At 39.0% G+C, this 72,089-nt stretch overlaps 1 long non-coding RNA gene across 1 annotated transcript; it reads right to left on the bottom strand.

The window, feature by feature from the left end:
* Positions 1–17,530: 17,530 nt before the first annotated feature.
* On the bottom strand, positions 17,531–46,638 carry LOC106022528. Its single transcript, XR_002386129.2, has 3 exons — positions 46,535–46,638; positions 37,532–37,745; positions 17,531–18,269 (listed from the first exon to the last, which is right to left on the bottom strand). It is a non-coding gene; the product is annotated as an uncharacterized LOC106022528 (long non-coding RNA).
* Positions 46,639–72,089: the final 25,451 nt, after the last annotated feature.

Below are 72,089 nucleotides of genomic sequence, written 5' to 3'. Positions count from 1 at the left end.
ACATAATAAAGCATAGGACCAGCGTGGATCTCACTGACAATTTTGTCCATAACATTAAATTAACTCAAGACTATTTTTATATGTGAAGCAATTTTATATACATTCAACATTTGAGAATGCAGGTTCTTAAATAAAAGTCCTTGCACTAAAAATAAGGTGTTCTATTGTCCCAAACATGCTATATATCTTCCAGAATAAGAGGGAATTGCAGGTGTATCAGGTGAAGAAATGTCTTAATTGAGAGAGCTTCCTGGGTCATCTTCTGATCCCAATGTAAAGGCAAGGTTTTGTTGTTTTTATTGTTGTTGTTGTTGTTGTTTTTCTAAGAAGAAGGCTGGAGTCACTATCTGGGAGATGACAGCAGAAACTTGGAATAGCCAAGTGATCTGCAAGAATCCAAGAATGGGGTAAACCAAAGCAGGCACTGGAAGCTAAGGAAATGGATTCTTCCCTAGAGCTTCCAGAAGTGGCCTTGCTGACACCCAGGTTTTGGCTCCATGAAGCTATTTTTGGACTTTTAACCTGCACAACAGAAAAATAATACATTTGTGATGCTTTCCGGAATGATGTCTGTGATAATTTGTTAGAGCAACCATGGGAAATTAATTCAGAGGTAGAGAGATGATTCAGAGATAAGAGAGCTCACTGCAGAAGCCTGAGGATATAAGCTCAAACCCCTAACACCCACGTCAAGTCAGGTACGCCCCTGTGACCTCAACAGTGTTGGCCGTACCCACATCAAGTCAGGTATGCCCCTGTGACCTCAACAGTGTTGGCCGTACCCACATCAAGTCAGGTATGCCCCTGTGACCTCAACAGTGTTGGCCGTACCCACATCAAGTCAGGTACGCCCCTGTGACCTCAACAGTGTTGGCCGTGGAGACAGGAAAATCACTCTCATTTTCCCGTTTCCAAGCAAGCTTCAGGCTCAGTAAGATGCCCTGTGGTTTCAGTGAGAATGGCTTTACTAGGCTTCTATATTTGAATGCTTGGTCTCCAGTTGGTGGAACTATTGGTGAAGGATTAGATAGACAGATTGATGAACCATAGATAGATGATAGGTAGGGCAAGCACATATATACATATATTTTGCTGGAATATCAGTGGTAGAATCTTGCCTAATTTGTGCAAGGCACAAGTTGGTTTGAAACATAATACATGTGCGTGTGCACACACATAGAGAAGGGGGAGAGGGAGTGGGAGAGAGAGAGATCTATAGTGTGAAAAAATTGGAGGAAACAGTCAGATGGAAAAATAAAGGGAGGTAGATGGGCAATGCCAACTGAAGCTATAGCAAATTTAAATGACATTTTTAGGGAAGGTCCCAGTGAGAATCAGAAAGCTAAGCCAGCACTTGGAGGAGGCAAGGAAGCTAGTTTGCAAGTAAGAAGAGGATTCTAGGCAGAAGGAACAGCTAGAACAAAGACCTTGATGCTAAGATGCTTAGAGTGTCTGAGGAATAGCAATGTGGCCAAAGCAGCTTGTGGAGTGAAGGAGCAAGCAACTGAACCCCTGGGAGGGAAGGGCCTTGGAGAGTGGGCAGGGACTGTAGAATCTGCCTTTTCTTCATCTCCTGAGTAGAGACGGCTTCCATTTCCTCCTCCATATCCCATATCATACTTGCCTTATTTCTCACAAAAAAAGAAAGAAAACCTTTTTGTTTTGAAATCACTCCTATCAATTTGAAGTTTGAATGAAAAGATTCCCATAGGCTGATGGGGGACTGGCACTGTTGGGAAATGTGTCCTTGTTGGAGTAGGTGTGGCAACGTTGGCGGAAGTGTGTCACTGGCAATAGGCTTTGAGTTCTCAGAAGCCCAAACCAATCTAGTGTGTCTATTTCTCTAACTGCTGCCTGTGGATCCAGATGTAGAACTCTCAGCTACCTCTCCAGCACCATGTCTGCCTGCATGTCACCATGCTTCCCACCACCACGATAATGAACTAAACATCTACACTGTAAGGCAGCCCCAATTAAATATTTTCCTCTATAAGAGTTGCTGTGGTCATGGTATTTCTTCACAGCAATAGAACCATAACTAAGACATACACATATGGTGTGATTTTAGGCCAGCATTCTTATTTGTGCTAATGGATATCAAAATGTTCTAATACAACCTTCTGAGAACAATTTTCCTTAATTGAATGACTTTTGTACCTCTTGGTCATTTCTAGATATTCTACTTCTAGACTTTATATTTTGCTTCCCCTAATTCTTTCTCCCTTCCTCCCTTTATCTCTCTCAACTTGAAGTAAAGGATTGTTTATCTCAGCTTTGCTTCCATGGCAATTGGCACAATGTCTGGCACAGAGCAAATACACAGCAAAAAAAGGTTTATTAAATCATCGACAGAAACTTGGCTCCTGTGGTTTTTGTCAGCGATGACCCAGCTAGCCCACTCACATTTCCAAGAGGAAATAAAAAGCATTTTCACGGCATTTTCTGCTATCCCCCTCAGTATTTACTGACTGTCCATCTGTTCCCATTGCTTCGGAGCTTTCTGAATCAACCATGGCATCACCGCATCATGTGTAATATGTGTACAGACTCAGTCAAAGAAAAATACAAATGAGATGCCGTCTTCAGTTTAGACAGTTTGTTTTCTATAATACGTTGTAGTTACAACAAATCCATGGCCAAGCCAGAAGAGACAAGAATCCTAAGTAGCTATTTACTATGTGTCTGACCTTTAGAAGGCTATTCATTCAATCACAAATTTAATTTAAATAGACTAATTTTGTTTCTAATTATGTATGTATGTGCCTGTGTGTACGTGTGAGTGTAAGTGCTTTCAGGGTCTAGAAGAGAGCATTAGATTTGTGGTTATTGAATTTAAAGACTGTTTTTCCCCCTCCCATGGATGCTGGGAACCAAACTTGGGTCTTCTGGGAGAGCAATATATACTTTTAGCCACCAAGCCATCTCTCCAGCCTTTAGTTTAAAATTTAAAGTCTCAAGTAATAGTTCATGCAATGGTAATTAAAGCATAAATGTAGAAATGTTGTAAAGGAATAATTTAATGATACAGTTAAAGCCTTAACATAGTATCTTTCCATAATTTAGTAAAACCTTAGTAAATGTTAGCTGCTGCCATCTATTTCCATTTGTTAATGTTTTAAGTAGATTTTTTCCTAGAAAAATTCACCAGAGCCCAAGCAGCGTTCCGTGGGGAAACTGGACTTGAGCTCCAGTAAAAATAAATTAAGAAAATGCCTTTCTCCCATTTTACCAGTATGAAGTATAAAGATGTTGCCCAAACCCCATGCAGTGAATGGTAATTCTGGTCTCTAGATAAATCACAAGCACAGTATGAAAAGGTATAAAATATCTTCAAATCTGCAGTAAGTACATTTTTCCAGAATTGCATCAATTGATATGTACATTGAAAAAGTTGTTAATTATATAGGCCACTATTTGTTTGCAGCTTATTGACTCCCCCACCAAAAGTCAAATCAAATTTTCTTCAACTTCCATTAAAGCATTGTCTCTTTGAAGCTGAAGTGGTGCTAAATGAATATGATATTCTTTATGGTCACTAAACATGATCTCTTTAACAAGGCAATGGGCCCCAGAAAATTCCAATTATTGTATGCTTTCTGTGAAGAAATTACTCCAAGTGTTAATCATAAGCAAGCAATATATAAACATGTTTTAAATATATCTCACCTTTTTGCTAACTTCTAATATGTTTTACCATCTCTGTATGTACACAGAGGTATCTTTGGGAGATACCAGAAAATGAACACACAGGCATACTATTGAGGAACACACACAGGGATATTAACTGGTGATTCCCTGAAAAGTCCATGCCAACAACCCTTGAATAAAACAAAGGCAATGTGTTGCCTGTTGAAATAAAGGAGACTCTGAGCTTGATAGCATTTTAGTATCATCTTAGAGAGGAACAGGAAACAAGGTTCAAGGTGAATCACACACTGTGGGGGACAAGAAATGAGGTAGCTTGACTGGAACTTAACAAAGGTCATGGCAAAACTGTTGTGGATACGGCCATGTAAAATTTGGAAGGGAGTTTAGAATGATGGTTATTAGGTGTGACCTGAAAACAGACTTGCATACTAGGGAGGGATAATGAGTTTAGCTGAATAAGCTACGGATATTTTTCTCTACTTTTCTGAAAATGGTAATAAAGTTATTTTTAATCACATCATCTTTGGCAATCATTTTGTCAGTTAGTAAAAACTATCAATGAATTACAATGAAGGACATGGTTGTAACCGGTTTTGGCTTTCACTGGAGTGAGACACACATGTGAATTTCAAACCTCAGTACCTCACAGTCTCACCACTGATGTCTGTTGCTTTAGAAAAATCCCCCTTAATTTATATTTGTCTTTAAGTTATGACATGGTGACCTGGGGACTACTTCATGCCACTGGAGAAGAAAGGAAAGGTGATCACAAATCTTACCCATCCGTGAGCCTCATGAGCTACAATAACGACTTGTCTAATAAGGTACACCAATTCATGCAACCATGGCGTGAATGTCATGGGAGTAACCATACACTTTCTTTTTTTTATTTAGGTCCTGCTCCACAAGTGACACTCACACCTAGAACCCTTTATCAGGCCAAGAACCTATAGCTAGGTGAGTCCTGGGTCCTTTGGGGAAGAATCCAATGCTAGCATTCTGCTAAAACAACATAGCATTCAACTGACTACTCATGGTTTATCATTATACCCATTGATTAATGTGTCTCTAAACCATTATCAGACAAGCTTCTATTTGTTAGATAGTGATTATCACAAAGACCTACAACTATCGAAGATACAGAAAATAAGAGATGGTGGGATGCTCAGTCCTAAGTGTAACAAATATATGGCACTTCCTCTTCCTCCAAATGTTCAATGATCATGGCAGAAAAGAGGTCAGAAAAAGTGTAAGAGTCAGAGGCGGTGGATAACTACAATGGAACTGATTTTTGGACACAGCAAAGTAATTACACAAATGAACTCACAGTGGTTATGGCAGAGTGCATAAGGTCTGTGCAAACCCAAGCCAGACTAATCCCAGTATGGAGAGGGGAAGTAGACATGAAATCCTACTCTTAGTAGAGGAACTAGTGGTAATTTATGGCTGCAGGGAGGGAGGGGACTTGATTTCTCTAAGAATATAGCCCCTAATATAGAATATAGCCCCATGCTCCAGTGGAAGGCCACAGGTCAAAGAATATTTGGGTTGCACTAATTTGTCACAATGGACTTATATTTTTTTTAAAAAAATGTCACAATATTGGATAGGTAAGGAATGACAGTATCTGGGAAAAATTGGAGGAGGAGGGATGAATATGACTTAATATGAATGAAATTATCAAAGAGCTAATGAATATATTTTTAAAACGACATTGATGTCTCCAAAGTACTTCTTTTTAAGTGTGATTTCTCAAGACAGGGTGGTAATGCAAAACTGTAAGTTCAGGACATAGGAGGTACAGGCAGAATGATCAGGAGTTCAAGGATATTCTCAGATACTTGGTCTCTAGAGGGCAACCTGGCCTATGTCAGATAATTCTTTTCAAAAGCCAAATTAAAAAAACAACAATAATAAGCAAATAAACATAATTACTGTTGAGAAGAACAAAGAATATTATTAAGTGTAAAAGGAGTTCTTAATTGGTCTATATAACCAGAAAACCTACATCAACAATTAAGAAAATGAAAGATTAATCTGGAAGCAACCTAGATGACCCTCAACCAGAGAATGAATAAAGAAAACGTGGTACTTATTCACTGAGTACTTACTCAGTGTTAATAAAACAATGGCATTTTGAAATTCACAGGCAAATGGATGGAACCAGAAGAAACCATCCTGAGTGAGGTAACCCAGATACAGAAAGACAAACATGGTATGAACACACTCATAAGAGGATATTAGACATAGAGAAAAGGATAACCAGTCTACAATCCACAACCCCAGAGAGTCTAGGAAACAAGGAGGACCCTAAGAGGGACATACATGGACCTCTGAGAAGGGTAAAGAGACAAGATCTCCTGAGTAAGTTGTGAGCATGGTGGGAGGGAGGTAAAAGAGAGAGGAGGGGTGAAGGGTAGGGAGGAGGAGAACATGAGAGATCAGGAAGGTTGAGTTGGGAGGACAGAGAGGAGAACATGGAAAGAGATACCTTGATAGAGGGAGCCATTATAGGCTTAATGAAAAACCTGGCACTGGAGAAATTCCCAATAATCCACAGGGTGACTTCAACTAAGAATCTAAGCAATAGCGGAGAGGCTACATTAAAAGCCCTTCCCCTATAATGAGATTGATGACTTCCTTAAAAGCCATCATAGAGCCTTCACCCAGTAGCTGATGGAAGCAGAAGCAGAGAGTCACAGCTAAGCACCAAGCTGAACTCTTGGAATCCAGTTGTAGAGCTGGAGGAGTGATAAGCAAAGCAATCAAGACCAAGTTGGGAAAACCCATAGAAACAGCTGATCTGTGCAAGTGGAAGCTCATGGACTCTATCTAAACTGACAGCTGGAGAAGCTGCATAAGACCAAACTAGACCGCCTTGAATGTGGGTGTCAGTTAGGCTACTTGGGCAGTCTATGGAGCCTCTGGCAGTGGAACTGGCATTTATTCCTAGTACATGAACTGGCTTTTTGGAGCCCATTCCATATTGAAGGATACTTTCTCCTGTCCCAAATGATGTGACAGATTTTGATGATCCCCCATGGGAGGACTCACCCTCTCTGAGAAGTGGGTGAGGCGTGAGGGGAGTGGGAGGAAGTGATCTTGGATTAGAATGTAAAATAAGATTGTTTTTAATTTAAATAAAAAAATTAAGCTGGGCGGTGGTGGCGCACGCCTTTAATCCCAGCACTCGGGAGGCAGAGCCAGGTGGATCTCTGCGAGTTCGAGGCCAGCCTGGTGTACAGAGCTAGTTCCAGGACAGCCTCCAAAACAATACAGAGAAACCCTGTCTTGAAAAAAAAATTAACCCAGTCTTGTAAAAACATCTCCCGGTTAATTTTTGAAGATAACAATTTAGAAGCAATATTTCTGAGGAAGAGGCTTGGGGAAGAGCAGCCTGGCTGGAATTCAGGCTATTACCTCTATAGCATGGGCTGCCTCTCTCAAGAATGCTGTGTCCAATGATGCAAGGCAACAAACATGGCTTGAAACATAGGTAAAATACAATGTCCTTGATAAAAAATTTCCTGTCATCTTTTCTATAAAAAAAAACATTAAAAAAACTCAAAACAAAACCTTTGTGGCTGTGTTTTCATTCTCAGGGAATTTTCTTGTAAAGTTTCTCCTGGGACACACAGCCCCACAGGCAATTCTCTCTCTCTCTCTCTCTCTCTCTCTCTCTCTCTCTCTCTCTCTCTCTCTCAGTGTGTGTGTGTGTGTGTGTGTGTGTGTGTACCTGTGTGACTAAATGGGGGCACTAACTGCTTTTATTGTGATGGATCTTGGAATTCAAACTCCACAGTGATGAAATGAAGTAGACGTGGACAGTTTGCACTTGTGTGACACTCAAGTTCACTCACATTCTGACTTTTGGAGATCATCATTCCTGTTTTCATATTTGTTTTCTTCCCAGTCAGAAAACTCATCTTTTTCATGTTTATGCCTTTTTTAATACCAGGAACATTTTTGCCCTCATCCTACTAGTGATTATATATTCATTGTATACATCACTTTTAATTCTATGCTTTCTACATATAATATAAATATATTTCAATATGGCTGTAGGTCAGTTTCCTTAAACCATTCCCTGATTTATATCTCTATTCAGATTAACCCTTCCTTTCCTCTTCCTGCATAAAGCACAACTCAACTCCCAGGCACAGAGATGCCTCCCACTTCACTGTACCCAAGACCTTCCTAAACCTCAGCTAAGAATTCTCTTGTTTCTTAATTTTTTGAGAACTTCATATATATGGCTGCATTTACACCATTCTCCTCTCCCTGCTGTATTCCCTTGTACTCCTAAAATCCATGGTTTCTTATTCCTTGATTATTATTGTTGCATATGTACATACACATATAAAAATATAAATTTATCTCTTATTTTAAAATGATAAAAACTGATTTCTCACAACACTAAAATTTTGCATACCACATTCTGAGTATTTTATATTCAATACAAAAACAATTATTCCTCCAAAGCTTTGACCTATTTTGGCCTTCATAAATATCTCTTCACACAAAACTATCCGTAATGCCCTGAAATATTAGGAACACATTTTGGTGTCAAGACTTTCTTGTGTTAGCATGCTAAAAACAGTCTTGACTTGTATGGTAGATAATTTCCCCCAAACACTTTTAAAGTAGGTACCTGAAATAAGTACCTGTGAAATAATTTTTTATTAGGCCATGTATGGCACACTAGTAAATTAATGAATGAAGTAAATGAAAATTTGACCTGTGTTGACATTCTACTTTCAGGAGAAATATATACCAAGAAGGAGAAATTAGAAGGCAAGAAGGGACAGAATACAAAAGACTTCTGGCACCCTGTATTCAGAGTATAGGGATTAAAAACATAGAAAATGATAAGTCATTAAAATGATTTAAGGTGATAACAATAAGTTATATTTTGAAAAGTTATAAGGTAGCAAACTGATAGTAAGAAGTGAAGAATGAATGGATTGAGGAAAACTAAAAGGATATTCCAGGAGTCAAAGTTAAAAGAAGCATAGTTTGCAATAGGAAAGATAGCTGCAAGTACTAAAATAAAGTGATTAATTGCACTTTGGGTGTGAGGGGTTTGGGGTGGACTCTTGAGATCATGGCTCATACAATATGTGGTAGAAGGCAAAATCACTTGCTAGGACAGAAAGCATTAGAAATGCAGCATCTAATATGACAAGTTCCAGCTCTGTAGCTGTTACACTCATTATAATTAAACAAAAATTAAAACAGTTATTTGCTCAGAAAAGTTTCATTCTAAATGCCAGGTAGATCTGCATGTGTAGTTTATGGCTACAAAAATGGCTAGTGAGAATGTGCAATATTTCTACAACTGCAGACATTTCCACTGGGCAGCACCAGAATAGAAGAAAACCCTTTGGTAGGACAGTGACAGTCAAGAGTTGCCATTACAGTTATTTGTCATTCCCAGAATTTTTTACTTATAATCATACCTATTGACAAGAATCTTAAGCTACCCATTTAAATATTCCCATAGTCTTTCATCTGATGCCTTCCATAATGCTTTGCCCAATGTAATGTATAAAGGTGTGCTCAAAACCCTCACCCATGTGTGGATTACTTGGAAGGAAGAAATACAGGTTATCAGACAGGACTATGCATCCCCACCAAAGCTATAATGCTTTGGATTTTTCAAAAATCATACCCCAAGAAAAGAATCTTGATTAAAATTCATTTGCTGAGTTTGTGTTGACTTTGAATAGTTCAAGTGGAAAGATCATATGATATCCATGTATTCTAATACCCAAAACTGTAAATCAGATAAGTTGTCCGCATCAAAGACCACAAATTCTCTATACCTATGATATGCATAGTAAAGACCTACAAATTGATAGTATTGTCTAAGGATAACACACTAGTGAATGAAGAGTAATAAATTCAGGTTGTTGCGTTTTGTTGGTGGTGGTTTTGTGTTTTTTTGTTTGTTGTTATTTTTCAAGACAGGGTTACTCTGTGTAGCTTTGGAGCCTGTCCAGGAACTCACTTTGTAGGCAAGGTTAGCCTCAAACTCAAAGAGACCCACCTGCCTCTGTCTCCTGAGTGCTGGGATTAAAGGCATGAACAACCACTGCCCACCTTTAAATTCGGGTTTGAACTGTAAGGAACTGCCAAATCAATGTCTATGGAGAAAGAAAGTAAACCTGTATCTTAGTATATTCCTGTTATAAAAAACACTATAAATTGTATAATTTACAAATAATTTAAAAACTATCCCTGGGAGTGGTGAATATTAGAAAGTCTAAGATCAAGATGACAAAGGCTTGTTGTCTAGTAAGGGTCCAGGCTTTGCTTCCAAGACGGTGTATTGGCCTGTGTCCTGACATGCCAGGAGAAATGATAGGCCAGGCAGCTTTCTAAAACCACCTTGATGAGAGGACCAATTCTGTTCATGAATAGAGCTGTGATAACCTTCTCACTTCCTCACACCATCTCTTAAAATTATCAGTGGAATTAAAGTTACAATATACAAATCTTGATGAGATGCAACTACCCCAGCCATCGAGATCTAAGAAGCAGGAAAGAGGTAGAGAAGGAGCTGATGGAGAGGGAGAAGTGCAAGAGGGCATATGCAGGGGAAGAAGGCTTTTCAGTTTCTTAATCAAGACAAAGAAACAGCATCGTGGCCTGACTCACCCCACACAGCTTTGGATCTGGAACTTAGAGGAAACATGAACACTTTTAACTGCACTCGTAGAGGATAAATCAAGGTCTCTGTAATTTTCTTTGTTCATAGACCAAGATGTAGCACATAAAAGTGAGCTGAATTCAATATTGGGATACTTATTACATTGATACAAATTGGAAGTTGACACTGATTATAGAACATTGAGTTTTCTGTAAAGAGATCTAGCAAATAGGAGCATCAAGTAGTCTGTCAGATCTCTGCACAGTGTTCTCTGAATGTCTTTTCAGAAACACACAGAACACAATAATATAAGATTCACTGTTCTCTAGAAAATTTGATTAAAAATATAATGGAGAAAGGTAACAGTCATGCTAGGAAAATGGTTATGTAAGATTTTCAAGTGTTTACAATAAAAACAAATTAGATCAGGCGTGACTCAGACAAAGAAATGATAAGCAATCATCTAAATCTAATGAATGCTAGGACAGAACAACTCCTAGATGTTCACAAAAGAAAGCCTTGACATCCTAACCAGCCCACACACAGAAGGGAGGGCTGCAAAATCAATTAGAAACAAAAGCTTTCTGTTTTCACAACTATCATGAGACCTTCAACAAAATGTTCCAGTAAATTACTTCTGGAAATGACTGTTCTGTGTAGACCTTAGTTAGAATGCTTTATGTAGGCAAATCTCTCTTAAAGTGTGTGTGTGTGTGTGTGTGTGTGTGTGTGTGTGTGTGTGTGTGTGTGTTAGGAAAAGAGAAATATAGATGATAGAGATAGATCAGATAGATAGATAGACAGACAGATAGATACATAATATTTATGTAAGACAGACAGAAATATGACAAAATAGAGAGATAGATGGGAGATACTGATGAACACAAATGACATCCCTTACAAGAACATTTCTGTTATTTTGACAGAGATATAAGAAATTAATTAGATGCTACTAAAAATTCCTTCAGAGTTTCAAAATATATTATATCCCAGAAAGATAATAAATCAATGAAACATATCTAAGACTTAATAAATCCATGTATTGACAACATATGACTCCTTAGTTCATCAGGAATTGCTACAATACTGAATCCAGTGTGGAGGTAGAAAAACTTCTGGCACTGATGTGTATGTCTCTCACATGGGATGCTGTTCATTGCATCTAAGGAGATATTAAGTCGAATAACTCAGGTGATGCCACTGCTGAGATGACTAGATCATGTTTGGGTAGCAAGATTTGGATATGACCTGGAAGTAGAACTCTCATTCCAGCAAGGGCAGACAGCTGTGATAGTTGCGAATCACTGAGAGTCAAGGTCACCCTAGCAAGATGAAAATAGGGAAGATCACTATGTCATGTTGCAGAAATGGGGTATGATAAGCACAGCAACAAGGCTGTGGTAATGATGTCTCTCCTTGTAGGAGTCAGAGAGAGACCCAAGGAAACAGCCTAGAATAGAAGCCAGCTTTGGAAGCGCAGTCTTATACATGCAGGCAATGTATAATAAAACGAGAAAGGCCTGACTGTAGCAGGATGCACAAGGCACAATTACTTATTCATTATCTAAACAATCAAGACCGCTGAGCTTAAAATTTTAAACAGGGAAACTACCTTTGAAACATCATTGTCTGTGATGAATGTAAACTTTTAGAAATGGAAGTTGCCTATTTCATTAGAATGGACCCAACACACTATAACAAGGGATATTTGCTAATACCAAATGTAAAGCAATCCATGGTTTACTTATTTTTCATCACAAAACATCTTATGACCTGCATTGGTAAAGCTTTGTGATAGTCCAGCTTGTTTCTAGCCTAATAAATCTTTACTTCTAAAAAGTTCTTCTCTCCATAGAGAGATACTTTTTAAAAAATAAATAAAAATACTTTTTGTATCCTACCATCCCAGTGGCAACTTATAGAAAGAAGGCTATTTGATCACTGTCTCGATAGCAACTAGACTGACCCATGGTTAAAGGAACAGAATACTAGGTGTGAGCAAATTGGAGTATAGGGTGCCTTCTCACTTCCTCTCACACTACTGCCAGGATACAGTGAGGCGCCTGGAGGAACCCATGAGAAGCCTACAGCATCCTTTCTCCCATAGTCTGACCTTCCGACCTCTATTCCAACCCAAGAGAGCACAAGATCCATAGCCAAAAAAGAACTTTCTGGGTACATTTCCCACTCCTGTTTCTAGGATCATCTTGCCCTTTCTACAAAACAGCTTAGAAGTTAAATTTTCTTTTACAGTCAATATTCACACTCAAAATACTGTTTCTTTTCTATCTTGAAAAAAATGTAATAAATTTAGTGTGCAACATCTAAAGGGCGGCAAACGTGAAAACAAATGTAGAATCAAGAATGTATACATTGGGGGCTGGAAAGATGGCTCCGTTTTTCTTCCAGAGGACCTGGGTTCAACTCCCAGCACCCACATGGCAGCTCACAACTGTCTGCAACTACTGTTCCAGGGTATCCAACACCCTCACACAGACATGAATTCAAGCAAAACACTAATGCACATTAAATAAATAAATGATTTTTTAAAAAGTCGGCCACTGGTGGCGCACGCCTTTAATCCCAGCATGTAGGAGGCAGAGGCAGGGGGATCTCTGTGAGTTAGAGACCAGCCTGGTCTACAAAGCAAGTGCCAGACAGGATCCAAAGCTACACAGACAAACAAACAAAAAAGAATTTATATATTGCTAAGAAAGTACTCTGACTCCATATGAAACAATGCTGGGTGCTAGCCACTCAGTGTTTCCATACGAATGTGAGAGATCTTAAATGCCCAGTAGCTGGAGCTGTGTGTCTCAGATCTTTACACCCCACACACCTGGGCCCGAATTGTGGGGTCCTGCTGCATTCCAGGAATCCTGTTTTATTGTACTCTTTTCTTAAACTTTGCTTTCCTTACACTTGGAAGGATAGAAAGGGAAAACTTTGGTTTGAGCTTAGAGGCAATGGGGGTGGGGAGTGCTCATCTTTTCTCTGGTTTAGGAAAAGTCAGATTTTTGCTTAGTCCAGCCTTTCTCACTATGGAGCTAGAAAGGACTGTGGTGGAAGCCTTAACAGCAACATAGTACATTTTCCTTTCTCTCCCATGTGGGTATTTCCTTTAGGAACTTCACTAGTGAATAGGGAGACTTTAGCAGAACAGAATTAAGATATTTTAGATCTCCTAGGTCCTATTTCTAATTTTCAAGATGGTCATAAAGTCTGGAAACATACATGAATATCCCCAATGATAAGTTCAGAGATGTTGAGTTTTTGTACCTGGTATGGCCAATGATGAGTTTTGCCTCATTTTAAAGCCCCATCCTGTCCCAACTATATTGTATTCTGCACCAGTCTTTCTTAAAGATCGGCCAGAAGCATTGAACATGTGGTTACTATCTGTACTTTCTGTGGCCTGGGTGTTTGTGTACCTCCAAAATCAAAAGATGCTCCTCAAGGTGATCGTATTAGGAAATGGGTGCCTGGTGATGAGGTCACACCATGAGAGCAGCAACTTCACAGTGGGATTGGTGCCCTTGTGAAATACACCATACATAGCTAGTTGGCTCCCCCAACAGGAGAGAATACAAAGAAGGTGTACTCCAAGTCAGGAAACAGAACCTCACTAGGCACCAAAACTGTCAGTGACTTCATATCAAACTCCCTAGCTGCCAAACCTAAGAAATACCGTTTTATCCATTAGCTACCCAGAGAATGGCATTTGGTTATAGCAGAACAAACTAATATTCTGAATACACCTGAAATAAGTTTTCTAATTTCCCTGAGATCATTTCAAACCCCCTACTTGTGTTCTAAGCACCAGAATGAAATAAAAGTGCTACTTACATACAACCTTTGACTTCTGAAGCAAAGTTTGACATACAAAGCACTTTTACTCCATTTGGTTAATCTTGAAAACACATAAGAATATGAGTAGAGATAGGGTCACCAAGTAAAATGTAGGACACGCAACTACGTTTGAATTTCAGATAAATATTTCCTGATTAAAAATATATCCCATGACTTAGTTTTCAAAGAGTTACCACTTGTCACTCTAGTAGGAGGAAGAAGTGACTCTAATGTCTTCCACTTGAAAATGACACACAAGAGGTACATTCGTGTTTTATTGATGAAATAAGTCATGTGGTCATGCCTAACCTAAAGTGAGCCCACCCCCCCACACAAAATAATAAAAGCAGCTTTGAATTCCTATCTTAAAGGAATACTTCAAATTAAATGAGGACTGGCAAACATACCAGAGTAGTTGCTGTTAAGAGTGAGGAACAAAGGATTGGAAATAAAAGTAAAGACAGAGAGGAGAAATAAGTAACAGTTGATTGTAGCAGGTACCGTTGCTTTCACTGTACAGGTGGCTATACTAAAAATTGGTTTTAATGTAATAGCATTGTTCCAGGGAGGAATTCAAACTTGGGTCTTCTGACTCCACATCCCACCCCTTATTACCTCCTTCTCCAGATCCTAAGGCCACATGCTTTGACAAATAAATATAAATCCTTACATTAGTAATAGTGTCCAATCTCCATGCTGATTTGAATAGGATGTGCCAATAGTTCTAAATTAATTGTATTTTTATTCACTTGATATTTTATCAATAATATGCCCACAAACCTAAAATAACTCTCATTGTATTCTTTCTTCATAAGAGTCATTAATAATGGTCTTAGAAAAGTAAAATTTTGGGACCCAGATGGACCTGAATTAGAAGACTAGCCCTGTTAGGCAATGACTGGTTTAGAACCTCTGCGTATCAAAGTTTGCAATTGTAAAGCAAGGAAAATAAAGCCTACTTACATGATTACATGAAGACTGAGCAAGCTAGAACACGGTGGTCTATTAATATGGACAACTTTCATATTATGCTGAATCCATTTAGTAATTAAGTTAAATATAAGGGAGCATGGCAGAGCCTGGTATTTAAGGGTTTTTTTTTTGTTTATAATAGAGCCTTGCAGTACAGCTCAGGATGGCCCCAAACTCATAATCCTGTTTTGTTGCTCCTGTGTGCTAGGATTACGGAAGTGTGGAACTCTGCAAGCTTTTATTATTTATGTTTCAAGGCATTTAACCTTTGCTTTCTGTTGTTCCAAAGTTCATGATGTAAATTAATGCTGTGACAATCTCTTGTTTTTCTTCCTGGTCTATCTATTTCCTATTAATTGAATACTTAATAGTGTAGTTTACCATGATTGAACGTCAAAGATGCCTTCATCTTCATATTTTAAGTTTCACTAATCTGCAAAGGTCCTTTAACAAAAACTCCCATTAAATGACAGGAAGCACCATGGAAAGGCCTTCAAGGGGGACCAGATGCGGGTGGAGAACTTATAGGGAACAGAAAGGCTATCTACTAAGTCCCTCTATCTGACTGTGATGAACTTCACTGGTCTCTGACATTATTTTGATACTTAATAAGATTTTGAAAATAAGTCCGAGGACTCATATGAGCACTTGTAGCTGGAAAAGCAGGCGATAAGACTTTAGACCAACAAAGGCAGGGAAGTCATAATACATCTCTCTTTCTACGCAAGGCTGCTACAAACAACCCTATAAATCACATGCCCTGACATCTCTATTTGATAAACCACGTAGAATCCAATTCCAGTCATTTGATTCCTCTGTTCTCTTATACCCAAACATAAATCAAAGGATTAATAGCTCTGAAATTGATCTAAGTGCCAGAGAAGGCCTTGAAAAATTATCTTTGTCTGTGCACAAATCCCTTCATTTACCATCTTAAGGGAGCCCTTTCTTCTCTCTTCCCCACACAGATAAAGGTTCAAGAGAAACTGGAGTCTCCTTTGTCTATTGACTTACAGCAGAATGAACCTTGAAATGGAGATGTACCTGAGATTACTTGAACATCAAAGAGAAAGTTAAGTTTCAAAAAGAATATGAGGTTAAAGAAAGAAAGAAGGAAAAAAAATTGCAATCTATTTTCCACAGTCACCAGCCAGTTCTTGGGGAAACAGGCATAGTAGTAATAACCAAAGCTTATATTTTAACTTTTAAAAAATGCTACATTTATTTAATGCCTCTGTGTATGTGTTTATGTTCACACAGAGATACCCATGTGAGTTTGTCATGACACACATGTAGAGGTCAGAGAACAGCCCATCTCCTCTCGTTCCTGGCAGGAGTGAGTTCTACCCTAAGGGCTTGGCTGCAAGTGCCTTTACTCACAAAGCCATCTAGACTGCCCTTTATTTTAACTTTTTAGAGTCTTGTTTTTTAGCACATTGCCTACCACAAGATCTGAAAACAGCAACTTGACTGTTTCCATGTTGACCTCCAACAGTCTAGACAGCATTTCTGGGTAGAATCCCAAGTTAAAAGCATCCTGGAAGAAAGAATACTATGACAACAGAATAGATTAGTACCATGGGGGTGTTTTATTTAATCCTTTAAGTTTGAAGTCAACCAAGCTTTAAAAAATAGTTTCAATATTCCCACTGTTAGCTTAAGGACTGTTCACTCTTTGACTATCGAGGAAGAAAATCCCTGGTTCCAAGGGATCATTTATAGTCTGACCAGAGTTTGGTTGAACCATTTTGTAAACAACAAACCATAAGTGTTGAAAGAAGTCCCAGACTTGCATTGACCGAGGGACGCATTTTCCTTTCTCCAATACAAACTTCAATTTAAAACCTTAGAACTTGTTGCTTTGCTTCTCTTCCAGCTTGCTGCCACACACATTCCCCCTGGGTACTTTTGTCCATTATCTTCTTGGGTAATCCAAGAGCAAGAGGCCCTTTAAAAAGATGTCTCCAACCTGCATACTTTGAACACCTAAGAAGGTGCCTTGTATTCACTAGGGAAGGATCGTGTGGGGCCATCACTGAGAAGAGTGTCTTAGCTGTGGGTATCAGGACATAGTCTTCCATATACAGTGAGCAGCCTGCCTTCCAAATAGCTATATGCTTTACTGAAAGCATTTGACTGAAAGCTAGAACATATTTAATTGGATTTCCCCAAATCCAAGTTTCCTTGTCTTCATTTGGTAACCATATGATGAGGGATATCAAGTCACAGTATACCGGGAAGGGAAGTTGTATTATTAGAGAGAGAATTCACTTACATGAGAAGCTGAGAACTGAGGTCAGTGCTCTGCTGGTCTCCGACCTCGACTGCAGCCCCAAGAGAGTGAGTGACTCCTCCTTCCTTGACCTTGATTTCTGCTTTCTCACACATACCTGTGACCACACCCACTTGGGCGTGGTCAGTGCTAAGCGAGCATTAGATCTGGATAATCATATACATATAAATTTTAATTTAAACAAACTTTGTGATCTTTATTGATAGATGACAACTTTAGACTCCTAGTAATCAGCATACAGTGTACAATTAGGGACACGGCATCAGAGAGTCAGAGACAGACAGATTGCACAGCAAACATTGGGAAATGGCACTCTTCATCATTTTGTCCCCTTTTCTTCATGAGCACACAGAGCATGAATGTGATTTGAAGTCTTTCTATAACAGTAAAGTTACAATACCCACCCTTGTAGCCTAATTTCTGCACCCCAAATGTCTGACCCACCACACTTTTCCAAAGCATCCTGGACTGGGTATCTCGTCAGACTGCTTATCCAACTGCTGTGTGGAAAAATGGCTGCAAACTAACTGTTTCTTTGGAACTCTGCGGGTAAAGCACAGACCTGATGTGTTCACTGAAAACACAGGTAATAGTTGTTTGAACAAAATCTGTCCTTTGGGTGACAGACGCCTAATTCCTGGGACCTACTTGCTCTCTCATTCTTGCTCTCCTGTCTATGGCTTCCTGCTCTTTAATAAGCGGCCTCTAGGCCCATTGAAATCAGTACGTTTCCTGTGGATGGGTGAGAGGAGCTTCTTGAGACTCAGCACTTCCTCTTCCGTTCTGTCTTCAGAGCCACATCTCACATGGTCTTCAAAAGCAAGGGTCTTGCACACACTCCTAGTTTCTAGACTTCTGTTTTAAATGTTGGGAACCAAAGAAGGAAGGAAGAAGAGAGACAGAAAAAGGTATCATAAGAAAAACATGTCTTTGGGACCCCAGGAAATCACCCAGGTCCAGAGCAGACTGAGAATAATAGTATTGTATTGACTGAGGAAAAAGGTGCCGAAGGGGGAGGGGCAATGTGAGAAACAGCAGGACTGGAGCCAAGCCACAGACTGTGCCACTTTACTCTGCTTAAGTTCTCAATGTGTGGCATTCCCATAATCATCACGACACTGTCAGGGTTTTGAGTTTGTCCCTTCTGCTTTGGTTATTCTCCGAGGGCGAAGCCCTTGGAGGCTGTTGGGTTTGTATGTGCTGGTAGCACAGTCAGGCCCAATCATTTGGGGTTCTGTGGCTCATAGGTGCATTCTTTTATTCTTCAGTGTCTCATAAATTATCCAACTGTTGAATAGAATTATAACTATGTTAACATCAGTTTTTTCCAATAAAATAACAAATGTTCCATCAAAAAAAAAAAAAGAACTTCCTCTTTGAGTTCATTGAGAACAAAGCCTAAGTACTCCTCAGCAACTTTTTAGGCTTGCTTGACTTGACAAGTGTCTGGAAGCTGTAAATATGTATGGGTGCAAAGGTTCCTGGGCAGATATCTATTGCAACTTTATCTCCAAGATCTCCGAGGAGTTTGCAAGGAACTGGCATTACTAGTAAGCTTGTTCATTTGGGAACAAAGCATTGGGTTTGAGTACAGAGGAATGAATGTAATCAGGTGATACATCTTGCTGGGGTAAGCCCCCAATGCCACCAGTGACTGCAGGGAAATGTAGCACAAATTTCCTTTATTGAGCAGCGATGACACCAGCTTATGTGTTAAGGTTACAGTCTCCAGTAAAAGCAATTTTTATGGCTGGGTGATCCTCTGAAGTTGGAACAAGCACTTTTTAAAATTTTTTATGTCCACCAGCTTTTCAGAGGCCAGGGCAGATGCAGGGAGTTCTTAATTTCTACATATGCTAAGGGCTAGGAGGAAGCGGGATTAGAACCATGAAAGAAGCTAGCACAGGATGTTGCAGGCTGGCTAACAGGAAAGGCACCAGACACAGAAAGCAGGAGGTGAGTGGCCCTCTGCTTTGCAGCGTCCAACTCTGTGCTCTCCTCAGTGTACAACGCTGCTCCACTAACAGCAGTGTCCTCCATGGAGGATTCAAGTATACTTGAAACCCCACAGGAGTTCATACACAGAGAAGTCCTATAAGGTTATGTAGTGTTCTACTAAAGAGTACAGTCTTACAGGTCATCGGCAGTTATACTTCTGACGTTCTTACACTTATGTAGGTATAACCAGGTGTAGGGAGGAAACGTGAAGGAGACACGAAGCCAGAGTTGATGGTGTTACAAGCCCCAGACAGGGAATAGGGAAATGCCACAACAAAGAACAATTTTAACACGTTTAAACCAAAGTCCGTGAGAATCTCCTGATAGGCTCACATGAGCATCTGCCACTGGGCTCCTCATCAATTTTATGTTTGCACTCCAAAGCCAAACTAGAGAGTGACACACTCAGGATCTGCTTTCAGATACTCTGATGGCTATTGGATTGGCTAGACTAACAGCATGAACTTCCTCCCAGAAGAAGTTCTTCTCTCCTCTAGAGAGGGAGAGACAAGAAAGTCATTGACTTTTAGGTTAAAAAAGTATGCCTCTGTCTCTCTTGGTTGCAAGTGGCTGCAAGTGTTGAAATTGAGCCAAGGCTGTGATGTTCTATATCTGGACAGGAATTTTCTTATCTAGAAAAAAATTCGTTAGTGAGAAATTGTTGCTGAAGTGCATCCCATGTGGATGTAAGACTAATGTCTAAGAACACACTGGAAGGATACATAAACTGTTACACTCATTGCTTCCATTCAGCTCACAGAAGCCAGGTTAGACATTGTCTCAGTCACCTGGTGGCAATTAGGGTCACCTTCAGAGGGTGTGATGAGAACAGGAGCAGCAGCCCCGGGCAGATGCCTCAAAAGCAGCAATTCCAAAATGCTTTGGGTTCTTTGGCTAGATATACCTAAGGAAGCACTGTTGCCTAGAGATTGTATGTGAGGGTAGAAACCAGAATTCCAGCCAGACATTAATAATATCTCTTAAAGAACAACTTTGGAACTGAATCTCTAAAATTCGATGTTTTAAAAAATGAATTCTATATATTCTCCAAGTTCAACCCATCTCCGAAATTATATCCCCCTCTTCAGAGGGAAGAAGCAGCCATAATGGCTCACTAGTGGGAAATTAGTTCCTTCCAGGCAAAAGGATAAAATTTTTGATCTGAGCGGAACCCTACATTCCAAGCTACACAAAACACAAAAGAGGTAATCCATTCAGGCCGATCAATTTTCTGGTCAAGGGACTACCCCTCAGGAAGGATCGATGACTCTAGGAAGATGGACTCACCTTAAGTGATGAAATAGGTGGGATTATTACCTCTTTAATAGATCTTTCCTGTTCTTCCACAGAATTCCTGTCCCCACAGAGAAGTAGCTTATAGGGCAACAGTCATGGAAATTTTAAGTCTGTCCACTTTTTCCTTTATTCATTTTCTTCTTTGTAACTCTGTTCTAAGCACAGAGTTCCTTCTCCTGGCCTTTGGGATTCCTTTCTCTTTGGTTTAAATTCCCCACTCCCTGTCATATGGCTGCTTATCTGAAATGTGCCTGACTGACCTCCATGCCAGTTTACATCCAACAGTATGGTTTCCCTTCCCTTCTGTTTTTCATTCTCTTCCTCCTGGTGTTTACTGAGATTTACAGCTTGCCCAGCCTGGGGTTTTTCTTTTAAACTCTAATAATATTTTCCTAGAGATAGAAAAAAGATTATAGCTTTTTGACAGTTTCCCTGAACATTTCACTAGCAGATTAGGGATTTAGTAAAACTGAATGAAAAAAGAGAATTGTTTGATGGCAATCTTTAGTCTCACTTTAATGTCGACAGATGTTTTAGAAGCCATTTTTCAAGTTCTTAGGAAGCAACTCCCTCCTCCCAAGTGTCCACTGACAGGTTAAAATTGAGCAGTATTTTTGTCTATTTTCAATTTAGCTAACAGGTAAAATAACTTTCTTTGTGCCCAACAGGAATAATTTATCTTCATCACTACATAAAAACACTCAGCCCCTGAGCAGGCTGCAATATGACTGTTACAAGCTGAAGGGAAATAAGTAAAAGAACAAAGAAATGTTCCCTGGCAAGACTACCACTTTCCCTTCAAAGACACACATGGTGGTACTCATAAAATGAAAAATAAAAGTGTTTTTTTTCTTTAATGAACAGCCACTATAGATCATTCCAGGGCTTTATGGATAATCCTGTCCAGAACAGATGAAATATGTAATCAGTAACACTGTGCACTGAAGGAAACCATTCTGAAGATGATGATGAGAGGGGGAATCCCTTTGACTCCATTTTCCCACCTTATGTCCCTAAAGTGTCACTTTGGTTAGGGCTGAAGGGGAAAGTGAGGTTCAAGAAAACTCAGCAAATTCCTCAACCTGCTTCAGCCATTGGCAAGAAAGGAGGATGGTAAAGTAGGTAGCTAAATAAACTTTACAGGATAAGCTGAACCCCAGACAAAGGGACATGGGGAATCATAAAACTGTTTTTGAATTTAAAGAGTGGGAGGCTATTCCAAAATGAACTCAGAGATTATCTGTGTAAGTATAATTTTCAGTTTTACCTCACTTGACTTAAAGTATTGATATGCCTTAAAGGTAGAGTCACAAAAAATATTCATATGATGCTAATATGGATACCCTGTGATACTGCACTGACTCAATATCTCACCCATTCAATCAGTATAAATTATATATAATTATCATAAATTAGCAGTTCCATGTGACAGGCATTGTTCTGGGCACTAGAACTACACGGTTACAGAAGAATGGCACATGTCACAAAGTGAGGCTAGACTTTGGGGAAGGAAGAGGTTTTAGTTCTTAAGTCCAGTAAAGTGGGGTTTACCAAACTTTAATGTCAGTATGAATCACCTGAGGACCCTGCAAAATTCAGAAATTTACTTGGAAGACTCTAACAAGGCCCCTTGTCCCCAGGACATTGATGTGACTGTCATTGAACTATTCAATGAGTTCCAGGCACTAATTCCATGGATTTCTTCTTTTTCTGCCACAAACTCTACTTATTGTAACACAAGAATCAACTGGACTATAGTCATCTGTAAGTATTCATCAGAGAAAGTTTTCAGAACCTTCTGCAATTACCAAAACATACGGACACTCAAGTTTCATACAAAATGATGGAGTATTTATATAATGCCTCGTGCATCCTTCAATGTATTTTAAACACATTCTAGATGATTTATAACACCTAGTGCACTGCAAATGTTGTGTAAACAGCTAGTGTATTTTGTTATTTATGGAATAATTACAGAAATGTGTGACTTCAGTACAGATACATATACGTTCTGAATTTCAATTTTCTGAATGCCATTGGTTGACTATATGGAAACAAATCCCATGGGCAAACAGGGCCTACTGTACTCATTTGAATGTTCAGTGTGTGCAACTTGAACCATAAAAATGGAAATCTCTAGGTTTGTGATTCTATATACTAAGCTATCATGCAAAATAACAAGTGTCTCCTCTCCATGTCCTCTGAGGATTATATCATAGCAACACAAAAGTAATTCACTGATAGAATCTTCTCAATAATAAAGCCTCTAAGGACCAAAGAACCAAAGTTAAGTTTTAAAGTAGTTTTTAGAATATTCTTACCCGGGGCAGCAGGGAGGAATGCATCTGATCCGAAGACTGAAACTGTGATTTGAATTTTGAAAAATTCACTAGCACAGAGTGTCAAGTGCTAAAATAAAAATCACCTGCATAGAGAGGTGGGTGGGATCTGGGAAGAGTTTGGGAGGGGAAAACATGATCAAAATATATTGTATGAAAAAATGTAAAGAAACAAAAACCGTAAAATCATCAGCCTTTCTATATATCAGAAACAAGCATGCTGAGAATGAAATTAAGACAGCAATCCCACTTTAAGTTGGGAAAAGTAAACACTTGGAATAAAACTAATGAAATAAGTAAGAGACTTCTACAATGAACTTTAAAACACAAAAGAAAGAAATTAATGAAGATGCTAAAAGATGGAAAGACTAGCTTACAAAGAATAATTCAATGCGTTTTCCCTAAGCATCCCAATAACATTCTTTAGAGGAAAAGGAAAAATATCAATATTCATATGTAAGCCCCAATGACCACCTATAGGCAAAGCACTCTTGAGGGGAAATTAATGCTGGAAGTATGCCTGATCTCAAATTATACAATAAAGCCATAGTAACAAAAATGGCAGAGCATTGGCACTAGAACACATGGACAACAAAGGAATAGAGTAGAGAACTCAGAAATAAATGTACATAGCTACAATCACCTCATTTTCTATAAAGTTGGCAAAGATACACATTAAAGAAAAGATTGCCTCTTTAACAAATAGAGCTGAGGAAACTGGATAGGTGAAATTACATCCTTATTTCTCACCATTAGCAGAAAAGAATCATCTCCAATTGATGAAAGACCTTAATGCAAAACCCCTAAGATTCTTAGAGTAAAAACATAATTAGGGAAAACACTTCAAGATATAAAATAAGCAAAGAATTTTTCAATAGAATTCCAGTAGCTCAGGAAATCAGGTCAATAGTTGACAAATGTGACCTCACTACCGAAAAGTTCCTGTACAGTAAAGCAGAACACTAACTAAGGGAAGACACAGGCTCTTCTTTCAGAACAGGAGAAAAATCTTTCCTAACTATACATCTGATGGGAAATTAACATCTAGACTGTATAAAGAACTGAAGAAACTAAACAATAAGAAAATAAACAACCCAACAAACTAATGGGCTAATGAAATTAACAGACAATTCTCAAAAGATGAGGCTGACAAAATGACTCATTATGTAAAGGTGCTTGCTGCCAAGGGTGATGGCCTGAGTTTGATCTTCCTGGGACCCCCACAATAGGAGAGAACCAGCTCCTCTGATACTCATATGTGCAAGACCACACACATGAACATACCACAAAGTAAAATAAAGATAAGTATACCTTAAAGATTTATTTTAAAGTGGTGTGTGTGCATGTGTGCATGTGCGTGTGTGTGTGTGTGTGTGTGTGTGTGTGTGTGTGTGTGGGCGCGCGCGCATGTGTCTGCCATGCACATGTGTTCAAATGGTCATGGATGCCAGTCCCCTTGGTCTGGAGTTACAAATGCTTATGTGCTGCCTGATATGGGCTATGGGAACTGAACTCGGGTCCTCTGGAGAAGGAACAAGTGTTCCTACCTGCTGGACCGTCTTTCCAGCACCTGTCTGCAATATTTTGAATAAAGGGATGACTTAATGACATTGTTAACAGTCCCCAGATAGTTCTGGTGAAGAACTAAAACACCTGCTCCCTAAAACATAGTATAATTTACTTCATTGTTTTTCTAAGTGAGTTAATTAATTAGCTAGAAAATTTCCATATCTTCTTGTACTAGTCATTGTTTCCTAGGGGAATAGAATGGATGTGCACATATACACTTATTCATATATTCATAAAGTTTTATTTATTAAACCAAGTAGCAATAGTTGTCTCACACTTGAGAATCCAAGAATCTGGTAGTTGCTCAGACCATAAGGCTGAATGTCTCAGGAATTCCAATCTGTTTCCAAAAACATGGACAGTTCTGGAGAGGCATTTGTCCTTGAACAACAATGGAAGCCCAGGAGCATAAATAAATAGCAACAGCAAGAGAGTAAATTTAAAAATTAGTATCAAAAGAGAAAGCCCAAGGTACCAAAGGCAAATAAACAATCTTCCTTCCAGTGTGCCAAATTTTATCTAGGCTGCTTCTAGAAGGTGCTGCCCAAATTGGGGTGAATCCCTCCATATTAATGAAGATGATCAGGACATTTCTTCAACTGAGACTGCCTACTCATATGATTCTAATTTGTAACAAGGTGACATTCAAATCAACCATTACCCTTCTAAGGGCTAAATTAAAGGAATGGTATAAGGATTTGAAATTATTTCTTGGGTTGTTGTGAACATTTATTAATCAAGAAATAAATGAGAAACATTCTGGTAGCCTGACAGTGTTCTTGCTAATTTACAGAAGCACAAAGTTTAGAGATTTATGGTTCTCTTCTCTGACCTTCAAGTAGCATTTGTCAATCGGAACCACATGATTTTTCTAACAGGGTTATTTGCAGCCCAGAATTATTATCAGTGGAAACTTTATCTAGTTGCATTATTCTTCTATGTTTGTTCTTCTGACATATATACACATATTTCTGTTGCGTGCTTTTCTAAAGTATTTATCTGCTATTGCCTAATCAACTTTCTGAATGTTATCTTTCTCATTTAATGTGGAGAGTACCACTTCGTTGGGAACTAAAATATCAGACACTCTTGGATATCTGTGAAGGCTGAAATTGGTCCCCCAATAGCAAAGAAAACTTAGTTCTATCTGAATGCAGTGTGAAAACTCCAAATTCAGCAGGAGCTATTGAATGTTTCTCTGTATTACTTATATGGTTGACATATGGGAAAAATACAACATGCATTCAACTAAAATTGATTCTAGTTGAATTAATGGTTGCCAATTCAAACTGATGTGTGCTGTATTTGATTACATGCTGAGACAGGAAGAAAAATACTGGAAAACCCCTGCTGATCTTTTTTCCCCTTAAATATTAGTTCCTGACAAACTAAATTCATTTTTCAGCAAAGCTATTATTCTACTTCAAAGAAGGAGATGTCAACAACATTGGATCCTTGCCTTTTCTGTAGTCACAATTCTGGACAATGATTTTACATTCATCTTATCAACTTTATATTGGTTAAATTAGCAGAAAATCAAGTTGTTTGTATTTACATGATACTACACTATAAATTTTAGATTGCACAAATTGCTCACATATTTTAAGTTGAATTCTCCAACTAATTCAGTGATTCTCAACCAGTGGGTCACAACATCTTTGGGGGGATTTACAACTCTTTCATGAGGGTCACATATAATATATCCTGCATATGGCATTTAAATTAATAGTATCAAAATTACAGTTATGATGTTGCAATGAAAATTTTACAGTTGGGCATCACCACAACATGAGGAACTCTATTAAATGGTCTCAGCATTAGGGAAGTTGAGAACCACTGGACCAGTGAATCCAGTGCAATGATAGTCTTCATAGACATACTCAGAAGCAGGTCAGACTCACTCTAATCACAGAAACAAAGATGACTCTGGTATGTAAGCCTTCAGTTTAAGTATTAAAAGGAAGAAATCCTTTATTCTTCCTGAAGTTATAGACTAATGTTTAATGGTTAATGCTGCTGAGACATGTGTGGCTTTATAAATCACGTGTAGTACCAGAGTCACATCTTTGTTGACATGCATACTTGCCCCTGCTAATATGTAGGACAGCATGCTGCCCAAACTTTAACAATTCAGAATTTTTAGTATATTCAGTGCCTTGTAAGCTTGAAAATGAAATTCTACTAATAGCACCAAAACTTGAACAAATCTAATACCTCATGTGACGAATCATAGACTTTTTCCAGTTAAACATTCCTAGACAGCTAACCACATATTATGCTAGTCTCAGACAGAGCCTTGACCAGTTCCCTCAGATGTCTGAACTGAAAATGTCAAGACTCTTGGTATTTTGTTGATTCTTTTTTATTCTTTCTCTTTGTTTGCTTAGTAAGCTTTACACATAGCCATGTGCAAAGAGTCTCAATATTATCCCTCTGGGGCTCACTCTATGTTTTCTCTAAACTTCATATGTGCACAATGAGTATCACAACTGAGAAGTAATCAAGCTTCGGTTATCCTATTTGGTTCAGTTTGGCTCCACATTTGTGTGTGATTTGGCTGCTAGAGGGCAACTCTGGGTGTCATGCATGCTGAGTGCTTGTGCCACTTCTAAGCTACACTCCAAGCCCATGATTTTTGTTAATGACTCCTGTTACTCCCTGCCCCCATCATTGAGGTTATTGAAGTTCTCCAACTCAGCCATGCCAACTTCGAGGGGTCAATTAACACTTAAGTCATACTAGCAAGTAACCAATAATAATCTCAGGCTACCAACAAGTGAAGCCAAAAGAGTCTGTCTCTGTCTCTGTCTCTATCTCTCTCTTTGCTATACATTTCATATTTTTATTTAATGGAAGATCTCCCAATATCTACAGAGAACTCAATTTTCATCTTTTTCAAACCACCTTGAAGTTAATATAGTCAGCACCTATTTCTGGCATTCTAACGTCTTCCTATCCTGGTGGCCTTGTGCTAAACTTCAGATGGTCAGTTTTATTTATGGTTTCAAGCCTTGCTCTGGCCTGTTCTTTTCTCAGAAAAAAATAGTTCATGCACTTTGTACTTCTAGCTCTTTCACGGACCCCAGGTATAAAAGAAACAGTTGCACTGGGACACAATAGAGTGGTATACCTGATGGGAATTGACTATACACTGAAGATCTTTATGAATTACATACAGAATTTGTCTATAACAAGAAGCGTTATATGAAATGAAGAGGCTGTATTATATATTTAGGGATATGCAAACATGAATTAAAGAAAAGGGGCCACAAATTTGTGAGAGAGCGAGGCAGAGGTTACAGGGGGTGGTTGAAGGGAGAAAAAGGAAGAGGAAGATGATATAATCTTATTTTTATTTTAAAAATAAAAGTATATTTTAAAAAAGTGTTCATTTATATTATTTTCCTTGTCATGTCGGACTTATTTATTTCAACTAGCTTGTTTTCTTTTACAGTTTACACAGAACATTCTGGTGACAAGATTTCAGCATGTGAGTGGCAGCTCTAAGAAATTAAATAAACAAAATACAGTTTCAGGATAAAAAGCTGTTCTTATACTAAAGTGATACATTATCAATATTTATACATATAAATATGTCAAAGTATAAAGATTCTTGTGCATATAATAAATATTAGTAGGTCATGTTAAAAGACTACAAGTCCGCATGCAACTGAGATAAACATTTTGCTTTAATAAAAAGAAACCAAATAATCTAATTAACTAAAAGCAACTCTGAACTACCAAATATCTAACTCTCTGATGAAAAGTGTCTTTCAAATTATAATACATGTGACTTCTGGGACTACTTACAATACTACATGATACTGAACATAAAGTTTTTCCCAAAAACTTTCCTTTAAAATGTTAATTTTAATTTTTAAACTTGTCTACATGTTTGTTTTTGTGTGGCTGTGTGCACAGGAGTGCAGGTGCTCACAGAGACAGGAAAAGGATATTGGATGCCCTGGAGCTGGTGTTACAGATGGTGGTGAGCTGTCCAGCATGAGCTCTGGGACCCAAACTCTAGTCCTCTGCAGGAGTAGTAAGTGTTCTTAACCTCTGCAGCGTCTCTCCCGCAACAGCCATAGACTTCACTATGTGAAACTCAACTGTTTTTTATGACTACCAATTATTAAGCCATGAAAAATTGTTGTTTCTCAAGACAAAAATCTATATGGAGGTGTTCACTCCAAGCTTTTAACTTTTGCATTCCTTTAATGATGGAAAAATGAGGGGTTTGTGGACTAACACATTGAGTTAGTATTCTTTGATTATTTGATTACCGTATATTTCCTCAAAATAATTTTTAAATAATTATATATGTTAAACATTAGGCTAGCAATTATATATGTTTGTTTGTGAGTAGGGAATGAGACTGTAAAAGAAATTGTGTGTGTGTGTGTGTGTGTGTGTGTGTGTGCACTCACAAATATATGAAACTGTCTTTTCCCACAAGCAGTTAAAGACTGTTATGGAAAAGTTGAAGCCATTACAGAAAATTCAGGCACATAAACAAAAGCTAAATTGTGTGGTTTAAACTTCAAGTCAAGTAGGAGTTCAAAGAGAGGAACGAATGTGGGATGCAGCTTCTTAGGGAACAGCAGCGGGAGGCTTAAGACTATATTTAATACTATTGCAGGGGTTGAATATGCTCATATAACTTCCACTAAAGCATAAGAACCCTCTTCCCTGGGGGATAAACTCATGAAATCATGACCTAGGTAATTCAGACCAACTTCTCAATTGATTTGACAGGCATGATATCATGAAGCAGGATGACACATTCTCAATTGTGCAACTTCTGGAAATGTTCAGATAACCCTGAAATAGGAAAGTTATTGTCTAGTCAGTCAACCATGTGGAATCAAGACCATGAATAAATGAATTGCAGATGTCATAATAAGACCCCTTAGTGTGCATTCTTCTTTAAAGAGGGGGAATTGAACCTTAGAGATGGATTGTCTTCCCAGATATGTGGACAACTCTGTTTCTCGGGTTTATTGCAACTGGGTGAGACCATCTGACTGCCCCTCGCCACTGATGTGAAAGGGAAATGACATATGTACTTCTATACCATTGAACTTTAAGATTAATGTTGTTCAGATGGTTGAGCCACTACATGAAGGACAAATACCTTGAAAACTTACCTAAGACTGTTACTTATAAGACAAAGAAGACAACTGTAGGCAGGGAAAGTATGTGGCTTTTTGCTGACATTGTCCCCAAAGTCATTTTGCAGGGCATGTGGCAGAGACATAAGCTCTCACTAGTTGGATCTCAGGCACACCTCACTGTGTTTCTCTCTTTAGTACTCTGGTTTCATATTTCAGATTTAGACTCTTGACCCATTTCAAACACTGTGCTTCATAACATAAACTGTGGTTGTAGTTGTGTCTTTTTCTGACTGAATAAACAGTTGTTTCTCTGTCCTAACTATTAAAACCTCATCTATGCCCCCAGGGCTTGGAAATGTTGCATTTTATTAATAATATGCTATCCTTTTGAGAAATTTTCAGATTTCCTTTTCTGTTTCACTGCTGATATTTTATTGAAGCACCAGTACCAAAAAGTTTCAACAAAAAGACGTTAGAGTAGTATACACTCATATATAATTGTGAGAACTGTTACTCATGACATCTTTGTTTATTTCTAACACTTATTTTTCCTACCTCCATGGAAACAAAAAGAAAAATAAATTGAACAAAATCATTTTGTAGTCGTATTGGGATGGCATTAAGTTTATCTACCAACTCAGGAGCAACTGGCAGTTTTATAATACTGATCTATCAATATCAGAACAAACAGTATCTGTTCAGTTTGTCAGGTTTGCTTTAGAGTATTTCATGAATGCTTTACAGTTTGTGGCAATAAATAAGAGTAGCATATTCCTCATTAAATGTACTTTAGAGTGTTTCATCTTATTCTTGGTTATTATAAATGAGATCTTCTTTATCACTTTATAATAAAACTTATTGCCATTTTCCAGCTTTATACATCATTATATCATTATGTGTTACTGTATTCTTTATTGTTTAATTTACCCTTATTGTTGAGAGAATTTTATTGTAGATTCTCTGAGACCTTTTCAATCATATGCTTACCATACTGAAAGGAAAAAAATGTGTATACTCTTTTGTTTGTTTTAAATATTTTTATCCTTTTTAATTTATTAGTTTATTTTTTATATTCCAATTCCAGTTCCCCTCTCCATTCCTCCTACTGCCCCAACTTCCTCCCACTCCACCTCTCAACTGCTCCTCGGAGAGGGTAAGGCCTCCTGTAGGAAGTCTACTAATCTGTCCCGTCATCTCCTTGAGGCAGGACCAAGGCACCACCAACTCCCCCCGGGGCCCCCTCCCCTGTGTCTAGGCTAAGCAAGGTATATATATATATAGAATAGACTCCACTAAGTCAGTTTGTGTATTAGAGTTAGATCTTGAACCACTGCCAGTGGCCTCATATATTGTCCCACCTGCATCATTGTCACCTATATTAAGGGAGTCTAGTTCAGTCTTACACAGGTTCCCTATTTGTCAGACCTGAGTCAGTAATCTCTCAATAGCTTGGGTCAGCTGATTTTGTGAGTTTTCCCATCATGGTCTTGACTCCTTTGTTCATATCATCACTCCTCCCTCACTTTGTTGTACTCCAGGAGTTTGGCCCATTCGTTAGTTGTGGATTTCTGCATCTGCTTCCATCTGTTTCTGGAAAAGTATTCTAACTTCTCTGGGGTTGTGTATTGTAGGTTGGGTATCTTTTGCTTGTGTCTGGTATCCACTTATGAGTGAGTATATACTATATTTGTCTCTCTGGGACTGGGTTGCTTTGTAAGGATAATCGAGGCCCTTAAAGAGGAAATGAACAATTCCCTTAAAAATGGAGGAAAAGACAAACAAAAATTGATACACTCTTACATAAAGAAATTTGTCAATATCTAACAAAACTATATATGTACTTCTTAAGACACAGAATTTCCATTTTATGTAGTTTATTGTACATAAAACTTATACATAAAACTACTCCTTGCAGTATTCTGTGTCATTGTAATATATGTATTGGAATTTGAAGCAAAATGCCTAAAACATGAGTTTATGTACATAAACTGTAGCATGTCTTTGAAACAGAGTACCAAGCAGCTATACAAAGGAATAAAGCAAAGATAGATAAATGGAGGTAGAGATCTTCCTTCTAACTAAGAAAGAAAAGGAAATTATTTGATCTGTTGTAAGAAAAATATGATGGTAGAGAGAGGGAAGTCAAGGACTAATGTGATTGCTTGCCTAGAGGAAGTAAGTGAAGGAAGGGGTAGGAAGCATGAAGAAATGACAGATGGGTAATGTGATGATTTGTATATGTATGCTTTATGTACAGTTCTCACTTTTGAGACTCTGTTAATACTTTTGGTACTAAAAATGGAATGAATAAAGAGTTCACACAAAAGAATATCAAAAATCTGAGAAAAAAATCTCTTAAATAAAGTCTAAACAAAATAAAGCAAACATTCCAAAAGAAGAGCCTCATTACTGAGTGAATTGATAAGGTAAATAAATCAAGTAGCTTTTTTCATAAGAGATTTAAATGGCATGCCCTCAGGATAAATGCAAAAGGAGTTCTAAGAAAATATTGAATTCCCCTGAGTAGGAGGCTTAGAGAGACATGAGTTGGCAGTCCAAAATGATTTTCCTTATATTCTAGACTCAGCAAATAAGTTATTATACTGTAAATAATTGTAGCCTGATTTCTCCCTGGTAGAAAGAAGAGCTATAAATAAGAGAAAATAAATGAGTTCTGTTGTATCATATTAGTAATGGAAGTGTTACTGTAGAATCATAGGTTTGGGGTAAAAATAGGAGAAACAGAGACAGGTAAACAGAGACAAGGAAGGAAGATAGGTAGAAAGAAGGAAAGAGAGAAAGAGCTAGGGAGGAAGGGGGGATTTAAGAGTAAACATTAAAACCATAGTCAGTTGATAAGTAGGTGAGAAGACAGACAGACAGATACACAGACACACAGACAGTCCAACTTTTGAAGAACTCAGGCAAAGAATAAATAATACTTTTTTACTACTCTAACTTTTCTGCAAATTTCAAAATGTATCAAAATATATGTAATTTGGATTGGCTAGAAGACAAGAATTTTATGTAGGATGTCACCTACAGAAGCATTTCACACAGCCTGGCTGGCCTGCCACCCTCCTTGGCATATTTGTAAGATGCACATAGGATGGGAGTAGGAGAGTAACATTAATTCATTTCTTTATCATGTTCCCCAGGCAGGGTGTTCATCACCTTCACACTGTGACATACGTGAAGTCCTAAGCAAAATGCTTACTCAAAGATCAAACACTTTTTGAAAATGAACTGTATGCTAGAACCATAATGTTCCTGTGAACAAAGCAAATGCTCTTAAAGAAATAACAGTCCAACATTAAAATTAAAACACATTATTTTGTGTATAAAGTTCTGAAAGAGAAGACATTTCTTGAACCATGAAACCAAGAGATTTGGAAAGCAAAGGAATGAGTTTGAAGGACTCAAGGTGCCTCCCTGACAGATCCGTGCTAAAGCTGTGACGAAACACAGGGGAGGAGTTGCCCAGTAGAAAGAGAAGACGGGGAAAGAACCTACATGTGGAAGCTGAGGGCATAGTTCTTACACTTTGATACTTTCTAGATTGCAAAAGAATTTAAGGACAAGAGAGATTGCTCCTAGGCTAGTGGTGCAAGATTGTATGGAGAAATGTAAGAGGCATGCAAAGTGATGAATGAATGCTATCTCTCAAAAATTTTTAAAAGCTTCCCAAATATATCATTCTACTTAAAATGTGTCAGTATGTGAGTATTTAACTTCACAACAGAATCTAAATTCCATAGCATATTATAATATGGCTCACTATGCAAGTATTCTGGTTCAATGTAGTTACTCAGAAAAAAAGTGTCAAATGTTAGTACACTCATTACCCTGTAGCTCTCCAGTCTGACGGCCACACATGGAAAAAAAATGTTTGCTGCATTAGGAAGGGCCTGGAAGTCACCATAAAATTACTACTATCTGCAGTAGGAGCTGGAACAAGCCCGTCTTGACACTGACAGAGAAAGGAAAATTCTTCATAAAGTAGAATGTATGGTGGCTATGAAATCATTTAAAGTTGTGGCAGAGAAAGCTCTAATGCAACACTGAAAAACTATCATATAGCTAAAAAGCTGACAATGTTACCCTATGTCCCATGTCTTTAAATCAGAAAAGCAGATAGATTCATCCATTGTAAGTGATGTTATCAGTGCAAAAACATCTCCATAACAATAAATTTCACTTAGATGCCTTAGGATTAATGGCATCTGGATTATAAGAGAAGATCATATGACTACATGGTAGATCAACAAGAGATTTGTATTCCGAGAAACAAGGTCAGAGTCCTGATGGGCACTGATATGCAGGTGTGGGGAAGAATGGTGGGAGGAAGAAGATTATCAAGGGGCTTCAGGTGGTTGGATGAAGATGTCTTTATGAAACTCAGCATCACGGACAACAGAGATGCCCTGATTCTAAGAGGAGAGTTGAATGATGTGTGGAAATGTTCATTGCATAAGGTGCAGCAGAGATAGTGTTAGCAATCTCTGTTTACGTCTCCTGTAAGCAACAGCAAAGCAGTTAGAATAGGTAAGAAACTTGGAGTTAAGAATGCACCCAAAAGAAAAGAAATATGTCTCCCTGTGGCACAGAGTCCCTGAGGTAGACACATGAAGATAGCAGAATTTCTGGGGACCAGAGAATGGAAACTTCTGAGTTCTCCATGGCATTTTACTAAATTTGATTATCAGTATGCTTCTTACTTGGCATCTGAATCCTTCAATAATCCAGCTCCACCTTCCCTTCTCAGCACTCATTTCTCACCACCCAGTAGCCCAAATCACCAAATAACCAAAGTCCTGTTATCCTTAATGTTTCATGTGGCATACCTTGCCACCATTGTTTAAATGCAAAAGGTCCCTTATAGGCTAATGTATTTGAACACTTGAACCCACTGTTTGGGCCACTTCCTGTTTGTTCTCTGCTTCATGTTTGTAGTCAAAGATGTCTTCTTTTGGCTCTGTGCTCTGACTGCCTGATGCCATGCCTCCCCTGCCATTATGAACTCCCCCTCTGAGACCAAAATAAACTTCTTCTTCCATGAGTTGCCTTAGCTATGGTATTTTATAGCAGCATCAAAAGAAATTAGTGCAACGCTTAAGGTCCAATACCAAAACTACTTTTCCCCAGAGCTACTTCCAGGGCCCACTCTCTAAATCTCCAGCCTTTGCAATCCCTTGTCTTTAATTATTCTTTTATGCTCAGATACTGGACTAGCACTACTTCATACTTGACAATTACAACGTCATATCTACTCGTCTGTGAAAGAGGAAAATAAAGCAAACATCTAAGTTTGGTACTAATTAAATTGCTCACACTGGCAACACAAGGCATAGCAAGTATTAAGAATTACAATTTAGAATGTGTGAGACTTTCAAATACAATGTTTTCAATAAATAAAAGACTGATAGCATGATGCAGCTAGGATTGTCTGGGTGTTTTTAACCAGCTCCAGAAGTTATCAGCATGATAAATATGCATCATAAAGTGTAGCTAGTAGATGTATTTCCCAAGTCTAGTATTATTCGTATATTTATGACTTGTTTCATAAACGAAATGAGAAGCTTGTAAAAGAAGGAGATATGAAAAACATGTCTGAGTGGCTTTGTTATTGATGATGAGTCTGGTTTCTGTGAAACCAAGGTCAAATTTCTCAGCAACATTTTTCTCTTCATCTTTGAAGCAGCAAGAAAGTATTCTCTCCAGAATCTGCACAAAGGTCATCTCTCTGCTCCCAATATCTCCACATTGTTTTCTGCTGACTCCCAGAAGTAATTACTGAGCTGAAGAGGAGTCCTCTGGAGAGAATGGCAAGGAAGATATGGCATGGGTGAATTACAAAGTCAGCTCCACAGACCTCCACACAGAACTCAACACCATGAGTGCAGGAAAGAAGAAAGGCTGTTATGGTACAACAGCCGTAGGGCCTAGAAAGCCAAGGGACTTTTTTAAAATATACAAGGAAAATGTACAATGAAGTCCTGGCTTCCTGCTGCTGCTCCCTCCTAGGTCCAGGGCAATCCCTGCTGAGCCAGCTGGCATTCGAGGCAAAGTTTATCCAGAACACAGACACCAGGGCATGGATTCAGAACCCTGAGAACAGTTCCCTAGAACTTTGAGGAAACATGATGGAGACAAAATATCAAGAACAGAATGAGAAACTAAGCCTGAGTCCCTAAAAGCAGAGGATGGATATACACATCATGAGGAGGCAAGTTCTGAGTTCAAACCTAAGCTGCAATCGGAAAAACGTGTATCCTCAAGAAGTCAGTGAGCAATCAAAGACTCACATTTACATGCAGAGGAGAGGAGAGGAGAGCAACGAGAGAGCGAGGGAGTGAGGAAGTGAGAGAGAGAGACAGAGACAGAGACACAGAGAGAGAGACAGAGACACACACAGAGACAGAGACACAGAGAGAGACACAGAGAGAGACAGAGACACACAGAGAGAGACAGAGACACACACAGAGACAGAGACAGAGACAGAGACACAGAGAGAGAGACAGAGACACACACAGAGAGAGGGGGAGGACCCTAAAGCAGACTCATCTCTGCTTCCTGACTGTGACCAGCATGTGATCAGCCACTTCCTATCACCAAACCTTCCCCTCTATGATGGGCTGTGCCTCTCCAGAACATTATAAACCAAAATAAATCCTCCCTCCCCAGCCCACCCAAAGATCCCACTGTATATTTTAAGACAGTGAGCTTAAGAGAAGTCTCCAAAATAACACGTTTAAGGGAAATGCTGTACAAAGCAGCAGATCAATCATGGCTATGAGTAACGGCAATAGAGCGAGAAGGCAGATGGGAGCAAACAGGTCTGGATGCAGTGTCAGTAGGTTAGTTCCTGAACTAAACCTTGCTGCCCTTGGTCCCTCAGCACCCTCCCTTAAACTGAGAATATGGACAATAGCTTGTTCTTTGTCCTCACACTGGCCTTGACTTTGATAAAGTTGTCTGTGTGACAAACGGTTGATTAGAGATGGATCTTTGAGGCCCAGTGCACACAATATACATTCAAAGACGTTTTCCTAGGCCTAGAAATAGCAGCATGGCCTAAGATTTCTCCATCCAGATGATGGAGTAAACAGTTCCTGAAGCGATTTGAGTAAAGAAAGTAAAAGACCACACAGAGAGAAGCATTTTTTAGCATTTCAAAAGAAAATCTAGGTCTACTTCAAAACACATTTGGAGACTCTCACAAACACAAAGCTAATCCATAAAGCATGCACAGAAGCAAGCCAAACCATAATCATAAATCACAGACTGCCATCAGACACCATGGAGGGAACTGACAAACCCACTGATAAGAGGCTCGACTTTGCTCTTATCTCAGTTCCTGAAAACTGTTTGGACAAGACAAATTGAAAGTTTTTATTTCTGACCCCCAAAAGTATACAAAAAGTATGTCAGGAATAAAATTTAAGATCCTGAGAAAACATTTTCTCTTTGTATTAGCATTTATTAATAGGTTTCATTTTATAGCCATATATTAATAGGTTGCTCTATGACATTTCACACAAGTACATAATAGACCTTGATCTTCTTTACGACTTATTGTCCCATTCCTTCCTCCCACTGTTTCCCTTATTCCACCCCTAATACTTTCAACTGTCATTCATTATCTCAATCATTTTCCTCGGTTACTATTGCGGCATGTATATCACTATATGAGAATAACTTGCTGATTAAATGTTTAATCACATATATTTTAATCACATATATACATACACATATATATATATACACCATATACACATACATACATACGGTGACCACTTACTTGGCTTTGGATAACTAATAACGGAGCACGTTCCTGGGGAAAACTGAGTCTCCCTTTCTGAGCAGTCATTGATTGAATGCAGCTCTTCATCCAGGGTGGGTCCCTTCCACATAGGCACTGGTGTTGTTATTCAAGTCTTGCTTATAATCAATACATTTATGCTTCTCCTCACTTAAAAAGAGTAATGCCTCATGTTACAGTTCCACTGGAAACACTGAGGGGACATTTTTAAGAGAAACAATTATGAAAACAAATGTAGCAAGCTAGTTCATTTCAAGTCTATGAAAATAATAGATTTTACACACTCTTTTAAGTCATTGCAGAACAAGTGATATCAAAAACCAATCTTTTACTTTTATCTAAATTTTGTGTAGCTTCTAAGTCAGCTAGGAGTTTTGTGGAAATTATTCTCATTAATAAAGCTGGTAAGAAAAGGAAGATCACATCTGAGAAGGTTTTTCCCAAGGTCACTGAACCAATCAATGGCAAAAGTAAATCTAGGATGCACATTCTTGATTCTCAAGTCTAATTAGTAGACCAATAGCATTTAAATTAACAAAACCCCAAATGGGATTTAAATCTTAATTATAAAACATGTAGAAGTCTGGTAGAGAAGTGAAAATAAAGTTTTCAAAGAATTCACTTCATAGGTTTTAATAAATCTTAAGCTATAATTCAAAGTTGAATATAAAGTCAGATCATTTAAGAAAACAAAGTACTTTAGAAAGGCTAGTCCTCCCAGGCCCTGCAATGGGAATCTGTATAGCCAAGACATATCATGCCTCTGAACTGTAAATACATGCATGAGTGCATTTTTGACATTCTAATAGGACACATTTTGTAAGGATGGGATAACATTGTAGAAAATTCAGCATCCTTTGTGTATTTCTTCTAATATCACATTTGTGCATCCCCAAACATCAATGTAAAAAATGGGACTTCACATTTGCACTTTTATGATAGTCCTTGAAGCCAGGGATAAATTTCAAAATCCATCAACAGCTAAAAAGAAAACTACCTCACTGACATTAAGCATTGGACTCTACTAGAAGAGGCTGGTCTCAGTGTTGGCATCAAGTGCCCTTCCTTCTGTCAAATAACAATCTCATTGTTTGTGATCACAAAAACAACTGATGAAGTTTTTGTGTCACTGAGAAAATGTGTCAATCAACCCACAACCTTACTGTTGGATATACCCGTCACAAGCAATATGAACAGATTAATTTAGAACAAGATTGAAATAACATAACATTAGCTGGCAGAAGCATTCTTCAAATAATATCCAATGGAAACACAAATAAAAATCTGTGCATGAAATGGCATTTTTATATTTGTGCTGGAACAGGGCTAGGTCTTATGAACAAGTGTTCCTGAGTGTTCTGGATGTCTGAGGAGTACCCCAGGAAAGTCATGGGCAGGTATGCTAAGCCAAAGGCAGTCTCTAGAACAAGGAGGGCAATGATGGGCAAGAAAGAAGAAATGCACTTCTGGAAGTTCTCCAAGTTCATTAATCATCTAAGGAACAATCTTTTTCATCATCTTTATTTCTTCTACTGTTAGAGCATTATTAGGTTTGTTGCTTGTTTGTTTTTCACAACTTTCCTCTGAGCCACTACAGATCTGTTTTTCCCTTCACTCTTCCATCCTCCACATTGCAGCCAGATCACATCTCCTACAGTTGGCTTCACTCAGGGGTCCCCCTCTTCAAAATAGTCATTGTTTCTCTGCTCTCCATAACAGTTTTACCCACTAATCAGTATGTGTAAAAAACTTCAAACCAAAAGAAATGGATTTTGTTGTTATCATCTGGGCTGGTAATTTGGTTAGTCTGTTTCTGTAGTAAGCGCCACAATGCACGAGGCATAAGCCCCATTCTCCACTGACATTATCTCACCCTCTGACTATATCTCCCTCATTCTATAATCTACATTTTCTCCTTATCCATAATACTCAGATGGGCAGCCCACACACACAGGCTTTTTGGTCTCCATATTCTGCTTTCTCCATGTATGGTACCCATTTTTCTTTCCTATTCATTCCCTTCATTGCCACAAAGGGTACAAGACCTTCCATTTCACTCTCCCCGCTCTGATTCTCTTATTAAGTCATTGAGCTCCAACCTTTTATTGTCAACCACCAATAAGAGAAGAACAAGTGTTCTTCTCTTTGAAGGTGACTCATCCTTTAAAGAGGAATTTCCAAAACAGAGTATAAACACCCAAAGGAGAAGAAAAGTCAAAAGAAGCATGGGAAAACATGAGTTTCTCATCTCTGCTAAGGTAAGAAACAGCAAAGAACTGAGCAGAAGACAGGGTTCGTATGGCGTCTCCTGAGGTGGGAGGAACAGAACTTTCCAGGGTGAAGCTTTCCAGGTTGGGGCTAAGTGGAATTTCAAGTCCAGAATTTGGGCATTTTACCCTGTAGAACAGGGTCTGTGTCCAGCCTTTAGGGCAGTTACAGTGTTCTGTAGGTAGAACCTGGCATTTGGAAATCCTCAGGGTCAGGGCCTGGCCACTCATGTGCCTCAAAAGGACTTACTGAAACAGATTTATTCATCATTACTAATTAAAGCTTTCAATCACAGATACTCCAATTTCATCAAAAGAAAAACGTTTTGAAACTTTATCTTCTCTATGAAGACAAATTTCTGTCAATACCACGCTGATTATAGCAATAAATATAAAAAATTAAATGATTACTTTAAAGGTGACTATCATCAATATATCTCAGAGCTACTTGTGCATTTGTGTTTATTGTAGCATTTATTCATGAGGGCTAAGTTTATACAACCAACCCAGTAGTCCAACAGCAAGGCTGGATAAGGAAAATGTGGGGGTATGTACCATGGAATGCTTCTCAACTATCAAGAAGAATAAAGTTATGTTTGTTATGAGAAAATAGATGGAACTGGAGGCAATTACATTAAGCAAATTAAGCCATTCTCGGAAAGACAGATACAGGTTTTCTCTCATCTGTGATTCCTAGATTACATATAATCATATAATCATGTATATACATATGTACTAAGTGAATGTAGAAGTAAAATTCTCTAAGTAAATGAAGGGGAGAGTAGTGTAGAGGTGAAAAGGTAGTGGAGAAATAAGACAGGGTGAGTTAAGGTGAGTGGGAGAAACAGAATGGAGTAGGATATGCTCATCATAAAATATATACTGCAAGAAAATTTAGAAGAAAAAATACAAGTGACTTTCAAATGACTAATAAGAAATTAGGAGCTTCCTAAAGAAATGTGACATAATGAGAGCATATGGAAGCTTAATATCTGGAGTTTGTTGCATAATACTATGCAAAATAGTGGTATTATTTTCAAGCCAAAATATTGTAAGTGTATTACCAGTATACATTTTTACAACTGCACTCTAAGAATGTTCTTTTCATGTATTTAAGAGCCTCCAAATACAGGCACTGTAATCATTTGTCTTATATATGTTCACATAACTTCTATATGGTGTATCTTTTGAACATAAGAATAATTTGTTGACAAGTAACACTGGGACAAAATAATATTAGGGGAAACATCCAATAGAACTTTGTAGATGAAGGGTAAAATTGAAAACGAAGAATCTATTAAGGGTTCTAAAGACTGTTTGGCCCTTTGTTGTGGAATATTCCTTTACACTGTGTAAATATATGTCACTGTGACTGGTTTAGTAAAGAAGCTGACTAGACAATAGCTGAGCAGGGAAAGATTGGACAGGAAAGCCAGACTAGGAGAATGCTGGGAGACAGAAGGGCGGAGTCAAGGAGTCACCAACAAACAGGAGAAGCAAGAAGGGTGTGCTGTGCTGAGAGAAGGTACCAAGCAATGTGGCAAAGCACAAATAAGGAATGTGGGTTAATTTAAATGTAAGAGTTAGCTGTTAACAAGCCTGAGCTATTGGCTGAGCACTTATAGTTAATATTAAGCCTCGGTGTCAGTTATTTGAGAGTACCTGCTGAAACATAGAACACGGCCTACAGTCATTTTCTTCTTTAAGGGGTCCTTGGGTAGTATTCAGGGCTTCACACAGGCAGGTCAATGGCTCTAGGACTGAGATACACCCCCAGCCCCAATTCTTTGTGTTTTTGTGATTTAACGTTTTCACTCAGACATGACTGAAAGCAAGAATCAGGCTAAGGAAGGAGACTCGGGGAAGACTATGGAATCGTTACATCACTATGTGACTTATAAATCCCAACCAAAATTTAGAAGGCATTAATCATGATAATATTGCTCATAATCAAGAATTTTAGCAAAGAGAAAGCAGCAAGACATGCAAATAAACTCATATTTGGATTATAAATAACACATATTCACAATTAACATTTTTCTGTCACACACACATATAGAAACCACTTTTTTTCTATGATCTATTGGCAGAAAGTGGCATATTCTACACTGTGGCTGTGGATGTGATGGTCACTAAAAGTAACTGCATACCAAAGCTGTTTCTGGGTCTCATCAGAATGCAGACATGGCAGATTTAAACGTAGCAGAGGCTGCTGTCAAGGTGTCAGAGAAAATAGGTCTGATTGAAAACGGAAAGGATTCAAACTGAGCGAGCAGCTCCCCTCATCTACTGTGTAGTAGTTTAAGCACCAAACACAACAAAAATAAATGCATTGAAACATAAACTAAAATTCACAACTCTATATTAGGAACATATCAAAAATAAAAGAGTCACTGGCCACTACGAGATCTTAGTGGGTCACAACTCTTCTGAAATATTATAAAGACACATTATTAAGAACCCATGATTTTACATGAAATATGTTTCAGAATGATTTGTAACTGACTGCATTTGGGAGTCTCGTTTGTTTTTCTTATTGGTTTGGTTGATTAATTAACAGATAGTCTTGTCATATATCCAGGCTGGCCACTACTTGACTATCCTCCTGCCTCAACTTCCTGAATGCTGGGATGGCAGGTATGTGTTACCATAGCCATCAGCAAGATCCACTTTTATAAAAGCGCTCTAATAGTAAATTCAGGACAAATGGGAACTTTTAAGCTATCATTCTGGAAGCCCAATAGCATATATAATCTTTATACCAATCTCATATTCTTCTTTGCTTTCACTGCCACAAGCCAAGTCCATGTTGTCACAGTCCCCTCACATAGCATTGCTGAACTACTGGCAACAGCCTCCTCACACTCCTTCCTGAGTCCTTCCCTCCAGGCCAGAAACACTAGAGTTTATGGTACATCCTTTTTTATTGGGTGCATCACCGATCAAAACTGCCTTACTCAGTTGCCTAGTTTTCTGTTGGGAGCAATCATTGTTATTTAGAACCTCTTGTAAATATTGTCAGTCTTTTTTAAGAATAGTCCGTCCCCTCCCCAGCTTCCAAATTAATTGAACCTGGGCTCACAGGAGTAGCTGATAGCAATCTACAGTTAGGTTACTCAACCCTCTTCCTTGCCATTAGGCTACTTGGCACTAACACCTCTTCATTCCTGCTGCTTAGCCTCAGTGTACCTGACCAAGAACACTGGTTAGCCGATTACTAGGCACCGACCCCTCCCTTATTGTCCTGCATCCCCTGACCTCATTTACCCTATTTAAGCCTGTACAGAACTTTCATTAAACCGCAGCTTGATCAGAAGGTCTGTCTTGCTGTCCATCTCTCTTGTCTCATTCATTCCAGGTTCCCGTGGGCTCGAACCCGTTGTGCCCTGCTGGCCAGGGCAGTTTTCAAGTACCAACCACAGCACCACCCTTCCACGGAGGCCATTTTCCCTCAGACTGGTTTCCATCTCAGTGATTTTTCTTGTCCTCACATGCAGTGTCCTCTTACTCATGACCTTTCCTTCCACAGATGCTCATTCGTAAAAGTCAAGTTCATCTCCTGTACGAAACCTCTCTGAATTACACTTGTTTTCAATTATCTATCTCTCCCCTCAAATGCACAGTGCCATTTCGGGCTCAGCTATACACTGTATTCTGTGCTGTGGTTGAACTCCATTGCCTTCCTGCTGTCAGCTTCACACTGCAGTGTCTGTCACGCAAGCACTCAAACAGGGGCATGTGAGCGACATCGGAGTACAAGTGTTGAAAGATGCGTCAGAACAGCAGGAATTAATTTTCTCAGGGTTTTGGTAAGTACCTTTTCAACTGCAGCCAAGAGAAATCCAAGTACAAAGGGATTTTAAGAAAATGGGAAAACAGCTATACCACCGGGAAATGTAAGAGATTTCGAGTAATAGCATCAGTTCTTGGCTCATTTCTGAGGAAAGATAACCACAAGCATCACATATCTGACCTTGAATCATGGTTCAGAATGGAAGAAAGATGCTCCCTGATGACACTGGGGGTACAATTTTGCTGTGACTGGATAGACACCCACCCCTAGACCAAAAGACACCTCACTGTGTTGGAGTTTGTGACTGTCCAGTATGAATCCTACTCCTTTGGGGTAGGCACTTAAAGTGCAGTGCTGTCAAAAAATAAGAAAACCTTGGTTCTTATAAATGATGTAGGCTTCCATCAATTCCATCTATTCTCAGAGACATCTACTTTCAATGTATAAAATGGCCATGCTGAAAGTTTGAATAAACTTCAACGTAAGGTGTCACTGTGGTGTCTCCTCATCTTTGGATAAATTTCCATGTATCAAAAGAATCAAGGAGTTTGGAACAGGATTGAGGCAGCTACAGAAGTCATACAGTTTATACCACTTTGTTTCCATGGTCAAGTGAATGATGAGTGAGGCCCTGAAACTTCCGAGCAGCTTCCTCAGCTGGAGCTACATGGTGATGTGTCCTTCTCAGGGTATGGCTAGCTTTCAAGGCCTTTCTGTACATGTGCTTCATGTGTCCATTCACTTTGGCTTTATAAAAACACTCTCCCCCTATCCCCCGTTTTGAATCTCCCCTGAGCTTCCTAAGAAAGCTGGAAGGCACATACAATGTGAACCTATCACATGTGACTACTCAGGCATTGCAATAGAAAGAGTTAAAATCATGACCTGAAATGATCATAAGTACCAAATTCCAAGTCTAGTTTTAGCTCATTTTCAAGGATAAGGCCTTGATTACTTTATGGAAAAAAATTCATAAGACCATATTAGCCAAATGCTTTAAACAAAATGAATATACAGGATTTAAAACACTCAGAAATCTTTTAGCATAATTAGAATCTTGAATGAATTTTATGATCTTTTCTATACCTTTCCAGAATTCATGAAGTTTTACATTGTTCTCAATTTAGTATACAGCTGAGTGCTGCCTGGACTCTGAGCATATGCATGTAGAGAAATCAAATAAATAAAAATGTTTTTCTGAAAATTTCACTTTTAAAATTCCAGAGGAATTTTCCTCGATAAAAGGTTAAAAAATAGAAGTCATTTTCTCCTGTCAAACTTAAAGTTGCAGATTCCAGAGCTGAACTGGCATCTTGAACAAAAATAAGCGTTTCTTTGTGTTCTCCTATTTACAGGTTGATCTTTCAAAACATGTCTACACTGAACAGTCATTTAAGTTTCTGTTAAATTGCAAACAGCAACCTCAGCTCCCTTAAATCACGCCCTCCCCCCCCGCCGTGTTACAGCATTTCTAAAATGCAGCAATTCTCTGGTTAATCTAAGCTTAGCTTTCCCTTACTAGGGTCAACAGTTCTGGGAGCCTCTGGAGGCAGAAGCTGATGCTGTTGTTTAAACACCAGCTTGGATGATGGTGTGACTGAATTCAAGGATGAAGTGGTGAGTCAACACTTCTCAGTTCTAGATGCAAAGATTACTCTATGACCTTATGACCCTTATCCTTAGGAGATAAAGCCTTACTGGCCACACTGGGAAAGGTCTGTTTTATGACATGTGGTTTCCTTTCTGTGTTTGGGTTAAGCCATAGTCACAAATCTTAATGTGAAATGTCACTCCTGCATCTTGGGACAGATGTAGTGATTGGTGCATATAGAAGGAAAATACAAAACTTGACACTTTTAGCTAAAATGGCATCACCATTTGTAATGAATTACTTACAAAAGTAGTCCAATGAGAAATAGGTATGTTGTTTGGCTAAGAAAGTACAGCATGCTTTTCTATTAATAAAAAACATACCATCAGAAGAGTGTATCTGCAGGGTTTGGAAGAGTTAAAAAGACAATGTTAATGTAATGACCCTACCCTACCATTCCAAGCAGAAAAACTTTCCTCTGGCTCCTGTGTTCACTACAAACATGCTCGCTTTTTCTCATGGCTGGACTCCATCCTCTTCTGAACAAATCCACTCAATTAAGAGCTGATTTTTGACTGGGTAGGAAGTTTTTAAGAGATAAGTGTCTAGGGCTAACAAATGACTAGCCCTGGACAATGGAAACACACTCTGCAGACGTGAGCCATCTGGCACATAGCCTTTCAGCTTCGTTTTCTCCCCCTTTTCACGGCACGGCCCACCAGCTCACAGGCTGAACCGTTCCCAGGATGTTATCTTGCGTCCCCAGCACTGTGACTCGTCGTCTAATTTATGCCTCTCCGTGCAGCAACGTGCAGAGGCTTTGTCATCCGCCTTGCTCGCCAAGCAGAGCCAACTGCTGTCTGCTAGGCATTTGGTTAGCACATTATGTACACATAATAAGATGCTGCTCCCTCTACACAGATGCATGAGGCTAAAAAATAGCATTATCATAACATCTTCCAGCTTGGCTATTCTGAGGCTGCTGCACCCCCATATTACAAAGCCTTGCTATTTATACCACCATGCATATGGAAGCCCCAGCCTCCTGCGAGATGACAGTCCAATGTGCGCACACAGACAAAATTATAGGCCCCAAACTTAAACATACACTCATCCCGGCTGCTTATCTTTATTGAATGCAAGCCAAGTTTATGAATATTTTTTAAGTCAAAAAAAAAAACAAAACAATGCTAATTTGATAAAAGATAATAAAGCAACATGAACAAGAATAAGAGCCAATGTCATCCCCAAAGGCCAATCTCCTGGGCCATAGCAGGTGGGGAAGACAGCCAAGCACTGCCTGTGCTGGCCCTGGCTGGGCCATAACTTACGTGTGAGGATGGCTGTGTTCAGGGTCTCATTATTCACAGAGGCTTCCTGTGGTCATGCATCTCTATTGGCACAAAAACTTCTCAAATGATTTTAACATAATCTGTAGGGAAATGAGAACAAAAACACTTTGACTTTTTCAGATGATATGAAGAATTTCTTCTCTAAGTGAATTTCATCTGTTGTGAAGAACTCTGCTTTTAGTAGCCCAACATGGCAGAAGTATCTGTGTTCTCACCGCCTGTCTTCCCAGAAAGCACAAGATACTCGTACATACTGCCACCTCAACTAGCAAAGGCAGAAAGGACAGTCTGCAGGGTAGTGTCTGGTGTATATTCATTCCACCCGAGGGCTACTAGGTTAGGACTACTGAATGTGACAGCCAGGGCTTGGGGGTGGGATGAGGTCTCTCTAGTTGGAGACTAAGTCGTATTTATCTGGGGATGGTCTTCAGAAAAGCAGAACAGGAGGGAGATCCAAAAGATCTGCTTCTTCAATTAATATGCAGAGTTGTGGAATGAATCGCAACTGATAAAGTCAGTGTAGCAACTCCCATGCCAAAGGCTCAGGGAACACTGTGGAAGAGGGCTGTACGAACCAGAGTACCAGGGAGTTTGCTAGGAAATTGCATTTTCTGGAAATGTCAGAAGCTACACACATAAGTTCTCACCATCATGACTGCCTAAACCTGAGCTGAACAAAGACAACAGCAAAAGACATGCTAAGGTTGACAGGTAAAAGCCTAAGTCATCTCGACTGTTACACAAAGAACTACAGGCAGCTAAGGAATGCTGAGGGCAGGAGAAATATTCTTCTCCAGGGAGGAGCACACCAAATGGCTATCCCATACCAAATAGTCAGTCCTGAAAACATACATACAAGGAACATACAAAGTGAGCAGGTGGTTTAGGAGTGTGTGTGTGTGTGTGTGTGTGTGTGTGTGTGTGTGTGTGTGTGGTGTGTGTGAGAGAGAGAGAGAGAGAGAGAGAACAGTTAAATTTTTTAAAAGCCAAGACTATGAAAGAGAACAATGAGAGAGGTGAATGGGAGGGCTTGGAGTAGGGAAAAGGAAGGGAAAACTGATGTAATTATATCATAATCTCAAAACATAAAAGAAATAATTTTTAAAACATTCTGTTGCTAGGTTCTATATATGACTTACTCCTTATTGTACAAACTGTACAAACCTCATAGCTTTGTTGTCAAAAGCAGAAGTAATTCCTCTCCATAAACTGAAAAAGCTAAAATACATCACATATAAACGAAACTACCCACAGGGGGAGGTGATATTCAGACAGGCCCTAGCCTTCCTCTGGCTTCTTGTCACTGTCACAAGTTACCTCACATCTGTTCTGGCCGAATTTTCCACCTCTGAACTTAAACTCTTGGGATAATGAAGAGACAAGCACCTATGGTCATGACCCACAGACTCCAGTGGTCCCCCAGTGGTCTTCCATGGTTATGAGACACCGGAAGGAAGGCTGCCACTAAGAAGGACACTGGATCATTATTTCACTCTTCAGTCAAAGCATGTGCTAGAAGAAATTGCCTCCGCCACTTCTGGGAGGAAGATGAGACACTGTTCTGATGAGGATCCCAGGAAGAAGGCCTGGCTATTGGCCTACCAGCCTGTGTAACATCATTCCACATCAGAGGCTACCACTTTGTAGTCACTTTTCTCCCTTTAGCTAAGAGCTTCTCGGGATTTCTTCAGAAAAACAGAACCAGTGCACTTTCTTTGATTATATAAAAAATTCATCTGTGTCAAGAGCAAAATGAACTAGCCATATAGGCTATCAAAATGGGGACATACAATGTGTGTTTCTTTAGTTGAGTGAAAGAGACAATTGCCCGTTGTCTTGGTAAAGAACTGGGCTCCTGGAATTTGAAAATGATAGATAATTTTTTCAAGCCATAAACTGCATTATGCTATGCTTCATCCATAATTCATATCTTTTCCCAGTTCCCTTAACTTCTTGCAGAATGAGGGAGCAAACAAAATTATCCTTGAAATCAGTAGATATCAAAATTTGCTGCATATTAGAATCACATGAGAGCTTTCAAAATCCCCCAATCAAGCTACATCTCAGATCATCTAAACCAGAGTTTAGTGTGACAGAGGCCTTTGGAGTCCTCAGAGCTTGCTGTGGGGTGGGGGGGAGTTCAGGAAGGAGCACAGATGGAGGGCCCCTACCTGAAGTACATAGATGTCCTCTGTTGCATGTCCCATTTTAAACCCAGGAATTTTGATTTGAAAATAAGAGTAAAAATGTATTTAACAAACATTTCTCGAAATTGGCTTAGCTTTTCTACATTCTCCTTATCGCCTCACTTATATAATCTGCTAGGTGCTAGAACTGATCTGAAGGCCTCCTTGCTGAGCACTAGCTCATGGTACCAGAGGCATCATACAAGCTTCCAAAGAAGGGAAGCACCCAACAGTCCTACCCAGCTATGACACCTATGAAGCACACAACAACCAAATGACATGATAATCCAATGGTGTTATCCATAGGTTCTCTGAATCAGAGGTTCTCAACCTGTGGGTCATGACCACGTTCATGGTGCGGGTTTGTCACCTAAAGCCATCAGAAATTTACATTATTTGCACAGATATTTACATTACAATTCATAACAGTTACAGGTATGGAATAGCAATGAAAATAATTTTATGTTTGAGGGTCACCACACATGAGGAACTGTATTAGAGGGTTTCAGCATTAGGGAAGTTGAGAACCATTGCTCTAATTGGACTTAAGACCTGCTTAACAAGAGGGAAATCATGCTGAGTACTGGAAACAGGATAATGAAGTCATGGGTCTTAGAGGAGAACCCACAAGCTCCATTTTACTAACCAGCATAATAGTTATCCAGCATAACTCCTAGCTACAGTCTAAGTATTTGTCCTTATACCTACAAATAAGTGTAGTAGTCACCCCTCCTCACAAAAACTTCTCTTTAAGCCACATGGAGACCATTACAGAAAACTGCAACCAATTGAAATGCAGAGGTGTGCAACCCAGTCCCAACCAATACATCTACAACATAACTCCTGCACCCAAGGCTCAGAAAACATTCCACAAGACAGGGTTGGGTGATTGTGAGAACTGGAGGAACAGGGAGTTTGCTGTGAGATTGTGTCTCCTGAGAATGTCAGGAGCTACACCTATAAAGTCTCACCAACATGACTGCCTAACCAAGAGCTGAACAAGCGCAAGTGGAGACCTGCTAATGTGGATGGGAAAAGTTCATGAGTACTCAGCCAAGCAACTAAGGAATGCTGAGACCTAGAGAAACAGTCTTCTGCAGGGAAGAGAACATTAGTTGATTACCCAATACCAAATGGCCATACGTATATATTCACAGATATATAAATGCAACAATATTTAACTGTTTGAAAGTCCATTAATCTAAAAGATAGCAAAGAGGACTTGAAAGGAGGAAAGGTGTGGTGGTTTGAAAGAAAATGTCTCCAAAGGGAGTGGCACTATTAGAAGATGTGGCTCTGTTGGGGTAGGTGTGGCCTTGTTAGAGGAAGCATGTCACTGTTGGGGTGGGCTTTGAAGATCTCCTATGCTCAAGCTACACTCAGTGTGGCAGAATCTCACTCTCTGTTGCCTTCTGATCAAGATGTAGAACTCTCAGCTCCTTCTCCAGCACCATATCTGCCTGCATGCCACCATGTCCCACCACAATGATAACGACTGTGCCAACCTCAATTAAATGTTTTCCTTGATAAATGTTTCCATGGTTATGGAATAGAAACCCTGACTAAAAATAAAAGGAAGGGGGAAGTGATTTAATTATATTATAATCTCAAGAAATAAGGAAAAATTGCTCAGCACATTTTATTAAACAAAATAATGCTTTCAAGAATACACAGCACATTTTCCAAATTAAACTACAATTCACACAGAAGTGATTATTACAATCAAAGATTTCCTGATTTATTTCCTGTTTCTACTTATGTACTATTTTTTAAATGTGGCTTTATTTATCCTGTACATCTTGTTTACATATAGGGAAAATTTCATTATTTTTATTATATTTTTTCTATGGTGTTTTTTCACATTCCTGTTTGAAAAGTTCTTTAAACACACACACACACACACACACACACACTAGCATGTGTGTGAACACATGTGTGCATTCCGTGTACATGCCATGGTGCGCACATGGAGGAGAAAGAACAAACTTTTGTAGTTCTCTCTTTCTACCTTTATTTTGTTTGAGGAGTGCAAATTCAGGTCATGGGGCTTAGCATCCAACGTTTTCACCACTGAAACATTTTCCTTTCACATAGTCCTTTTTCAAATGACAATCCCCAACTGAAGCAAGCATATGTAGGTAAGACTGTCAGTTTTATAACCAAGAAATTCCATTTTTTCCACTCAAATGAATAAACATTTTTGAGTAATTGATAGGTTTTAAAACTGATAGTTACTGAGAACTCAAGATCCTCAAATACTGAAGGTCAGATTGTAAATTTCTGTGAGCTCTTGAGAACATAGACTGCTAGAAATGAGTGAGCTTGAGGTGGAGAGATGGCTCTGAGGTTAAGAGAACTTGTTTCTAATCCATGGGATCAGGGTTCAAGTCTCAGCACCTACATGGTAGCCCACAACCATCTGTAATTCCAGTTTCAGGAGATCTGATGTCCTCTCCTAGCCTCTGAGAGAACTAGGTATGCGTGTGCTGCAAAAATCATACACCCATACACATAAAATAAAGAGTTTTTTAAAGACAAGGAATAAATGAGTGAACTTTAATTCCATCCTGATGCTGTCCAAGGGCATCAAGGCCTCAACATCTGCAGATACTGGTGAAAGAGCATTTAACACAACACAGTGTACAAACAGAGAACCGAAAGGGCCAGAAATGATCGGGAAAAGCATCACATGTTGTATCTGTAAATACCCTGAAAACTTCAGCCACAAGAAGGGGATTCGTACCTATTGATTTGGACAGACAAAAACACAGTGTGCTTATTTCTTCCAAAATGTATAGAATATTATGTATAATAACCCAATTTTGTTGTAAAATGCTTCCCATATGTGGAGATTAATGAGGAAAATAGGAAGAGTGCCTTCTGTCTTGACAAGAGTGCTTGCGTTAGCATGGGGACATGGTCAGAGGGCACAGAAAGTTACATTAACAAAGGAAAGAGATGTCTGGTTCTACTTTACTTCTTATACTAAACTTAGGATAAGCAAGCATTGCTCCATAGTTCAAACTTTAAGAGTAAGCAGGGAACATTCCCCTCATTTGTACCTTATTTAGCTGGCACAGGTGAGTCACAATATGGAATTTTCACATTCTAATTGTCATGCAAACAGAGAAACTATTTTTATTTGGAGGTATATGTTGTATCCTCTCCCCACATGCACACACAAACTCCATAGGACGTCAAAAGTATCGGTTTTTTTATCTCAAAGCACATAGTGCTGGTAATTGCTTGTCTTATTTGGCTATTATCAATTGCAGAGAAGGTTTCAAAATACACATCTGTCAATTCCCGTGGAAAAATAAGGAAGAGGGGACCATGCAAGGTAAACAGACCAAGCCATTGTCAGGAACAATCGGAATTCACGGTATCTAAAATTACTCATTAGGTAAAAATGTCCTGGTTCTGTGGAAATCAGAAGTGGAACAAAAAAGAATCCAATTAATATATTTGAATCCTATCTGAAATAGTTCCCTTCCTGCCTAGTTATATGTAATTTCTCATGGAAAACACTAAAATAAGCTTGCTTCCTCCGCATAGCACATCTTTTGTTAGTATTCCTCTGAGGCAAAAAAAAATGCGCCTTAAGAAATGGATGCTGTCTACTTCTGCAAAGAGCAAGTCACACAAAGCTCAAGAGAAAACAGTTTCTCATTCATCTGCTGGCGTTTCAGCTCAGAATAACCCACATTGCCTGGCCCCTGCTGCGTCACCAGCCGGATTCCAGGCCAGCATTAAAGCTAAAGCGTTGGTGGGGAGCCAAACAAGTCACGAGGGGGTCAGCAGATTGTCAAAATCGTATCTCCTTCCTGGGCCACCTCATAAATATGCTAGGACTATGTCTAGAAGAATAAGGGTCACACTGACACCTTTCAAAATGAGTAACTCCATTTGCCGCAGGAAACAGCTGGAGGTGAGGCGTGAAGACGCTGAGCTTATGTACTTGAACACTGCTCATCAGATTTTTGAACTAGGAATGGCAGGGTACTACCAACAACACACAGAGAGGGGTGGAAATTTATTTCTATACAATTTCAGCTTGGGCAGGCAGCCTGGTCTCTAAGGGGACCACTGTTTTTCTCTCAGTATTTTGGAATTCTTTATCCTTCCAGTAAGACATTGTGCTTTGACTCTAGAGACCTGTGAGGTCACTGAGCTCAGACCCAACAGACGGCAGCACAGCAATGCAATAATGCCATCTAAGACAAACAGACATTTGTCTGTATTCTAAGGTGCCCAAGTGTTGCAGATACTCATGGTAATGTTGTCTGGCTCGGAACTTGACCCTCACTGCTTGGATATCTTCCTTGGACAAGTAAAGCTCATTCCTCCTGTATTCCTAGAAAACTGTAGAGAATAGTATGTCGTTACATGGAAGGAAGATAATTTCTGAATAGAATCACAACCAATTAAAGTGTGAAATTTGTTTTTGTATCAGCCCAACAGGCTCATACAGATCTTTTCTTTATTTTCATATTTGGGACTATGGTTACATTATACTCAGTATTGGATCACTGCAGACAATAGGTGAAAACATAAATTTTATTTAGCTTTAAATAAACATGTAGGATATAGTATTGGTGGTATTATTACGTTTATTGTTATTGTAGATCAAAGACACATTGCCCTGAATTCAAATTCATTTAAAGGTTCCTAAAATCATCACAATGAAAAGTTTTTGTGTATACTTGTTGTTCTTTGTTTGTTTGTTTTATGTATTGAAGATTAAACCCAAGATCTTGTACATACTAAGCAAGTGAGACAACTGACCTCCAGCCCTGTCACTTAGTTGTTTGTTAGTATACCTGTTTGTTGAGATAACATCTCACTCCATAGGCCAAGCTGGCCTGAAACTCAATTGGCAGTCCAGGCAGGCCTCAAGCTCACGTCAGTTTTCCTGCCTCAGCCTTCTAGTTGTGGGATTGTTGGCATTAGCCATCATATAGCCTCTGTCTCAAATGTTTGAATTAATCACTTGTAGGAACAGTGTTACTAGAGCAGTGTGTGGCTACAGGGGTTGGCTACTCCATTCTTCTTCTTCATCCTTTTCATAGCATTTTGAATGGGCTCTCCCTGAATATCAAGTGTAACCTTCCAAGCTACATTTTCAAGGAAAAAAGTCCTTTATACTCAGTGTCTCTTGCCAAGTGTGAGAAAATGTCTTACATAATAGAGCTGTAGCATACACAGAGATATAAGGAGCACTTACTTACTATTACCAATGAAGAATTCCTTCAAGTCCATAGTTTTCCCACGAAGCTGAATATTCATATTCATGACTGCAATGTATCTTCAGATTTGAACTAATTGAAAGCGAGTAACTGTGCTCTCCCTGTATCTGATTGTTTCAAACTTGACTTTACAGAGGAAAAATGCAGACATTGTCCTTTCCAAGTTAGAGATTAATTTTCTTTGCTTGAAACAGGGACAAAATGACCATCTAATGTTGGACACTCACAGACAGTGATTCTCAGAACTTTGACCAGTCATGAGTCTCTCTGTATTAGCCACTAGTCACTGCAATAAGAGCCTTCTCTGGCCAAGACTGAAATTAGCACAGGTCTATGGGTTTAAACATAAATATTAAGAAGGTAGTTTGACAACTTAGCCTTCTAGGGAAACATCACCAGTAGTTTCCTCCTTGGGTTCTATGAGCTTGCCAGCGACCCACTACCATGAACATATATGGTCAGCATTAATTGGACTCATGGGCTATAAATAATAACAGTAATTTAAAAGGAGGATATAGAGTCAATAGGGAGATGGGTTGGTGAATCCCAGGGGCAAGTGAGGGGAGGTAGTCTATGGTAGATAAGATCAAAATGCATTGTCTACATGTGTGAAAATTTCAAAGAATAAACTATTATTATTTGAAGTCTGAAATACAAAATCAATATTTCTGCCCTTTCCTGCTTATTGTCCTTGTACAATTACACCCATGCATAGGTCTTCTAAATTTTTCATATCAGTCTTTATTAGTTACTTTTTCTTCTATTCCTTATGTTTATTTGTCTGAAGCTTCTTAGAAAACACTTTATAAGGATATGTGGATCTTAGTCATATGTTCATTCAGTATATATTCTGTACCTATTATGAGCTACCCATTATCCTGTCTTTTTCAGGCACATTCTTCCTTTTTTCGCCACAGTGAATGTTCATAATTAAAAACTTTGGTTTTTAATATCCAGCAAATTTTCCAAATTAGCATCCTACTTTGGGGCCTATGTCTACAAAAAATGAATGTCAGTCAAAATGTTTGTAAAAGGTCTAGCATTTATCTTTCATGTAAGATGATTGGGTGATTCAATCCAGGTTTCTGTCCCTTCTACTTTATTACCTAGTTATTCACTGGTGGTCAAGGCTAACACAGAACACTAATTTCTTCACATTGCTTTTATACATTTTTCTAAGAGGAAGATGTATATGGAAGAAAACATTTTATCTTGGATTTTAAAATAATGAATGCACTGGGCAATGGTGGCACATGCCTCTAATTCCAGCACTCAAGAGACAGAGGAAGACAGATCTTTGTGAGTTTGAGGCCAGCCTGGTTTACAGAGTAAATTCCAGGACAGTCAGGGCTACACAGTGAAACACTGTCTCAATAAATAAATAAACAAACAAACAAACAAACAAATAAATAAATAAATGTATCTGCCAGTGTCTTCAGGAAACAGCACATTCAAGATGAAAATACAAAGATGATATAGATAAAATCCCACAGAACGCATACCTATAGTAGAAAGAAAATCAAGAGTAGGCTCAGTTGAGTTGGGAGTAAAAAGTCAAAATCACAAATGTTAGCCAGTAATGACTAACATAATCTTATAAAAAAAGAGCATTTCAAAATAGGAACATTTTACCACTTCCTATTCCATTAACCTGCACAGCGAGTTCACTGGAGTTTCTAACAGATTATGGATCACATACAGGGAGATTTAAGCATGCTGCTTTTGGAACTCTACTAGCTAGACTGAGTAATGGAATCAGTTAACTAGTTCCGAGGTCATAGAGAAGTGAAGAGACCTGCCTGTGGTGATTTAAATGAAAATGGCCCCCATGTATTCACAGGTAGTGGCATTATTGGAGGTGTGGCCTTGTTGAAGGAAGTATGTAACTGGCTTTGAAGTTACAGAAATTCAAGTCACTACCAATGTCTATCTCTTCCTTCTGCCTATTGATCCACATGTACAACTCACAGCTACCACTCCAGAAACATATCTGCCTACGTGTCATGAAAACAAAGGACTAAACCTCTGAACTATAAGCCAGCCCCAGTTAAATGATTTTTCTTATAAAAGTTGCCATGGTCATAGTGTATCTTCACAACAATAGAAACCACAACTAAGACATAGCCTTACCTCATCTGTGTGGTGGGGTTAGTGAGTCTTGTAGCAGGGTCATTGAGAGAATGAAATGAAACAGCTCATACAGAATGCTGGTAGAATGCTTGCAGGATGAAGATGCTTGATATTAATCATTTCTGTCACTAACATAGTGACAGTAAAAAGACTTCCACACTCAGAATTCAGCTTCTATCTTCAAATACCAATTAATCCAGTAGAAAGGCAAACTCCAAGGAAAAGATACAGAAATGGAACCACTAGTCAATGAAACATAGCAACTTTCTAAGTCTCTCTTGTGAGTTATGAACTTATGTAGCTCACCAGGGTCTGGCTATGGCCTTCTCCAATTCTGTGGGCCTTATGATCTCCATAGAAAGAATTCAGAAGAGAAAGAGAAGACCAAAGCATAGAACTTACGCAGGGTATATTATCCAGCAGTGTATTATTCATTGCCAAGGGGCTAGAGTACACAAGAGGTTTGCTATGTTGCCAAGTATGTGGTCAATTTTTGAGAAGGTTCCATGTGGAGCTGAGAAGAAGGTATATTCTTTTGTGTTTGGATGGATTATTCTATAGATGTCTGTTAAACCCAACTGGGTCATAACATCTATTATGTCCTTCGTATACTTGTTAAGTTTCTTTCTTGTGGTCCTGTCTAGTGGTGAGAGTGGGGTATTGAAGTCTCCCACTACAAGTGTGTGAGGTTTTATATGTGCTTTGAGTTTTAGTAATTTTTCTTTATGAACGTGGATGGCCTTGTATCTGGGGCATAGATGTTCAGAATTGAGACTTCATCGTGGTTGATTTCTCCTGTGATGAGTATGAAGTGGCCTGCTTCATCTCTTTTGATTGATTTTAGTTTAAAGTTTTATTTGTTAGATATTAGGATTGCTATCCGCGATTGTTTCTTGGGTCCATTTGATTGGAAAACCTTTTCCCAACCCTTAACTCTGAAATAATGTCTGTCTTTGAAGCTGAGGTGTGTTTCCTGTATGCAGCAGAAGGATGGATTCTGTCTTTGAATTCATTCTGTTAACCTGTGCTTTTTTATGGACAAGTTAAGACCATTAATATTGAGGGAAATTAATGACCATTGATTGTTCATTCTTGTTTTGAAATAGTTGGTGGTGGTGGAATTGCATGTGGATTTCCACCACTTTTTCTTTTGCCTGTTGGTAAAGTGGGATTATATATTGCCTATTTTTTTCTGGTTGTAGTTAACTTCCTTGGGTTGGATATTTCATTCCAGAATTTTTTGTAGGGCTGGGTTAGTGAATATGTATTGTTTGAATCTGGTTTTGAAATGAAATATCTTGTTTTCTCCATCTATATTGATTGAAAGCTTTGCTGGGTATAGCAGTCTTGGCTAGCATCCATGCTCTCTTAATGTTGGTAGAATATCTGTCCAGGAGAAGTCAGGTGTTATTCTGATAGGTTTGCCTTTATATGTAAGTTGGCCTTTTTCCCTAGCTGCTGTTAATATTCTTTCTTTATTCTGTATGTTTGGGGTCCTCATTATTATGTGTCAAGGGGATTTTCTTGGGGTCTACTCTATTTGGTGTTCTGTAAGCTTCTTGCACCTTCATTGGCACGTCTTTCTTTAGGTTGGGAAAGTTTTCTTCTATTATTTTGTTGAATATGTTTTCTGGCCCTTTGAGGTGGGTTTATTCACCTTCTTCTATACCAATTATTCTTAGGTTTGCTTTTTTCACGGTGTCCCATATTTCCTGGATATTTTGTGTTAGGGATTTGTTGAACTTAAAGTTTTCTTTGGTCGATGAATCTAATTCTCCTAGTGTATCTTCAACACCTGAGATTCTCTCTTCCATCTCTTGTATTCTGTTAGTTATGCTTGCATCTGTGGTTCCTGACCATTTTCCCAGTTTTTCTATTTCAATACTCCTTCAGACTGTGGTTTATTTATTGTTTCTATTTCAGATTTCAGCCCTTGCACTGTTTGAATTGTTTCTTGCAATTTTTGCTTTGTCTTTTGCTCTATTTCTTGAATTTTTTGGATTGTTTTTTCTTCCATCTCTTTAAGGGATTTTCTCATATCCTCTTTGAGGGCCTCTATCATTTCCATGAAGTTGTTTTTTATGTCATTCTCTTCTGGTTCATTTGTGTTGGGGTGTTCCAGTCTTGTTGGTGTATGGTCTCTGGACTCTGGCAGTGTCATATTGGTTTTTTCTATTGCTCCTTGTGTTTTTATATTGTCTCCTTCCCATCCATTCTTGCAGTGGGTTCCAGAGGGTGCCTCTTCCTCTCCTGGTGGGTGTGGGACCAGGGTTCCCTTCTGGTGGGTGTAGGCAAGTCCACTGTTCTGGTAGCTCTCCACTTCCTGGTCTCATGTGTGGAAAAATGGACTAGGATGCTGGGGTGCTTTGTATCCCACTGGGATGGATGGGAGCCTCAGTGGTAGACCCCAGGCACAGGAGCGTGGCCTGGAGACAGGCCCTAATGGTCTTAGTCACGTGGTGGAGCAGGAGGCTAGGGTGCTGGGGTGAGTTTGCTCCTGCCTCTGGGATGGAAGCTGCAGTGGCAGTTCCCAAGCACCTGCAGCCGGTCTAGTCCTAGTTCCGTTGGTGGAGCAGGAAACTATGGTACTTTGACTCCTACCGTGGCCACCGGGATGGAAGCTTAAGTGGCAGAGCATAGGTCCAGGCAGGGGGTCCAGAAATGGGACCTGGTTTACCTGGTCCCTTGGGGGGAGCAGGAGACTAGCGTGCCTTGGTTCCCAACACTGGGATGGAAGCCACAGTGGTAGACTCCAAGCACAGGCACCCGGCCTAGTCCTGTGGTTTTTTCCTGTTGGTAGAGCCGGAGATTAGGCTGCTGGGGTGCCTTGCCTTCTTCCTCTGGGATGGAAGCCCCGTGGCAGCCCCCAAGCACCAGCCGGTCTAGTCCTAGTTCCATGGGTGGAGCAGGGAACTATGGCTCCTGCTGCCTCCACCAGGATGGAAGCCTCAGTGCCCAAAATCCTTTCTTTTTTTTTTTTTTTTATAAAAGAAAGCATTTAATTGGGAACGGCTTACAATTTCAGAGGTTTAGTTATTTGTCATCATGGCAAGAAGCATTGAAGCGTTCAGGCAGAGATGGTGGTGGAAAAGGAGCTGTGTGTTTAGGAACTCTTTCCCGCCAGCCTGGTCCCACAACCATGTCAGCCCCAAATGAACACTCAGAGACTTATATTAATTATGAAACTCTTGGCCAACGACTAGGGCTTCTTATTGGCTCTTTCTGTCTTAATTACTAACCCATTTCTATTAATCTAAGTATTTCCACGTGGTCTTATCTTACCAGAGAAAGGGTCAGAGACATGTTATTCCTCTAGTGTCCTACATGGTGATTGCTATCTGCCTACACCTCCCAGAATCTTCCTCATCTCCTAGACTCACCTATTGGCCACAGTGTTTTATTCATCATTAATACGAGAAACATATGTACAGAAGACATACATAATAATACAGTTATCAAGTAAGAACTATAGTTATAATGTTTAGTCCATTAACATTCAGCAAAATTTAAAGAAAATATTCTATCATCTATCCTATCTTTGTGAGTCTAAAGCCTTATTTGTAACTCATCTTTTATCATAACTAATGAAACTGTAACCATAACTATCTGTCTTCAACTCCATCAAAGGCCACAGATGGATAGTACATAAACTCTAAAATTGGCAGAGACATCTCACTGCCTGGATAGTCACCCGAAGTTCTTCTGTAATATTGGGGCATCCATCTTCAGCCCATAGGCCTCAGTGTATCTGGCAGACTTCTTATCAAAATAGGAAATTTGACACTGTCCACCTGCATTGACAGTTTGTCAGTCATTTATCTGTGTCCATGATTCTTCCATGAAGCAGGAACTCTGTAGCAATGTCCCATCTTGTTTCAGCAGTCACTTTCTTGTGGATCCTGCATGTCCAGTTTATACAGTATACAGTCAAACAGTCCAGGTAAGAACACTTTCTTGCCCAAATGTCAAAGGCAAACTCCATAATGAGTTTCTTTGATTTCCATTTTCCTCTCTGAAGTAATTGGTGTTGCTAGGAGCAGTTGTGTCTCATTGCCAAAATCCTTTCTTAATGGAAGTTTTCAGTGAGATCATTTTAAAAGAAATGTTATACATTAACAATTTTGGTTTGGATGTCATATGTTTAATAAATTAAAGAATATTTTAAAGTCTTAAAATGGTTCATTGTGTATTGTTCATTTTCTTTTAGCCCAGGTTGGCCTCAACACCAGTACATAGCAGAAAACCAACTTGAACTTCTGATCTTTCTGCCTCTACCCTGAAGTGCTAAGAGGAGAGGTATACATGTCTACAACCAGAGCTTCATGCATACTAGACAAGTACTCCACAAATAGAGCCACATTCCCTGTCCTCATTACATATTTTTCAAATCATTTGGCACAGAAGAAAGCATGAAAAGTATATTTATCGTTCACTTGGTGAAGCTCAATTATTTTATAATTATACTAGCATTCTTGAATTCACATGTATAATATCACCTGGTTTTGGTTATTGAGATCAAAGAAGATCTGCTTTTCCAAATGATCCCAGGAGCCCTGCATTGAATCTATTTAAAAAGAAACCCCCTTCTTCTGCCTGCCTGGAAAACTACCATAACGTCTTTGAAAATTGTATGGTTTGTCCCACTAGAAAACTGTGTAGTAATGTAATCATCAGAAATAGTGGTTGTTTTGTGGTCATTGAGAGATACAGGAATGAAAGAAAAGTAGAAATCAAAGACACTGGAAAAAACAAAGTAGATTGCTTTATTTTAAGTGCAGCCTTGCACAAAAGACTTTTGTATTTTATTGCGTTTCTTTAAATTACATTCGTCTTGCACATTCATTTCTTTCTTTCAACAGAATTAAAAAATGAGAAGTGAATTAAATGTAAGAAATTATATAAAGAATGATTTTATTTTAATAGAGTTAGGTTAGTTAATGGTTTTGTCATGTGAAGTTTTTACCATTTAAAATTACATTTTCTTTGGAGTCTTCTCATTATGATTCATTTGGGTATAGAAGAACATTGGTCTGTTTCCCACAAGCTACACTACATTATAAACAGATGTTAATTTAGCACTATTATGACAAGAGCACAGGGTAGTAACAGTGTAGAGAAGTATGCTTTGGTCCTGGTCTTTACAGGCATTAAATTCTGCGGGAAGAGGGAGCTTTGAATATTCATCAAAAGAAAAAGGGAAATGCAAGGAGCTTGATCTGAAGATAAGGAAAATAAGAGAGACAATAAGATCAAGAGGTGCTTGAGGGTTTGAAGAGATGACTCAGTGGGATCTCATGAGAATGTGAGTTCAAATCTCCACTAACTACATTTAAAAAAAAAACCTTCATTACTGTGCTGCCTCTGTTTCCAACACTGAGGGATGGGAGGTGGAGGGAGTGGATTCTAAGAGCTCCCTGGCCAGCAAGCCTAGTCAAATGGGCAAGCTTCAGGTACAGTGAGAGAGTCTGTCCCAAGGGAATAAGGTAAGGAACAATGCAGGAAGATGACTTTGACATATTACTCTGGCCTCACATGCTCAAGCATCGGAATGCACTTACATACTCACATGTATACACTAACTACACACACACACACACACACACACACACACACACACACACACCACATTCTCTTAAACTAAACTTTGACTTTAGTATGAATGACAGGAAGCCCAGCACATGAAATTAATTTGTCTCCTTTATTTCTTACTTGTGTGACTAATACGTTAAGCTTGCTCATAAGGCATTAGATATCTCATATTTCTATTCATCAATCCTTCACCTGTTTTGATAGCTAATTTCATATATCAGTTTATCTGGATTACAATACCCAGATGTTTTGGTCAAAAATCTATTTGCATGTTTCTATGCTTGGGGAAAGGTATCTCACATAAAGTGCATGAGCCTTCTGCAGTAAAATAAAAGATCAAAGAGAACATAAGTCTGGCTACCCCACATCCCAAAGCCAATAGGGATTCTACCAGTGTATGGCCTTTGTGAACTACAGCATCAGTTGTTCTCTGGGCTTCAGCCCACCACCCTCTCAATGGATCTTGAACTTCCCAGCCTCCCTAATGGTGAGAGTAAACTTCCTAAAATAGATCTCTGTATATACATCTCCTTGTTCCTTTCCCCCAGAAAACTTTGAATAATACTGCCGCCATTCAAACTTGACTTGCCTATGGGCACTTGTACACTTCTAGCAGCTAAAAGTAGGGACTTCTAACATCTATTTTTAGATTTAGCCTATAACTATACCCTAATACCAGTCTTTTATGACTGGAACTATTGATAATGTTTAACTTGGGGGGGTCTCTGCTCAGTACATTTTGACTTGTCTTGAACCTAGACCCTCAGATTGTCCCTCAATGACCAAGTTCTGGCAAATAGCCCTACCCTCTTAGTGATATGAGCATTTTTGGGTCAGTCTCCAGGACTAATGATGGGCATCTCCTCATGCCCCTGGAGTTTTTGTTGCTTACCCTAAACCTGGACTTTTCCCACCCTTGGCCTAGAGATATTTATGTTCTGTTTATCCTTTGTTCTCCTAAATGGATCTTCCAGATGTAGAGAATCTTAGCTCTGTTTTCAAATGTTGGCCCAACTTCTATTTTCTAGCAGCTGGACTTCTTCAAACTGTCAGGGCCTCCCTTTATGTGCTAATCAACTCACTACTATCCAAACCAAACTTCTGACTGAGGTAAAGCACCTAAAGTGCCTAGTTTCTGACTCCAATTTTCTCATTTGCACCCCAAATCTACCCTCCTACACAAATGCACGCTGCCTTATACCTAACTTGTCAACATCTTGGGTCCTTCTAACATTCCATAGATGTGATATGAAACCTTCAGAACAAACTTCTTCCATTGCCTGGCAGCAACCTACTGAGGCTTTAAAAGCTACAGAAATGCTATTGTTCTCTAAGATTGTCTATGATTCTCTTGTTTCCAGTGGTGGTGATTCTATCCTGCAGCACTTTGCTTACGTCTCTATTGCAGAGTCTGGGCAGTGGCAGAATTACCCATTCTCACATTGGTTTTATCCAGACTTAAACTCCAAAGGGCATTAGTTCATTCTTATTATTATGGCTCAAGGGACTAGCTCACCCTTTAGAGTTTAATTCACCTTTGATCCAGCTATTGATTTACATTTCTGGGCATTGTTCAGTTTCCTGCATTGTTTGAATAGAAAATTCTTTATGTTTCATCAACTTGTCCATATATCGACCATTAACCTAGAATAAGTGATCATGACATTAAATTACTTTCCTTGCACCAATTTATGTAGGCACTTGTCTACAAAGTAGCTCTCAACTAGATTATAAATGATGCCAATGACTGGTGCTTTATCCTAATACTTATCTGAGTGCCAAAAGTAATGGCAATGAGAAAGAAAATACAAAACAATGCTCCCCCATTTAAAACCTTAAGTTCAAACAATGAAAAACATATGAAGTAATAAAATCTGTAAAAATGTTTTTATTCTCTATTCGCAATGTTGTTTTCATCAGAAAATTTAAGCTTCCAGTCAGAGTAAACCTTGTTTATTAGCATTAGTATCAAAACTTTGTTGCTAGTCTAGAATAGAAAAGATGACTTAAGTGTCATTTCTCCCTCTCAGGCACCTCATTGTGAGGCTAGGTAGCACTATATGAAGACCCAATGATTGACAAACTGACAAAACTCAAACTCTGAATTGGATAACCATGGTAAATGCTGATTTTTCTCACTCTTGTTTTTATTTTTTAATGATTAGGTGTGGTTTTGTTGTTGTTGAAACAAGTTCCCAGAGAAAGTAGAGATAAAATTTTCTAACTCATAGTGAACTATCTATCTACTCTCAGAAAAGAGGGGCTCAAACAAAAACTGCAAAGTTAATGTATTTGTCAGGTAACATTCAATGGTTCTGACAAAGCTGATACTTTACACTAAATAATACTCATTACCAGTTTGCTGAGAATAAGAGTTAGGGGCCATGGCTTCTAAAATCTTTACTTGATATCATAGATAATACCACAATGCTGTCTGTATAGACACTTTGTAAAGACAGTTCTGAAAGAATGATACCTCCCAGATCCATGCACTGCTCTTGAATATGTCCTGGATTGACTCAATAGGATGGGAAAGTAGTAACACTGCATGAATTTGAATATTAGCACAAGGAAACTTGAAGGCTTCAGTCTATAGGCCTAGACTACCAAAGAAGTAGCCAGAACACCCTAAGACAATAAGCTTAGGAGAGTGTATTAATGGACTCAAGTCTACAAACCTAGCCAAGCCCAGTCATCAAGTCATCTTCATTCTGGTTTCACATCTACGCATGGAGGATTGATCTAGACATAGCTCTCAGTCAAAGCTTCAGACGGATCCAGCTTTAGTTTACAACTGAATGTAACCGTACAGAAGACAAATAATAATAATGATGGTTATAATAATGGTGGAGGTGATGATGATGGCAACCAATGACCAGTCAACTGATAGAAGCCTAGGAGACCATCTAAATTGCTATTTTGAGATACTAAGGATAGTGGTGGTTTGCTACTCAGATTACTGGATTACTGGAATGATTTAACTAAGGGGTGTGAATTCAGAAACTAATCTTGATACAAAAATTCCAGTCATACAAAAATTTCCATACAAAAATTCCCAAATTCATCATCCACTAAGATGGGTCTTGGGCATAGCAAAGAAGATACCATCTTTAAATAGGCCTTTCACTTAGATATACCATCAGTTTAATTTTATATACCACCACTTTAATCCGATTTAATTTTACACTATTTTCCCTAGATTCTAAGGAATTCTATTCATTTTATGATTTGGGACACCGCTAACCCTGAGACTTCAGAAAAGCAGCCAGTGAGAGAACCTTCTAGGCTATGAATTAAAGCAATGGGGATAAACTGTTACCCCAGTTCTAGTAGTAGATAGGTCTGTCCCCTATTCTTTTTCCTCCTATAAACAGGTGGTGCTGACAATAGCATGATGATATTGCTAAGGCAAGAGTGAAGATTCCACAAGACAGTGAGTCTATTGAATGTCCCTCTTCCTCTCCCAAGAGCTCATACTCACCCTTAGCTATCAGGGACAGTGCAAGACGGCTCTCCAACAAGTGTCTGTGAGATTAACTCACTACATAAGTACAGTATGTACTAATTAAAAATGACTTTTGCTAATATTCACAATGACAGCTAAAGAGCATATCAGGAAATTCATTATATATATATATGTGTGTGTGTGTGTGTGTGTGTGTGTGTGTGTGTGTGTGTGTGTAATACATACAAATCTTTTAATGCCTAAACCCTGGGGATTTCATTTGGGGATAAAGCATGTAACTTTATAAAACCCAAACAAAATCTTGGTCATTCCATTATTGCTTGAGTCTTGTCCAGGGGTGTTATCTCTCCACCTCATTGCATACAGACTCTGACCAATGAGAACCAAGCCTCATGATCCAATCTGTTACTTTAATGTTACATTTGGTTTTGTCTCCCTTAACATGATATCTCTCTACATCTCCCCCAAATATAGAGATTTTTCTCTAAACTAGGGAGTTTCTAATATCTTTAGCAATGGAGACACCTCCCCAAATGTAATGGCATCTGCAATCCTACATATAAACATTGGAATGAAGGTTCTCTTAATAAATCAGAGATGGAATCCACAGAGATGTTTGCTCCACCTCTCTTGGCACCCTGAGGTTACTCTAAAGAACTATTAAATATCTTGAAATTAATAGCCTAGTTATTAAACAACTATTCCTTTGCAAGCATGGACATTTGTGTGTTTGTGTGTGCACACAGAGGCACCCATGTGAATTGGGGTGTATATGTGTACCTATTTGAAGGTCATAAGTTGATATCAAGTGTTTCCTCAATCATTCTCTACTTTTTGGGTCTTGAAGCACCTGATGCTCACCAATTGGCTAGATTGGTTGACCAGAAACTCCCAGGGATGCATATCTAACCATACCCCAATTATTATATGGGTAATAAGGATGTAAATCCTTATCTTGTGAAGCGAGCCATTTATCTATTGAGCAATCCTCTAGTTGAGGGTAACCCCCGCCCCCCACTCCCACCCCCCACTCCACTCCCTTACCCCCATCCCCGATTTACAGATAACTCCAATAATTGCCATTGAGATTAACACTCAGTTCTAACTCAGGCAATTTGTTTGGGATATATTACAACCTACAGACCTCCTCCGAGTATCTGTGTTCTTGCTACCAGAAGTGACTCCCAGGTCAGAGACTCATGACCCACTCTGCTTCAGCATGAGACTTCTATTCATTTATTTACTTACTTATTTATTTATTTACCTATTTATGTATTTATTTATTCATTCATTAATCTTTTATTAGTTATTTAATCATTTATGTATTTACATCCCAACTGCAATCTTCCCTCCCTTTTTTCCTCCTAAACCCTCACCTTACCTTCCCTCTGTCTCTCCCCTCCTTATCCACTACCCCTTCATTTCTATACAGAAAATGGCAGGCCTCCCATGGATATCAACATGGCATATCAAGTTGTATCATGACTAATCATCTTGCCTTGTATTATGACTGGACAAGGCAGTCCAGTATGAGTAATAGAGTTTCAAAAGCCAATAAAGGAGTCAGAGACAGCCCCTGCTGTTAGGAGTCAAACAAGACCAAGCTACACAACTGTTACATATATGCAGAGGGCCTAGGCCAATCCCATACAGGCTTTCAGGTTGTTGGTTTAATCTCTTTGAGACTCTATGAGCCCAGGTTAGTTGATTCAACCTACAGTCTGTTCTGCCTATAGGTTGTGCTAGGATAAGGTTGTCACAGAGAATGTGGGAGTGGCCAACCAATGACTTGTCCAGCCTGAGACCCATGCCACAAGAGAGAGCCTACCCCTGACACTGCCTGGAGCACCAGGACCCAGAGCTGAATGGCCCAGAGACCTCGGATAGAACCAAACACAACTGGAGGGGGGAAAATCAATGCAATGATGCTAAAAATATTCTGCTGTACTCATAAGTTGGTGCCTAGTCCAATAGTCATTAGAGAGGCTTCATCCAGCAACTGGTGGAAACAGACGCAGAGACCAACAGCCAAACATTAGGCTAAACTCGGGGAAACCTGTTGAAGAGAAGGAGGAAGGATTGTAGGAGCCAGGAGAATCAAGGACATCACAAAACCTTTCTTATTCTACAGATATACAGTCACCCACTACCAGCCAGAGAGCACTGCCTGCTTTTAAATAACTCATGTGGTAAAGCTATGAAAGACAACCTTAGTCTGTTAAGGTCAGCTGATCAGTATCCCTGAACTACAAAAGAATCATGGAAGGCCACCTTGGAATTCTGCCTGATGTGCATTCTATTTCGGCCACTCTCAGTAGCCTAGTACTGGTCCAACTTCCCTACTTTCTTACATCACTGGTGTGCTTGATCAGCAGAAGCATCCGTGGACACTGTGGTCTAGAAAACCAGTTGCTCAGGCATCAGAATTCTGCTCTTATTTAGGCCCAGAGTCTTCACATTCCATTGGAAAATGAGAAGACAGAAACTATTGGAAGATGTTTAAGGGGCTGTATGCTGTGGCCTAAGCCCAAAGTGGCCTACACTGCTCCTACCCTCATTCCCTTGACCAGGATTAGTCATGTAGTTGCAATGGTTTGCAACAGAGTCTGGGAAATGCTGACTGTGTGCCAAAAAGGAAAGGGCAATGGTGAAGACTAGTCTTTGCCTCACTCCTGTTTTCTGTGAAGCCTCTGATAGTGTCTAGTGAACTTCCAGAGGCTGAATGATAGCTTTTATCTGGCTCTCTTACTCCACCAAATGGTACTGTTTTGGATGGCTTAGCTGCAAAATACAAAATTTTTAAAAGATGAGTTTGCCAAGCTACCTCCCTACAGACTCTAATGGCATTCTTTCAACAATTTTAGGTTCTAGGTATCAAGCATTTGTTCCATGAAAATATGTAAGCTTCGTTTTCCCTGTGGGGAAACGCTTATAGTTAATTTGGGATAGTTCCATTTGGCACTGAGAATTTTGAAGTTTAGAAAGTGATGTGAGAAGAAAGGGGAACACACCACCCATGCTCAATTCAAGTATGTAAGGTAGACTCCACCATTTTCATATTATCAAGGAAGTCCCTAATTACCTTTAGGAATGTCCCCTGAACTACTGTCTACAGACTCTTCCTGGTGGAATTAATTTTTCTTTGGGGGAACTTGAAGAAAAGACTTGACTAATTTTGGAAACTTAGAATTCCTTGGCTGTAACAAAGAGAAGCACATTCCACTTTAAAGACTTTAAAGTCACACCTTGAAAATGAAGATGATTCCATTACTACCTATTTTAAGGATGCTGAGAAGGACTAAGGGGTCCTGGAAGCCCTTGAAATGTGCAGGACTCATATATCCAAGGTTATAAACAACCCAGTGTTCACAGCCATGTTTTACAGGATTGTTTTGGTTGTTGCTTATGTAAGAATCCTTTTATACATCAGAGTTCACTGGTTTCCTACTTGCTCTGCTTATTTAGGTTTTTGTTCAAATAGTTGATGCATATATACTCTATATAAGAATTTAATGAATTACCAAAATCTTGGTTGCTTTTTCATTCATACTGCCATTGACATGGAGGGAAGGGAGAAAGCAGGAGGCTAACAGAGTCACAAGGCACATTTCACATCTCCTCAGGTGGAGATGTGAAGGAAAGTAATGAAATTACTCCAACGCATAAGGTGAAGCATTTATCTAATTATTCTTTATCAATAAAAAACCCGAGTCAGATATCAGGGTAAGAACTGAACTAACTGATCAGAGAAGTGGCAGAGAATCAACTAGTGACCTCCAATCTCTCTCCCTTTTTCCTCAATCCAAAATGGGGCTGAGAATATTTCTAAGCTGTTCCCTACTACTACTTCCTGTGTCTCTCTATATGTCCTTAGTTCTCCAGACCTCTATGGCTAATTTTGGTCATCTAGTAGCTAGCTCCACCCTCTGATTCAAAATAAACTTTATTGCCAGTCTTGGAAGTATCAGATTGTGATCAAAATAAAATAATCCACATTTCCCCCTTTTGTCCAAATAAAAAGGGAAGGTTTTTAACTCTAAAACAGTAAACTATATATAATAAGAACAATTATGAGGTAAGAATTGCATTCACAATGTCCAGTTCATTCATAATTGGCAAATTCAAAGAAAATACTCCAGTATGTATCCTATCCTTGGTGAGTACAGAGTTTTGTACCTAATTCACTTTCTATCCTAACTTGTTTTACCAACTCAAAATTATCTTTTTAGACCTCAAAACATTTCTTTAGATAATTCAAGCTTTTATATCTCTCAACATAATATACTTTATACCCCTTTTGTCGGTTTCTTTTCTGAATTTGATAAAAAGGAGAACTGAAACTATAACTATCTAGTCTACAACCCCATCAAAGACTTGAGAAGGATATAACAATCACCTGAGTAAACAGAAAGTGTTAAGCAAACAGCTTTCAAAACTAAAGAAATGACAGAGGCATCTGGCTTCCTAGACAGTCACCCAAGTTTCCTCTACAACATTGGGACATTCATCTTTGGCCTACAGGCCTAGAATATCTGACTGACTTTTCTGTGAAGCAGGAACATTGAAGTATTGTCTTACCTTCTCTTGACAAATTTCAGCAGCTGCCTTCTTTTGTGTCCTGCTTTCCGATTTGGACAGCATACTGTCAGCAGTCAAGGCAAGGTAGTTTCTTGCCTAGTAGCTAACTTTGCCACAATGAAATCAAAGTCCATAAGGAGGTTCTTCAATGCCTATCATACTTTTGTGAATACTGTCTTGAGCAGACAAGCCTCACTGTCATGAAAAGCCATATGTTGCTATGACATCTTAAATGCCATATTCTGTAGGTCTGTGGAGTGTTTAAAGAACACCTATCTATGTATAATATCTCTCTTTAATCTTGAAAACGTACTTAACATGACTACAAGTTTGATTGCTATAGGTGACTAACTACTAACCTGCATTTCTTAATTATTCTAAACAGTTTTCAAAGACTGGAACTTTACACAAGAGTAGAAACATATATACAGCATATTCTAACATAAATAACCTTAAATTTGTATCAATATACTATATCCCCCTTTTTCAGAAAGAGATCTCTGAATACAAACTGTTTTGTTTAGTTTTTTCTTGACCATGACCAGTAACAACTTGCAACCAACCCCCTTAAACCATGGCAAACATTTTAACTCCCCAAATGTCCAAAAACCACCCACTCCACCACTTGAAAATGTGGACATTGTGCTCGCTAAACTTCTTCCAGCATTCTGGGGGGTTGACAGCATCTTTAGGGGACCCTAGGATATTGGGGTAATGGTCAAGCTCTGGGAGATCTAGCTGTATTTTTTTGTTTAGTTTCTGTGAGATGGGAAAGTATATAGTTTATCAGAAGTCCTAGCTAGGAGTAGTCTGTGAGGCTGGACCATCTCATCTGGCAGCTTTGAAGTTGTTTTGGATGCAGAATTTTGAGGAAACTACAACAAAGGCATTCTGAGAGGCTGGATCACCTGAGCTTCTTGTCTTTGTTGGTGTTGGTCCATTTTTGGAGGGGGAAGGAAACACACAAACTGTTAAAAGTAACATATATCTGCATTAACACAAGTGCAGTGTGCACAGGTTATCTAAAGATGATTTTCTGTTGTATGTTTGAACAGGTAAAAGTCATCTGTCACCTTTATAAGTTCGTTTGGACTGCATAACCAAACTGTAAAATAACTCTCTATCCATGCCATATGAAAGGATGGCATGTAATAATAAGTCATGTGGACTCTGTCACCAACAAAATTTATCATGTCTCATCCACTCTCAGAGCTGTTCCCACGTAGAGGGGTCAGCATACACATCGCCTGTCTTGTAGGGTTTTTTTTTCATTTTGTTTTGTTTTTTCTTCATGTCTGTAGTCAAGATTTTCAGGCAGTCTCCCCCTGATCAAATCTGGTCTTTATTAATTTTGAAGAAATCATATTTTTTGTTTCCTATAGAAACAAAAGCAAAATTTCTTCCCTTCTGACTTCCATTTTGAAGTTAAGACATTCTTAAAATATATAGTTTGGTATAATTTAGCAATTTTCATACTCCAATGTTTCTCAGCAGTTACTATTTTTGTTCATTAACATTTAAAAATTTGAAGTCAACAAAACACCATACAGGATCCAGACAGCCTATGCATTTCCCATCTTTACACAGCTTTTTTCTTTTATATTAGTTTACTCTCTTTTAAAAAATTGTTTTATGATTTTAAACTATTTTTATGACTTCTAACCCCATTTTCTTTTCTTTCCTTAATATCTAAGCACATTTTAAAGCATACTGTATCTGTTTAAAGGTTTTTTCAGTCTGGGCCTGACATTTAGCACATCCTTAGCCTTCTCTGACAGTGTGAGTCAAACCTTAATCTGTTAAGTGGCAATTAGGCCCTCCACTGTGTGGCTCTGCTTAGCACATGGTCTGGTGGCTGGCTCCACCCACTTCAGGTCAGTGAGAGTGAAGCCTCATGCTTTTGAGTCCCAGACTGGGGTGGTCTGTCTGCCCCAGATCCAGTCGGCACTTCTGTGTAGTCTCCAGTCACTGAGCACTGTGTCACCTGAGGCTCATAAACCCCATTTAACTGCCCCCATTAATAGCAGGGTCTTTTAAGAGGACCACACCTCTGTATACCACAAGCACTGAGCCTAATCAGAACTTTTTCCCCAGCTTTCTCAGGCCCTGTGTGGATTTACATGCTAGTAGAGTGTAGCCTTCCCTGCCATCCGCCTGGGCCCTGCCACAGTTGTAGTCCCCAAATAACACACAGGCCGCTAATTAATTATGAAGCTGTTGGCCATTTGCTCTGTTTCTTACTGGCTATCTCTGACTTAAGTATTTAACCCACAATTGTTAATCTAAGTATTCCTCTTACCAGAGAAAAGGGCCCGGACCTCTTACTCCTGTGGCGGGCT

Source organism: Mesocricetus auratus, unplaced genomic scaffold (assembly GCF_017639785.1).
Source record: "Mesocricetus auratus isolate SY011 unplaced genomic scaffold, BCM_Maur_2.0 Super-Scaffold_100020, whole genome shotgun sequence".
NCBI classification, from domain to species: domain Eukaryota; kingdom Metazoa; phylum Chordata; class Mammalia; order Rodentia; family Cricetidae; genus Mesocricetus; species Mesocricetus auratus.
This window is presented reverse-complemented; position numbering and strand designations above follow the sequence as displayed.